This window comes from Conger conger, chromosome 8, assembly GCF_963514075.1.
Source record: "Conger conger chromosome 8, fConCon1.1, whole genome shotgun sequence".
Lineage (NCBI taxonomy): Eukaryota > Metazoa > Chordata > Actinopteri > Anguilliformes > Congridae > Conger > Conger conger.
The window spans coordinates 60,463,575-60,535,663 of record NC_083767.1 but is presented as its reverse complement, the minus strand read 5'-3'; the positions used below and the strand labels follow the sequence as shown (position 1 = coordinate 60,535,663).

The 72,089-nt window shown below is 44.0% G+C and overlaps 1 protein-coding gene across 1 annotated transcript; it reads left to right on the top strand.

Moving 5' to 3' along the window:
• The first annotated feature begins 14,043 nt into the window (after nt 1-14,043).
• Nucleotides 14,044-63,257, top strand: LOC133134532 (E3 ubiquitin-protein ligase TRIM35-like). Its single transcript, XM_061250733.1, has 9 exons — nt 14,044-14,451; nt 24,657-24,752; nt 44,593-44,823; nt 45,019-45,041; nt 45,127-45,245; nt 46,946-47,434; nt 50,232-50,260; nt 61,112-61,214; nt 62,704-63,257. The coding sequence occupies exons 1-9, from the start codon at nt 14,044-14,046 to the stop codon at nt 63,255-63,257; spliced, it is 2,052 nt and encodes a 683-aa protein (XP_061106717.1).
• The last annotated feature ends 8,832 nt before the right edge of the window (nt 63,258-72,089 follow it).

Below are 72,089 nucleotides of genomic sequence, written 5' to 3'. Positions count from 1 at the left end.
TCTAAAAGTCTTGATTTATAGAAGTACTTTTTTTACTAGAAGTAAAATGTGGGCATGGTTAAGTCCTGATTCACAGTTGTGATAGTGGGCCTTTTATAGTGAATACAGCTCCATAAACTTAACATTGAAATACAGGGTGATTCCATAAATATATATCATTTATGTGTGAGATTAGATGCTGACAGCACAAATATAACACAATACTTTTACTCTAACAAAATAAAGGTCTAGATCTGATAAAAGTACTGTCATATAAACTGTTAACTGCTTGAGGAGGGAACTGTGCAACAACCAGGAAGTGCAGAAATCTACACTGAGTGAATAACCAGTGGAGACAGAGCTGTATATACTCTCTCAAAATGGATGTGTTAATATCGAACACAATAAATCAAGCCGGTTCTATGAATGCTTCAACATTCCTTACAGTTGGCTGTAAATTATATGTATGTACAGCCCAGTATTATTATCCTATTTTGCTGAAATATTTTATTGGTTTAATTGTGCTGAAAATGCAAAATAACATATTGTGTTATGACGCTCTATAAGAATATTTCACTGATCTTTCCTCGAGTGTAGTATTTTCCATACTACATTTCCCACGTACTTACAGTTACAAAATTACACTGACCGTCACTAGTGTAGCAGGGGTAATACTGTGCTATTTGTGAGAATAAGTCTTAACTGGTTCATATCACTCCAGGAGGAACTCAAGCCTGCAATTAATCTTGTTAAAGAAAAACTGAAGAAGTTTACTGAGGTTGAACAAGGATGTAAGAAGACAGCAGAACACATCAGGGTGAGTAACACAATTAGTAAATATGTAGTATTTTTGATGAATGTTGTGTGTGACATGGATAACAAACACACTAATTGCCATACATGAATAACAAAGCGTAGTTACACTATTCAGGTTTAAAATGGTGTTTGCAGAGTCAAGCTCAGCACACAGAGAGGCAGATAAAGGCAGAGTTTGAGAAGCTCCAGCAGTTCTTGCGTGAGGAAGAGGAGGCCAGACTAGCTGCACTGAAAGAGGAAGAGGAGCAGAAGAGTCGGATAATGGAGGAGAAGCTAGAACACATCAGTGGAGACATCTCCACCCTTACAGACAAAATCACAGCTCTAGAGACGGCCATGGAGACCGAAGACACCTCCTTTTTAAAGGTAGGAGCTTCATTTACTGACCGAGTTTATACCGATTAACCTCAGTAAAGTAACATCATGTGTGTTATCATCCTCTTCACTTTCATTAACATGGCTCCTGCTGTTTCTCACCTATTGTTTCTCATAATGGAATGGACTGAATACATTTATACACTCACAATGATGCTCTTATTGTGTGTTTTTTTCAGAGCTACAACAACATCAAGGAAAGGTATGTGGACTCTCAGCTCATTTCATCTTGTGTGTTTAAGTCTCTTCAGTTCCCGATGCTGACTGACTCCTGCCTGTCGTTACAGAGCCCAGTGCACACTGCAGGACCCAGAGCTGCTCTCAGGGGCGCTGATAGACGTGGCCAAACACCTGGGCAACCTGACGTTCAGAGTCTGGGAGAAGATGCTGGGGATGGTGCAGTACAGTGAGTATCTGGGCCAGATGCTGAAATCAGGTTTTTTTTACAAACATTTAATGAACACATGAAAGAGGAGGAACAGGCTGCATGTTGACATGGTGCTGAAGATAAACAGCACAGAGTCATCCAGTCTCAGAGCAGGGAGATCCTTAGGGCTGCACTGCACTGCTCGCAGTTTAATATCAGAACTGACGCAGACACAGAATTAACACACAATGTAAAACCTCATCAATAATATGCTTTATTAGCTGTGAGAATTATTTGCATTGAATTTGCAATGATGTGTTCATTGATTCATGAATTTACATAATGCAAATATTAAAATATTAAAAATTAAAATATGAATCACTATAACTACAGTATATTATTATCCATAAGTAGTATATGTCATTTCCTGTGTATGGGACCTAATCTGAATAGAGTATGTGAAATGGTCCTGCCACACGCCATGGGCGGACACAAGAGATGGACACAGGGAGGTCGTTATGATCGGAACCATTCGCAGACTCCAAGATGTAATAAATAACACGCTTCAATCAAAGTGCAACAGAAATAGTTCAGTGCAGGGCAATAAGGGCAATACAGGCAAGGCAGTTTGAGTCCAAAGGGTCAGAGTCCAAACAACCAGAGCAGTGTGGAGAAGGCAGGGTGGGGTGGGGTGTGGGGGGGTGTGGATAGGTAACCAGAGCAGTGTGGAGAAGGCAGGGTGTGGGGTGTGGGGTGTGGACAGGTAACCAGAGCAGTGTGGAGAAGGCAGGGTGGGGTGTGGGGGGAGTGGACAGGTAACCAGAGCAGTGTGGAGAGGGCAGGGTGGGGTGTGGGGGGGCGTGGACAGGTAACCAGAGCAGTGTGGAGAAGGCAGGGTGGGGTGGGGGGTGTGGGGGGGTGTGGACAGGTAACCAGAGCAGTGTGGAGAAGGCAGGGTGGGGTGTGGGGTGTGGACAGGTAACCAGAGCAGTGTGGAGAGGGCAGGGTGGGGTGTGGGGTGTGGGGGGGTGTGGACAGTGTCGTGAGCCACGGACCCCTTGCCGAGCTTACAGATTACAGTGTACATATCATCTTTTGCAGTTTGCTAATCACATGCAAGTTACATATACCCCTCTTAGCTCTTTCTAAATTACCTTTCCACCACGATGTTTAAAAATCAAGGTACACCCTTCCTATATCCATCCTCTTTGGCCTTAGCCTTATCCTATAGCTCCCCCTTCTTGACGTTTAAAAAGAAACTATTCCTATAATATTATATTTATCTAAATATGATAACTTCTCTACATTTTTCTACTTTATATAGTACCCTAATGAGAAATAAAAGATATATAAAAGTAAACTTATAATATGTTACTTTTTCTACTTCTACAAGTAATATAGATTATAATTACCACTCATGCCCTAAATATAGCCATCTCGTTTTCTGCGGGATTTGATCCCTCCTCCTTGCTGTTGATGAGCTCTTTGAACAGCTGCATTGGTTTGGGAATCTGGGGCAGGATCAGGACCCAGACTTTCGAAAGACGTGACTTTGCACTTCGTACTTCTCCTGCCTGTTGTCTGGGATGTGCACTGGTATTTCTTCGAACACGTCGGGGGTTTTGCAGTGCAGCCGCAGCATATGCCTCTCCTCACTGACACTGAGGTTAGGGGGGGGAGGCTTCAGGTTCTTGCGTGGGTCCAGCAGGAAGGTGTTCTGTAGCGTGGAGGAACCCCGCGTCCCGTCTGTTGGCCTCCAGGTGCAGTTCACGGCTCCAAGCATGTTGTAAAAGCCCTTTAACTCTTTCACCAGCTTTTCCGTATGATGAGGGATGCGCGTGAACACCTCTTCGACATCAGTCCTGCTGTCACAACTCTTGGGCTGAGTCCGCACCGCGTACGTCACTCCTCTCTCCATATCCATATCCTGGAGTGGCGCGCAGAGGGAGCGCGCCACTCCAGCTTGACTACAGCTGTCTTGTGTTGCTCTCTCTTCACCAGCTCGTAGATATCTTCTGAAGCCAAATTCTGGGATCCTGCTCTAAGGTCTAAAAACTTATCCCTTATATATCTTTTTTGCATATAAAAGTGTACCTTTTTTGATAAGAAATGCCCCCATTATGTCAAGCGGGAAGACATTTATCTTTTATATAACCTGTTTTTTAATGATCATATTAATTATTTCTGTTTTTCCAATTGTCATTTTCTCATACCTCAAAAGAACTGTCCCCAATATTTTATTTCATGGGCCCCTCTGGTTTGGGAATTTCCACCATCTTAATATACGAGTGGAAAAACACTAGCCCTTATGTTGTTTTTAATGAACCTATTCATCACTGGTGTCTGTGTCAGTTTCATAATCTCTCCTTGACTTCCTCCAAACTTTGATTTCATGCAAGCCAGACGTTAAAGCCTGCCACCATCCCAACACCCTCTTCAGGTGCCCCTTTTTGTGGCGCCTTAAGGGGTCTACAAAGGTCATCCAGCTAATAGCTGAGTGTAATTCATCATTCAACTCCTCTATAGTCAGTCCTTTAAATCTATTCGATAAGTTATTTGTGTTATCCTCAGGAAGGCCCTTGAAGCCTCTTAATTTTCTTTCGGTATTGACGTCCCTTCCGTAAAGAACTGCTGTTTCTTCAGAGTCAGGCTGGCTGCCCTTTACACATTAGGACTGTTTGTGTCAAAAATCAAAATGGCTACTGAACACCTTCAAAACACTGACAACTATGCACACCATCCAGCCCCAGCAATGTAATGTAATGTCATATAGAGTCGCAAGTACATATAAATTAAATCAATTGTTTGTGAAGCCATTCATTTGGAGGCCAGGACCTCCATGCAAGGAATCCCCTCAAACACACATTAGGTGCGTGACAGACTGATGACCTTTGATTATGACGCCCCCCGGGACTCAGGAACAGGTCATCCGGACGCTGTATGTCCGTGGCCACTGTCGACAGAACAGGTGACACCCTTCCCCACGCGACAGGTGGGAACATACCTGTCACCTTTCACCTTGGGGTTAGTGATGGAGCAGCCAGTCTGGAACAGCATGAGTGTCAGCGAGCCGTGTCAAGCCTCATCAACACTAAGTCATGCCCATTTCCATAACGCGGAGCTGCAAACACTCATGGAGAAGTGTGCCAAAGAAAACTGAGGCTTTTATAGTTAAAGGGTATCACTGCTGACAATTATACTTCCAATTTCATGCTTCTTACCATACCTTTTGTTAAATATTCTTTTCTGAGAATATTGTTTCACAGCAAACAAAATCAATGGTCTTCAACAATGCTATTGCATGACTGAGGTGTCCTCCTACCTAACATCTCTTTGTTGGTTGATGCCAGCCCTCCCAGAATGTGGGAGATTCAAATGGGTTCTATTCTAACATCCTGAGTCTTATTTTGGGCCCCAGTTTTGTAAGTTTCTATGGCTTGATCCCCTTACTTATGAATGCAAGCCCCACCTTAATGAAACATGCGCCATGGTATTGATCAAAAGGAATCCTGACCTGCTTTGTAGACATCAAAATAAAAGCCTCATATTCAGAATAACAAAGCCAGGAGAGATAAATGATTGAGGTGTGCATACCGGGGGGGTCAAACGCTGGTGTTTAGAGTTTACTGTACTGCATGTGTCAGCTTCATTCAATTCAGTACACATACTGCAATGCCCCTTTGATGGTTGATTATTAATGCCTTTAGCCCACAAGTCTAAAGCAGTATCGCAAAGTAGGAACACTCAGTTAGCTGGATAGCTGTGCCTAGATCAGCTCTTTTGACTTCAGTCCATGATCCAGATTTGAGAGGGGTTCCAGGCTGTACTGAGTGCAGCCATCCAGCTGACTGAGTAACTCATCCTGCTTGGTGAAACAGGCCCCAGGGGTCACTTGTGGAAACATCTGAGAAGGTCAGCGCGCACCACGTTTGTCTTACGGTCCCCTGCTGATGAAAAGACTCCCAGTCTCCCAGTCCTCTTCCCTATCCCTGCAAGGTGAGTGGGGAACGGGTGATACCTGCAGGAATACCCATCATACCTTTGGGAAAACCAAACGGAAACAGGAGATAGAGAGGTCCTTCTTCAGCCACGGAAAAAGGGCCGCGGAATCAGAGACGACTTTAGACTTCAGAAGGAGAAACGTTGGTGTGTTCTGGTCTATTACTATATTGGAAATGTACAGTAGCCAGTAAGTTGCATTAAAACCCAGCATAAACATATGGAAAATCTTTTCTCCCCAATGGAAACTGACAGTTCATATTCATTCATTCATCAAGTTTATTCAAGTCCCTGTGATTTTAGAAAAATAACACTAAAATATCTTTCAGAAAGATCTTTCCACTATCTGCGAAAATGTTGTTTCAATACAGAGGTGTTTCAAAAGGTGCAACATGTGTATATTCTTTTCTTTTGTTTCATGAAATTAAATCAACACAATAATTTAATTCCTATGTGTGCCTTCTTGTACACTTTGCATAGTGGAAACTGAATTTGAAAATGTGCACTCTCCCTCGTAAAGAAAATAAAATAAACTGCTTAATCTCATAAATGCATATCTTTTGGGAAATATTTAGCTCACCTACTTATTCATGTGATTATCTAACCAGCCAATTGTGTAGAAGCAGTGCAATGCATACAGTCATGTAGATATGGGTCAGGAGCTTCAGTTAATGTTCATGTAAACCATCAGAATGGGGAAAAAATGTGATCTAAGTGACCGTGGAATGATTGTTGGTGGCAGAGAGGGTGGGTTTGAGTATCTCAGAAATTGCAGATCTCCTGTGATTTCCACGCACACTTGTCTCTAGAGTTTGCAGAGAATGGTGTAAAAAAACAAATTCATTGAGCAGCAGTTCTGCTCACCTGCTAGACCCCCATCAGTCTGGCTTCAGATCGGGCCACTCGACAGAGACTGCGCTCCTCTCCATCAGTGAATCACTCCACGCCGCACGAGCAGCCTCCCTCTCCTCTGTCCTTATTCTTCTAGATCTCTCTGCTGCCTTCGACACTGTGGATCACTCCATCCTCCTGTCCGCCCTGTCAGCAACGGGCATCTGTGGCCCAGCCCTGGACTGGATTGAGTCCTACCTCTCTGGTCGCTACTTCCAGGTTGCCTGGGCTGGTACGGTACCTCGGCCCCTTGCCTCAGGAGTTCCCCAGGGCTCAGTCCTAGGCCCGCTTCTTTTGTCTCTTTACACTCGTTCCCTTGGCCCTGTGATCACTGCACATGGGCTATCCTACCACTGCTATGCGAACGATACCCAACTCTTCATCTCGTTCCCACCATCTGATACACAGGTTTCAGCCTGTATCTCTGCTTGCCTGAGTGACATCCAGAGCTGGATGGACAACCACCATCTAAAGCTCAACCCAGGTAAGACTGAAATGATATTCATCCCTGCTATTACCTCTCCCCATCTGGATCTCTCCATTTCCCTCAGGGATACCACACTTACGCCATCATCCAGTTCAAGGAACCGACTGTCCCTCTCTGAGAACATCGCGGCGGTGACCCGGTCATGCAGGTTCTTCCTATACAACATACGGAGAATCCGCCCCTTTCTCACCCCCTACTCGACCCAGCTCCTGGTCCAAGCGATGGTTCTGTCCCGCCTGGACTACTGCAATTCCCTCTTGGCTGGCCTCCCAGCGTCCGACATCAGACCCCTCCAACTTATCCAGAATTCAGCAGCTCGTCTGGTCTTCAACCTTCCCAAATTCTCACGTCACCCCCCTGCTTACTTCCCTTTGTAAGCCAGTCATAAGTAACATTTGGTGTCATGCGCTGGTCAGCTTGCTGACTTCCCCCTCCCGGAGCATGCATTGTTAGCCCCCACCTTTTGGCTGTGGGGGAGAGCTAGAGAAGGATTCCTGGAGCCCCCTTCTCTCACATTCCTACAGGGTTTGAGTACAGGAATACTGAAGATGGCATAAAGATGTTTCATGATAATCACAGGTCAGAATATAGTAATGTTTGATGTTATTCTGATTGGTTCAGTGCGACTGGTGTAATGGTCTAGTTTTTGTAACAGTCTACCTTTGATATCATAACCATCCAGGAGCTGAGGGGAAACTGGGCAAAAGCTGTCTCTGTAGAAGCCATTTGTTTTAGCTCCCTGACCAAGGTCTCACTGTGGGAGTTTGGCGGTGAATTACAGATGGGTGACCCGTTTTTAGGGTCAAGAACTAAGGCCTAAAGTTTGGAGATAAGGAGAAGAAACCAAGCAATCTGGGGTTTTGTCTCCTTTCCTTTAATTCACCCAAATCAGGTTTATCCAAAAAGGCATATTACCATGAGATGTACAAATACATATTTACAGCATAATGCAGTTATCATGAAGACTCCCAACTACATCATTCATAGATATGATGGGGCAGCCTGTAGCAAAGTGGGACTCAGGAAGGGCTGCCATTTTTGAGAAACCTGAGAGTTGGGGCTTCTGGTACATGTCAAAGGCGATGCTGTTTGGACTACCTTTGGGGGAGTTTCAGGCCAGAGCTTCGGCGCCAAGGAGATAAGGACGGTTGTATGAGTGGTTTAAGGTCAGTAGGTCATGGGAACCATGACCCACCACCAGGGCACCTCCTATCGGAAAGGCTCCGGACACTCCACAAGTGCCCTCATTTGGGCACTGCTGTCATTACACTGGTGACTGCTCTCCTAGATTGAATATTCAAAACTGCTATTGAGATGGTAAATAGACCTGGTAAAACCTTGAAAACATTGCCCATGTGATCCTTGTATTATTGCATTCGATCGCATTTGACTTCCCACGCAACATGTCTTGTTTATGTATGTATGTATGTGTAACAGCGGAAGATCGCATTCGACTTCCCACACGGCATATTTTATACTCTTTGTTTGTGTATAGCCAAAGCAGGCTAGGTATTTATTTAATCTATCTCTATTCTTAATTTGTGTATTTTGTAATTGACTGTGATATTCTAAAGCTAATAACCAACCTGTCGGCGAATAAACTATTTTGTTTGTAACTTGCATGATCTCCATGACTTTAATTCATCTTGTACCTTTTCAGCCAAAATTACAACTGAATACTCAGGGGGACGATATTGATCAAAAATTCGACTGATCAGCGGCTTGGTGCTTTTGTGGTGTTTCCAAGCTGGGAAAGGCAGTCAAGTTCGGCCCATAAAAGGATTGGTGGTGTATGGCTCTTGTAATTTGGCTCGAAGGGAACCCATGGGCTTTTATAGGCCGGTTCTTGTCAAGTTAATTCTAAGGAGCCCTCTAAATACACGCCGACCTGGGCTCGCAACTATCATGGCAGTGTTTTGCATGTATTGTGTTGGCTAGACCCTCAGCCTCAGAGACCCTCAGAGTTCTCTGCCGAACTGAGATTTCAGCAATAATGCTAATCCCGGGAGCATATATTGAGTAATGGTGGCGCAGGTATGAGTCAAGTGTAATCACTCCCAAGGTTTGCGTATGTTTCAAACCCAAATAACGAGTCAGATAACGAAGGTATTGACCCTACTGTGCAGATTCTTGGTCAGCCCAGACCAGTAAAGAGCGGAAGGCAGAGTGGTGCTACTATCTTTGTAACGTGGTTTATTCATTAGCTGACTCTCCGCATAGTGGTCATTATTATTTAACCCTATTAATGTTCTCCCAGCAACACCAGAAGGACAAGCATGCAAACCCCTTCGGCCCTCGCTAAATTCCGTCATTGGGTTAGCATGGGGTTTTACACCTCCACTGGCTGCCTGTCATGGCTTGCATAAAATTCAAAACATTGGTGCTAGCCTTCCAAGCAGTTAAGGGGTCTTCCCCAGCTTACCTACAAAAAATCATCAGACCCTACACCCCTGCCAGACCTCTTCGTTCAGCCTCCACAGGCTGCTTGGCACCTCCCCCTCTCCGAACTTCCACCTCACGCTCACGACTACTGTCTGTTCTTTCTCCACGGTGGTGGAACGAACTCCCCGTTGAGGTCAGAACTGTAGAATCTCCATCTCTCTCCATCCCTCCCTACCTCCCTGTGAACCTTAATTGTTGTCGTTCTGTGATTTACTTTTTTGTGTATCGGTATTTTTAGTTTGACTAGGTAAGCAGTGTTTGGCTAGTTAAGTTTGGTCACTTTTGCTTTGTTGTTTGTTTATTTGTTTGTTTAAAAAGAAAAAATAATGAAATGGGCCCTGGTCCTTATCTTTGTTGTACAGGTAGCAGTTGAAATTGTACTTCCCTCTAGGGTCTTTCAGCGAACTTATCCCTGGTTAAGGGTATGCACTTTGTTATACGTCGCTCTGGATAAGAGTGTCTGCCAAATGCCATTAATGTAATGTAATGTAATGTTCTGCAGAAAGAAACAGCTTGTTAATGAGAGAGGTCAGAGGAGATTGGCCAGACTGGTTGAAGCTGACAGAAAGGTGACAGTAACGCAAATAACTACACATTACAACAGTGGTATGCAGAAGAGCATCTCTGAATACACAACGCATCATAAGTCGCAGAAGTACTTGAGGTTCTGCTAAATGAAGATGTTGTTGTACTCTACGTGTGAAGGTAACTCTAACTGAGGAAGTCACTCCAGATACGAGGTTCTGCTAAAGGCTTAGATGGTAGTATACTTTAAGTATGAAGGTTTCTATAAATCATGCCGGTTCTCTCCTGTACCTGAGCTCAGTAAACTCTTCAGGAGCTATACCCCTATCCACTCTGTGTTTGCATGCAGAGTGAGCTGCTTGCTGAGGTAACCATCTACTGTCCTGGAGTCCTGACAGGCCTTGTCTGTCTGTATGTGTCTGTCTGTGTCCGCGTGCGTCTGTGTGTGTCTGCGTCTGACTGCGTGTCTGTGTATGTCGGTATGTGTCTGTGTGTGTCTGTATGTGTCTGTCTTTCTGTGTGTGCCTGTGTCTGTCTGTGTCTGTGTGTCTGTGTGGGTCTGTATCTGTATGTGTCTGTCTGTCTGTGTTCCTGTGTTTCTGTGTGTGTCTGTGTGTGTATGTCTGTGTGTGTCTGTGTGTGTCTGTGTGTCTGTTCCTCCGTGTAGTTACTGTGGGGCAGGGGTGCACAACTCCGGTCCTGCACGGCCAATCAGTGCACAGCGTTTTGTTCCAACTGATGACCTTGATTTTAAATAAATCGCTGGCGTACTGAGCAACAGATATGAATCAGGTTGACCACGGAAAACAACAGCGGTTGATGACTGAGACAGTGTAAGAGCTATGAAGAAAAACCACAAAACATCAGTCAGTGACAGGAAGTATGAAGATCTGAGTGTTTCTGTGCTTCTGTGTTTCTGTGTGCCTGTGAGTGTCTGTGTGTTTCTGTGTGTGTCTGTCTTTCTGTGTGTGTCTGTGTGTGTCTGTATCTGTATGTGTGTGTCTGTCTGTGTGTGTCAGTGTGTGTCTGTGTCTCTGTTCCTCCGTGTAGTTACTGTGGGGCAGGGGTGCACAACTCCGGTCCTGCACAACCAATCTGTGCACAGCGTTTCGTTCCAAATGATGGCCTTGATTTTAGTTTTCAGACATTTCTATAAACTATGCTTGCAGTCTGTGTCTGTAGCCGGTGCTGTAAGGCGGAAATTAATTAATTAATAATATTAATATCTGGCATTATCACTCAGGGCTGGTCAGCTTGCTGGCTTCCTCTGGTATTGTGGGAAAATGTGGCTGTAAAGTAATTTAAGCCAGGAGCATGCACCATTAACCCCCACTATCTCCGCACCCATACGGGCAGGAGCCTGTGGGGGAAGACTCAGGCCTCCAGCCGTAAAACTCATTACGACGGGGCAACATCCTTTACGGCACGGGAAGGTTTCAGAGGGCACGGCCTGTTAGGCCCTGACCTTCTCCTGAACCCCCCTTTATTGCTCTTTCCCTCTTTACTCAGTCACGAAATGATGTGTACAGCACTGGATGTTTCATGACAAAGTCAGTTTAGATAATATTCATGTTTGGTATTATTCTGATTGTTTCAGTGCGACTGGTGCAATGGTTTTATTTCTGCAACAGAAAACCCTGGACATCATAACCAACCAGGAGAAACTGTGTGGAGCTCTGCCCCAGTGAAAGCCATGTGCCTCGATCCCCCTGCGTGGCTCCAAATTACAGATGGGTGACCCATTTTTAGGGTTAACATCAAAGGCCAGATTTTGGATTTAAGGACAGCAAACTAAGCAATCTGGGAGAATGCAATCAGCCTCCCGTGCACACAGTGCACGTAATTTCTACGTACAGGGTGTCTGTAGCCAGACTCCCGTATGTAGCTTTTATTACCAGGTATGACTTTTAAGACTCCGTAATTTGGTTTCCGTTGTAATGTTTTTTGATTGGGAACTAGTATGTAATTACGTGTATGTAACCTGCCTGGTAAAATAAAATTGTTAAAACTTGATCTGTTTGGTTTTCCTTACTGACACTTAATGTTACACAGGGAATGCGTGGTTTACCCCCTCGAACTGGTCTAGGGAGGATGATTATTTTCACTTACTGTATCACGGTGTATAGCAACCGTACACCTATGTTGGTAAATCCCTTGCCTCCGCATGGTAGTTTATTCATGTCGAGCACAGCCATAGCTATGTTGGTCTGCTTGGGTCCCTAGGCTGTAAACAGATATACCCGAGAGTAGCTATTCCTGCGACCTCAGTAATGACTACAGATAGCTAGTCAGTTCGTGAGACGTGCACATAACGCGCGATGTGACATGCGGTGGTACCAGCAGAGGACTGTTCAGAGAGTTCTTCTCAGTACAGGATTCCTATAGCGATCAAGTGAAAATTATAAATAAGACATCCACCAAATGTGGACAACTAATCTAAATTATTATTCTAAAATGGAGTCAGATAAACGAAGGTGAATATATTGGCCCTATTGTGGAGATTCTTGGTCAGCCCGGACCAGTAAAGAGCGGAAGGCAGAGTGGTACTACTGCCTTTGTATCGTGGTTTATTTATTGGCTGATCTAGAATCTCCGCATAGGGGCCACTAATTTTTAGCCCTATTAGTATTCTTTCAGCAACACCAGAAGGACGAGCACGCTGATACCTTCAGCCCTCGCTAAATTCCGTCGTTGGGTTAGCGTGGGGTTTTACAGTGCATATACAAATATCAGATCAAGACATGATTGGGCTACAATCGATAAGATTCTTGTTAAAACATTGTTACGAGAGCATTGTACAAAAAGTCAATTCCTTTGTTTTTGCTATGCACTGAAGACAATAGAGTTTGAGGTCAAAAGATGTACAAGAGAGATCCGAATTTCAGCTTTTATTTCCTGGTATTTTTATCTAGATTTGTTAAATAACTTATCAGAACGTATCACCTTTTATATCAGACCACCCAATTTTTAGGTGAGCAAGAGTATTGGAACATGTGACTGACAGGTGTTTCTTGTTGCCCAGATGTGTCATGTTACATTGATTAAATAGTTCTGTATGTGTACTCTTGGTTTACGCCTTGGGTTTTGCCTGTTGAAGAAATATAAATAAACCGGTGGCGTACTGAGCAACAGATATGAATCAGGTTCACCACGGAAAACAACTGCGGTTGATGACTGAGATAGTGTCAGAGCTATGAAGAAAAACCACAAAACATCAGTCAGTGATAGGAAGTGTCATGGCTTAGGCTTGCATGGAGCAACTTAACTTAATTGAGCACGCATTTCACGTCCTGAAGAGGAGATTGAAGGGAAAAAACCCTCAAACAAACAGCAACTGAAAGAGGCTGTGTTGTACCCCTGAATAATAATTACGACTCAACACACAGTGTTTCTCCACTGATGGCTTCATCACAAGTTCTCCCCCTACTGCACAAAGGCAGGCATGAGCAATCAATATCAGGTTTGCAGAATAAGATCGTTTTGCACATCACTGATTTTTAACTTCAGCACATTACAGACCGTGAATTCAGTCTTTTTAAACGTCACAAATTATGAGTGTATTACTGCTTTTCACTTGACACAGCTGCAGTAAAAGCCTGGAAAGGCATCACAAAAAGATTAATACAACAGTTTGATGATGTCAATGGGTCACAGGCTTGATGCAGTTATTGCAAGCAAGGGATATGCTACAAAATATTAAGTATTATTTACTACACTCTGTACCAATACTTTTGCTCACCTAGAAACTGGGTGGTCTGATCCCAAAGGTGCTATGTTTTAAGTAGTGTAGCACATGTAGGCGTAAATACGAGGAAATACAAGATGAAATTATGAGCTCTTGTCTCGTGTTCATCTTTTTATCTCAAGCCCAAATATATTCAGTGTATCACAAAGGAATTGGCCTCGCTGTTCCAAATTATCTCATTTAATTAATTTTCATACATGGCACATAAATGGATCCAGTGGTACATTACTGCATCCTGTGAATCCAATCCAGTTCAGGCACGTGACCATCTCCGTAAGAGAGAGAGGACAAACCCAGTCAAGAATCTCCCACTGACTGAGAACTACAAACCTGATCTGCACTTCCTGTGCCTGCTTGTTGCAGTTTTGAATCACATTGGGTGCGTTCTGTCCCAGGTTCAGACGGAGAGACTGTAACATGGAGACTAAAGCTTTGATTCCTGAGGACGATCTCTGTTGCTCTGTATGTTGTGACATTTTTAAAGAGCCTGTTGTTCTGAAATGCAGCCACAGCTTCTGTAGAGTGTGTCTGCAGCAGTGCTGGGAAGAGAAGAGCTCTCGAGAGTGTCCCATCTGCAGGAGAAAAGCCTCTATGGATGAATCTTCTCCAAACCTGGCCTTAAAAAACATTGTGGAGTCTTACTTAAAGCAGAAGACTGAGAGAGAAACGACAGACAAGACGGAGTCTCACTGTAGTCTTCATGGAGAGAAACTTGTTTTATTCTGTGAACATGACAAAGAGCCTGTCTGTTTCATCTGTCAGACTTCAAGAAAACACAGAAACCACCCGGTCTGTCCAGTGGAAGAGGCCGCTCTGGAGCTGAAGGTATTCTTTTTTAAATCATAATTCAAAATTCAAGTCAGCATTGTATCAGAAAGTCTTGTTTTAAAGCATCAAAACATCCAGTATTTTAGATTTCAGTACAATGTACTCGGAGTAAAATGTGGTCATGGCTAAGTCCAGATTCACAGTTGTGATTGTGGGCCTTTTATAGTGAATACAGCTCCATAAATGTAACATTGAAATACAATGTGATTTCATAAATATATAACAATGATTTCTGAGATTAGATACTGACAGCACAAATATAACACAAGATCTTTACTCTAACAAAATAAAGGTCTAGATCTGATAAAACTACGATCATATAAACTGTTATCTGCTTGAGGAGAGAACTGTGCAACAACCAGGAATAACCAGTGGAGACAGAGCTGTAAATACTCTCTCAAAATAGATGTGTTAATATCAAACACAATAAGTCAAGCTGGTTCTATGAATGCTTCAACATTCCTTACAGTTGGCTTTTAATTATATGTGTGTACAGCCCAGTATTATTATCCTATTTTGCTGAAATATTTTATTGGTTTAATTATGCTGAAAATGCACAATAAAATATTGTGTTATGACGCTCTAAAAGAATATTTCACTGGTCTTTATTCGAGTGTAGTATTTTCCCTACTATATTTCCCATGTGCTTACACTTACAAAATTACACTGACCGTCACTAGTGTAGCAGGGGTTATACTGTGCTATTTGTGAGAATAAGTCTTAACTGGTTCATATCACTCCAGGAGGAACTCAAGCCTGCACTTAATCTTGTTGAAGAAAAATGGATTAATTTTCCTGAGGTTGAACGAGAAAGTAAGAAGACAGCAAAACACATCAGGGTGAGTAACACAATTAGTAAATATGTCGTATTTTTGATTAATGTTGTGTGTGACATGGATAACAAACACACCAACAAACACACATACATAAATAACAAAGCATAGTTACACTATTCAGGTTTAAAATGGTGTTTGAATCGCAGAGTCAAGCCCAGCACACAGAGAGGCAGATAAAGGCAGAGTTTGAGATGCTCCACCAGTTCCTGCGTGAGGAAGAGGAGGCCAGATTAGCTGCACTGAAAGACGAAGAGGAGCAGAAGAGTCGGGTAATGGCTCTAGAGACGGCCATGAAGACCGAGGACACCTCCTTTTTAAAGGTAGGAGCTTCATTTACTGACCGAGTTTATACCGATGAACCTCAGTAAAGTAACGTCATGTGTGCTGACTGTTATCATCCTCTTCACTTTCATTAACATGGCTCCTGCTGTTTCTCACCTATTGTTTCTCATAATGGAATGGACTGAATACATTTATACACTCACAATGATGCTCTTATTGTGTGTTTTTTCAGAGCTACAACAACATCAAGGAAAGGTATGTGGACTCTCAGCTCATTTCATCTTGTGTGTTTAAGTCTCTTCAGTTCCCGATGCTGACTGACTCCTGCCTGTCGTTACAGAGCCCAGTGCACACTGCAGGACCCAGAGCTGCTCTCAGGGGCGCTGATAGACGTGGCCAAACACCTGGGCAACCTGACGTTCAGAGTCTGGGAGAAGATGCTGGGGATGGTGCAGTACAGTGAGTATCTGGGCCAGATGCTGAAATCAGGTTTTTTTTACAAACATTTAATGAACACATGAAAGAGGAGGAACAGGCTGCATGTTGACATGGTGCTGAAGATAAACAGCACAGAGTCATCCAGTCTCAGAGCAGGGAGATCCTGAGGGCTGCACTGCTTGCAGTTTAATATCAGAACACACGCAGACACAGAATTAACACACAATGTAAAACCTCATCAATAATATGCTTTATTAGCTGTGAGAATTGTTTGCATTGAACTTGCAATGATGTGTCCATTGATTCATGAATTTTCATAATGCAAATAGGTTTTATATTTAAAATATGAATCACTATAACTACAGTATATTATTATCCATAACTAGTATATGTAATTTCCTGTGTATGGGACCTAATCTGAATACAGTATTTGAAATGGTCCTGCCATGGGCGGACACAAGAGATGGACACAGGGAGGTCGTGATGATCGGATCCATTAGCAGACTCCAGGGAATGGGACACGGGGGGGAACATGCAAACTCCGCACAGAGAGGCCCCGGCCGACGGGGTTTCAAACCCAGGACCTCCTTGCTGTGAGGCGCCTTCAGCCAGTTACAAATAATAATAAAAACAACACATTGTAGAAACAATATAAAACTAATAAATACTGTGATTGTGGAAATACATTCACTCAACAAACAAATAACAAGACAAGACAAGCACTTACACGACTGCCTTAAAGGAGCGACGGTCTTAAAAGAAAGCTCCCTCAGTCTCTTTTGGTGGTGTAGTTGGCCAGGGCCCCGGCCGGGATATTTCATGCTGCCAGTTGCACCTCCCCTGACAGCAGCGGTAGGAGGCGCAACGCCCACTCCTCCACCAGGTGTGTGTGTTCTCTCCTGTACCTCTTCTTCCCACCATTTAAATATCTCTCTTCTTCATATTTCAGCTCCTGTGATGATGGACCCCAACACTGCACATGCCTATCTCTCTCTCTCTTATGATCTGACCACTGTGAGAGACACAGATACAGCGCAGAAATGTCCTGACAACCCAGAGAGATTTTACCCATGTTTAAATGTGCTGGGATCTGAGGGGTTTACCTCAGGGAAACACAGCTGGGAGGTGAAGGTTGGGAATAAACCTAAGTGGGATGTAGGAGTGGTGAAAGAGTCCATCAACAGGAAGGGAGATATAACATACAGCCCAGAGAGAGGATTCTGGGTCATAAGGCTGAGGGATGGTGATAAGTACAGTGCAGCAGGAGGTACTGACCTCACACTGGTGAGGAAACCCCAGAGCATCAGGGTGCAGCTGGACTATGACAGGGGGGAGGTGTCCTTCTTCAACTCCAGTGACATGTCACTCATTTACACTTTTAAACACACATTTACTGAGAGGGTGTTCCCATTCTTCTCTCCCTGTTTGAGAGATGGTGGTAGGAATGATGAGCCCCTGAAAATCTGCCCAGTGAAAGTCTCAGTAACAGTGACATCATCCCAGTGAAGGTGGGGGGGGGGGGGGGGGGGTTGATGGTGTACCAGTACCCAATGGAAGATAAACAGACAGAGGTACACTGTCTCAGTGTCTAGACAGGTACACACATCTAGCACAAAGGGGGGTGTCTGTCACAAGGGAGTAATGACTATGTGGTCATTTGCTTTTACCTGGTGCGTTTTATGCTGTAAAGGAGACTATTGTTTCTTGTTAATGTAATTTCTTATTCATCTGAACTTTGGAAACTGCAAAGGACCAAGTGCTTTCACACTTATAGGGTACAAAAGGTGAAATCCATTTCAATAATTTCAATTAATAAATTTTCTTTTCATCACCAATTATTTTGTTGAGTTACTCAACTGTACATGCATTTTTGGTCATGTGCATGCAGGCTGTATCTTTTGGGTTCTGTTTTGAAGCATTTGAACTTTATTTTATGAAGTGTTTATACATAAAACAGATGTGCTCTTGTGGGTAAATCAAATGCTTTCATACCTGATCGATGTCATTCCTGTTGAACTGGATTCATGAGAGCGTGTACAAGCTTTAATTAGAGTCTGGGCTCTTTTCAGATTGTACTTTGCAGATGCAGTGAAGAATAAATTCACCCTGTCAGTACCATGCTGTAGGATTTACATCTGAGCCTTCAGTAGCCTTACCTGCACACCTGCCATTGGTCACAAACTCTTTACATTACGTTATTGGCATTTGGCAGACGCTCTTATCCAGAGCGACATACAGTTGATTAGACTAAGCAGGAGACAATCCTCCCCTAGAGCAATGCAGGGTTAAGGGCCTTGCTCAAGTGCCCAACGGCTGTGCGGATCTTATTGTGGCTAAACAGGGGATTAGAACCACCGACCTTGTGGGTCCCCGTCATGTACCCTAACCACTACGATACAGGCCACCCCAACTCTTTTCATATATGCATGATAGACACTAGATATTCAGTGTAAAACTATAAAAACATCAGGCTTTATGTAATTTCTTTATATTTTCATGAATATTTTGTGTACTCTGTATGTACATGCTCTGACATAAATTGATTCTGTCTCAAATGGTTTGGAATGGTACAAACCTCTTCTTTCATTTAAGTCTTCAACCATGTGTGTGCAGTAAATAGTTTGAGATATTGACACAGTGTTTGGATAGTTAACTTTGGTCACTTTTGCTCTGTTTGTTTGTTTGTTCAAAAATAAATAAATAAATAAATAAAAAAAATGGCCCTGGTCCTTATCTTTGTTGTATAGGTAGCAGTTGAAATTGTACTTCCCTCTAGGATCTTTCAGCGAACTTATCCCTGGTTATGGGTATGCACTTTGTTGTACGTCGCTCTGGATAAGAGCGTCTGCCAAATGCCAATAATGTAATGTAATGTAATGTAATTGACACTTTTATAGGACTAGTACAGAATAAGCTGAAATTGCTTCAGAAGAAGTACATTGTGCAAGCTAGCAACCACAGCACTTCCCAAGTCCTTTGAACAGGCCTGATTGGCCAAAAGGGACAGTTTGTTGTCTATAATGGTGTCCAGATACTTAAACTCCTCAACTCTTTCTGTTGTTGTGGCTCTGCAGTTGGTATCCAGAGAGTAAGCATTGTGTTAATGAACACATACTGCACACCCAAAGTGTTATACCTATTACCCATTCAAAACTTATTTCATGCTCCTCCTGAATACTTTTAAGAGCATATTCATATACATTTTAAATGCTATACATACAGTATGGAGGGCTGGATACAGTAGAGATATCCGGATGCTGGATATCACAATATTGTATTTCACTATACAGTGGGGGTATATTTCTAGTGCTTCATATGAGTGTGAGTGCTACCATAAAGGTATAGTGGAAAGCTGGAGAACATTCACCCTACTACACCACTTTGTCCCAGGCCAAGCAGCCACTGAATGCTACAGTATGAAACGCTCCAAAGGGAATACATCAGAGGACTTTTATTCTGAAGCATAACCATCACCCTGCACATATATTGATAGATTACATTTCTTACATTGTTGGATATGACGAGGATGTTCCCATGTGTAAATCCAGGTGCAGTCAATGTCAGGCGTGCTTCAGACATGTGACCATCTGCAGAATCTGTTCCAGTGGGGGTGCAGAGATGTCTCAGTCTCAGTTTTCACAGATTGAAAGTTGAGGTAACTTCGCCAGCAGAAGGTGCTGTTTTGACGTGTTGAACAGGAAATGGGCACCTTTTGCGTATTCATTAAGGAGCGTGTCGATACCAGAATGCCAGTCTGAATAGCGTGCCTGACTCAAAAGACAGAAACACGGTTATTCCAAAGCCCTCCCAGGGTATCAGCCCAACCACGGTGTCTTCGGCTTTCTGCATCTCGTACAGTATTTCTGCAGCGCTTGACACCAGAGCACCAGACATTTCACATCGTACAGAGAGTGTCCGTCTGAAGAGTGTAATAATCCTATGCGCGTAGAGAGTGATTCTTATTTGTTGTAATTCTTCCCATTTGGGGCGGCATGGCTCAGGCAGTAAGAGCGGTCGTCTGGCAGTCGGAAGGTTGCCGGTTCGATCCCCTGGCCGGGCTGTGTCAAAGTGTCCCTGAGCAAGACAACTAACCCCTAAATGCTCCTGATTGGCTGGTCGGTTGTCAATTGTACAACGCTTTGGAAAAAAGCCCTATAAAAATGCCAAACATTTAAATGCTGGGCGGCACGGATGGTGCAGTGGGTAGCACTGCCGCTTCACAGCAAGGAGGTCCTGGGTTCAAATCCCTGTCGGCCGGGGCCTCTCTGTGTGGAGTTTGCATGTTCTCCCCGTGTCTGTGTGGGTTTCCTCCAGGTACTCCGGTTTCCTCCCACAGTCCAAAGACATGCACGTTAGGCTGATTGGAGAGTCTAAATTGGTATGAGTGTGTGAGTGCATGGTGTGTGTGCCCTGCGATGGACTCGTGACCTGTCCTGGGTGTATTCCTGCCTTTCACCCAATGTATGCTGGGATAGGCTCCAGCCCCCCCTGCGACCCTATTCAGGATAAGCGGGTTAAGATAATGGATGGATGGATGGATTTAAATGCTTTCCCTGGCTTTTCTAAATAATTCTTTTCCAGAAAACATTCCAGGCTCAAATTAGTTGCAAGTGTTGAATTGTATCTGAATCGTAAAGAACTGCTGTTTCTTTAGAGTCAGGCTGGCTGCCCTTTAAACATTAGAACTGTTTGTGGCCCTGTCAAAAATCAAAATGGCTACTGAACACCTTCAAAAAACTATGCACACCAACCAGCCACGGCAAGCCTGGCCCTTCTTCTAGCGTACTAGGGATAGCAGCAACACGCTAACACGGCCGCCGAGATTGTTTGTGGGCCCTCTATGATTTTTGGCAGCCGCTACTGTATATCGGGATGTAAGGCGGAAATTACTAATCTGGCATTGGCTTCCTCTGGTACTGTGGCAATATGTGGCTATAAAGTAATTTAACCCCAGGAGCATACACCATTAACCCCCACCGTCTCCGCACCCATATGGGCAGGAGCCTGTGGGGGAAGACTCAGGCATCTGTTTTCTTGAGAAGCTCTCTTGTCCCTGGGTTTACTCAGGCCTCCAGCTGTAAAACTTGTTACGACAGGGGGCAACATCCTTTACGGCACGGGAAGGTTTCAGGAAGCCACGGCCTGTTGGGCCCGGGCTATTCTCTTGGACCCCCCTTCATTACTCCCTCCCTCTCACGTCTCCCCCATTCCTCAGTTTCCCTGAAAGTTTGCATAAAGCATCGGATGTTTCATGACGAAGTCAGTTTAGATAATATTCATGTTTGGTATTATTCTGATTGTTTCAGTGCGACTGGTGCAATGGTTTCATTTCTGCAACAGCAAACCTTGGACATCATAACCAACCAGGAACCAAGCAGAAACTGTGTGGAGCTCTGCCCCAGTGAAAGCCATGTGCCTCAACCCCCCTGATCAGATCTTGTTTTCTGGGGAGGCCTGGCTCCAAATTCCGAATGGTTATAAAACGCCAGATGGTTCATTGTTTCATTGCGGACCCATTTTTGGAGTCAACATCAAAGGCCTGATTTTGGATTTAAGGGGACCAAACCAACCAATCGGGGAGGATGCAATCTCCCGTGCACACCGTGCACGTAATTTCTACATACAGGGTGTCTGTAGCCAGACTCCCGTATGTAGCTTTTATTACCAGGTATGACTTTTAAGACTCCGTAATTTGGTTTCCGTTGTAATGTTTTTTGATTTGGAACTAGTGTGTAATTGCGTATGTAACCTGCCTGGTCAAATAAATTGTTAAAACTTGATCTGCGTGGTTTCGCTTACTGACACTCAATGTTATACAGGGAATGCTTGGTTACCCCCTCGAACTGGTCTAGGGAGGATGAATATTTACGCTTAATGTATCACGGTGTATCGCACCCGTAGACCTATGATGGTAAATCCCTTGCCTCCGCATGGTAGTTAATTCATGTCGAGCACAGCCGTAGCTAGGTTGGTCTGCTTGGGTCCCTAGGCTGTAAACAGATATACCCAAGAGTAGCTATTCCTGCGACCTCTGTAATGACTGCAGATATCTAGTCAGTTCGTGAGATGTGCACATAACGCGCGATGTGACATGCGGCGGAACCAGCAGAGGACTGTTCAGATGAGTAAATCTCAGTACAGGATTCTTATAGTGATCAAGTCAAAATTATAAATAAGACATCTACCAAAGGTAGATAACTAATCTAATTAATTATTCTAAATGGAGTCAGATGTAACTAATTGATTCTTGTTAAAACATTGTTACAAGAGCATTGTACAAAAAGTATTGGAACAGCAAGGTCAATTCCTTTTTTTTCGCTATACACTGAAGACAATAGAGTTTGAGGTCAAAAGATGATACATGATGATAGCACCAGTATGAATTAAGTCTACAAAAACATTCTGTCTGAAAAGCTACCGAGAAATGCATCCAAACTAATTAGGAGGAACTTCATCATGCAGCAAGACAATGACCCAAAACACGCATACAGCACAACTTCAATCGGGGCAGGAAGTGGAAGGTTTTAGAGTGGCCAAGTCAATCACCAGACCTTAACTTAATTAAGCACGCATTTCCCGTCCTGAAGAGGAGATTGAAGGGAAAAAACCCTCAAACAAAAAACAACTGAAAGAGGCTGTGTTGTACTCCTGAATAGGGGGATGAAATAATAATTGTGACTCAACACAGTGTTTCTCCACTGATGGCTTCAACACAAGTTCTCCTCCTACTGCACAAAGGCAGCCATGAGTAATCAATATCAGGTTAGCAGAATAAGATCGTTTTGCACATCACTGATTTTTAACTTCATCACATTACAGACCGTGAATTCAATCTTTTTAAACGTCGCAAATGATTAGTGTATTACTGCTTTTCACTTGACACAGCTGCAGTAAAAGCCTGGAAAGGCATCACAAAAAGATTAACACAACAGTTTGATGATGTCAATGGGTCACAGGCTTGCAAGCAAGGGATATGTTACAAAATATGAAGTATTATTTACATTATTTACTTAAATACTCTCTGTCCCAATACTTTTGCTCACCTAAAAATTGGGTGGTCTGATACCAAAGGTGCTATGTCTTAAGTAGTTTTGTACATCCAGGCGTAAATATGAGGAAATTAAAGATGAAATTATGAGCTCTTGTCTCATTCATCTTTTGATCTCAACCCTGAATGTATTCAGTGTAATAGAAAGGAATTGGCCTCACTGTTCCAAATTATCTCATTTAATTTATTTTCATACATGGCACATAAATGGATCCAGTGGTCCTTTTCTGCATCCTGTAAATCTAATCCAGTTCAGGCACGTGACCATCTCCGTAAGAGAGAGAGGACAAACCCAGTCAAGAATCTCCCGCTGACTGAAAACTACAAACCTGATCTGCAGGTTTGTTTCTGTTTTGACGCACATTGGGTGTGTTCTGTCCCAGGTTCAGCAGCGGTGAAAGTATCAGACCGAGAGACGGAGAGACTGTAACATGGAGGCTAAAGCTTTGATTCCTGAAGGCGATCTCTGTTGCTCTGTATGTTGTAACATTTTTAAAGAGCCTGTTGTTCTGAAATGCAGCCACAGCTTCTGTAGAGTGTGTCTGCAGCAGGTCTGGGAAAAGAAGAGCTCTCGAGTGTGTCCCATGTGCAGGAGAAAGGCCTCTATGAAAGATCCTCCTCTAAACCTGGCCTTAAAAAACATTGTGGAGTCTTACTTAAAGCAGAAGACTGAGAGAGAAACGACAGACAAGACTGAGGCTCGCTGTATTCTCCATGGAGAGAAACTTGTTTTATTCTGTGAACATGACAAAGAGCCTCTCTGTTTCATCTGTCAGACTTCAAGAAAACACAGAAACCACCCGGTCTGTCCAGTGGAAGAGGCCACTCTGGAGCTGAAGGTATTCTTTTTTAAATCACAATTTAAAATTCAAGTCAGCATTGTATCAGAAAGTCTTGTTTTAAAGCCTCAAAACATCCAGTATTTTAGATTTCAGTACAATGTACTAGGAGTAAAATGTGGGCATGGATAAGTCCGGATTCACAGTTGTGATTGTGGGCCTTTTATAGTGAATACAGCTCCATAAGTGTAACATTGAAATACAGTGTGATTTCATAAATATATAGCAATGATGTGTGAGATTAGATACTGACAGCACAAATATAACACAATACTTTTACTCTAACAAAATAAAGGTCTAGATCTGATAAAACTATTGTCATATAAACTGTTATCTGCTTGAGGAGAGAACTGTGCAACAACCAGGAAGTGCAGAAATCTACACTGAGTGAATAACCAGTGGAGACAGAGCTGTATATACTCTCTCAAAATGGATGTGTTAATATCGAACACAATAAATCAAGCCGGTACGATGAATGCTTCAACATTCCTTACAGTTGGCTGTAAATTATATGTATGTACTGCCCAGTATTATTATCCTATTATGTTGAAATATTTTATTGGTTTAATTGTACTGAAAATGCACAATAACATATTATGTTATGACGCCCAATAAGAATATTTCACTGATCTTTCCTCGAGTGTAGTATTTTCCATACTACATTTCCCACAGGCTTACAGTTACAAAATTACACTGACCGTCACTAGTGTAGCAGGGTAACACTGTGCTATTTGTGATAACTGGTTCATATCACTCCAGGAGGAACTCAAGCCTGCATTAAATCTTGTAAAAGAAAAACTGAAGAAGTTAACTGAGGTTGAACAAGAATGTAAGAAGACAGCAGAACACATCAGGGTGAGTAACACAACTAGTAAATATGTAGTATTTTTGATGAATGTTGTGTGTGACATGGATAACAACACCCCAACTGCCATACATAAATAACAAAGTGTAGTGTAAAACCCCACGCTAACCCAACAACGGAATTTAGCGAGGGCTGAAGGTATTAGCGTGCTTGTCCTTCTGGTGTTGCTGAAAGAATACTAATAGGGTTAAAAATTAGTGGCCCCTATGCGGAGAGTCGAAATCAGCCAATAAACAAACCATGATACAAAGACAGTAGTACCACTCTGCTACTCTTGGGTATATCTGTTAACGGGCTAGGGACCCAAGCAGACCAACATAGCTACGGCTGTTCTTGACATGAATGAACTACCACGTGGAGGCAAGGGATTTACCATCATAGGTCTACGGGTGCTATACGCCGTGATACATTAAGCGTAAATATTCATCCTCCCTAGACCAGTTTGAGGGGATAACCAAGCATTCCCTGTGTAACATTGAGTGTCAGTAAGCGAAACCACACAAATCAAGTTTTAACAATTTATTTTACCAGGCACGTTACATACGTAATTATACACTAGTTCCAAATAAAATATAAAAGCATTAGAAAGGAAACCAAATTACGGAGTCTTAAAAGTCATACCTGGTAATAAAAGCTACATACGGGAGTCTGGCTACATAGAAATTAGAGATTGCATCCTCCCCGATTGGTTGGTTTACTGTCCTTAAATCCAAAATCCAGGCCTTTGTTCTTGACCCTTAAAATGGGTCCACAATTAACCAATGAACCATCTGGCGTTTTATAACCATTTGGAATTTGGAGCCAGGCCTCCCCAGGAAACAAGATCTGATCAGTGGGGGTTGAGGCACATGGCTTTCACTGGGGCAGAGCTCCACTCAGTTTCTCCTTGGTTCCTGGTTGGTTATGATGTCCAGGGTTTGTTGTTTGTTTTCGGCATGAGTTTTCCCCCACAGGCTCCTGCCTGTATGGGTGCGGAGACGGTGGGGGTTAATGGTGTATGCTCCTGGGGTTAAATTACTTTACAGCCGCATATTGCCACCGTACCAGAGGAAGCCAGCAAGCACACTGAGTGACAATGCCAGATTTGAATAATTTCCGCCTTACAGTAGTTACACTATTCAGGTTTAAAATGGTGTTTGAATCGCAGAGTCAAGCCCAGCACACAGAGAGGCAGATAGAAATGGAGTTTGAGAAGCTCCACCAGTTCCTGCATGAGGAAGAGGAGGCCAGACTAGCTGCACTAAAAGAAGAAGAGGAGCAGAACAGTTGGATAATGGAGGAGAAGCTAAAACACATCAGTGGAGACATCTCCACCCTTACAGACAAAATCACAGCTCTAGAGACGGCCATGGAGACCGAAGACACCTCCTTTTTAAAGGTAGGAGCTTCATTTACTGACCAAGTTTATACCGATGAACCTCAGTAAAGTAACGTCATGTGTGTTATCATCCTCTTCACTTTCATTAACATGGCTCCTGCTGTTTCTCACCTATTGTTTCTCATAATGGAATGGACTGAATACATTTATACACTCACAATGATGCTCTTATTGTGTGTTTTTTCCAGAGCTACAACAACATCAAGGAAAGGTATATGGACTCTCAGCTCATTTCATCTTGCGTGTTTAAGTCTCTTCAGTTCCCGATGCTGACTGACTCCTGCCTGTCGTTACAGAGCCCAGTGCACACTGCAGGACCCAGAGCTGCTCTCAGGGGCGCTGATAGACGTGGCCAAACACCTGGGCAACCTGACGTTCAGAGTCTGGGAGAAGATGCTGGGGATGGTGCAGTACAGTGAGTATCTGGGCCAGATGCTGAAATCAGGTTTTCTTTACAAACATTTAATGAACACATGAAAGAGGAGGAACAGGCTGCATGTTGACATGGTGCTGAAGATAAACAGCACAGAGTCATCCAGTCTCAGAGTAGGAAGATCCTGAGGGCTGCACTGCTCACAGTTTAATATCAGAACACACGCAGACACAGAATTAACACACAATGTAAAACCTCATCAATAATATGCTTTATTAGCTGTGAGAATTGTTTGCATTGAATTTGCAATGATGTGTTCATTATTGATTCATGACTTCATAATGCAAATAGGTTTTATATTTAAAATATGAATCACTATAACTACAGTATATTATTATCCATAACTAGTATATGTAATTTCCTGTGTATGGGACCTTATCTGAATAGAGTATTTGAAATGGTCCTGCCATGGGCAGACACAAGAGATGGACACTGGGAGGTTGTTATGATCGGGGGGAGTGGACAGGTAATCGGGAGAAAGGGAAAACATGGAATGGAACATTGACATAAAACACATTGAAAAGGATAAACAGGGAAATGAACTACGACAGAGGCACGGAACGTGACAGGAAAACATGAAACTAAACATTTAACAACACAAATACGAAGAACAAGCTATGATACAAAAACACGAGACATGAGGCAGGATTAATGTCAGTTTTCACTGATGTTTTAATGATAATAATAATAATAATAATAATAATAATAATAATAAATAAATAAAAAATAATAATAATCATAATGATAATAAGCTTTATTTGTATAGCATACATAAAACATAGCTCAAAGAGCTTTGCATTCAGCCAATTACAAATAATAATAAAAACAACACATTGTAGAAACAATATAAAACTAATAAATACTGTGATTGTGGAAATACATTCACTCAACAAACAAATAACAAGACAAGACAAACACTAACACGACTGCCTTAAAGGAGCGACGGTCTTAAAAGAAAGCTCCCTCAGTCTCTTTTGGTGGTGTAGTTGGCCAGGGCCCCGGCCGGGATATTTCATGCTGCCAGTTGCACCTCCCCTGACAGCAGCGGTAGGAGGCGCAACGCCCACTCCTCCACCAGGTGTGTGTGTTCTCTCCTGTACCTCTTCTTCCCACCGTTTAAATATCTCTCTTCTTCATATTTCAGCTGCTGTGATGATGGACCCCAACACTGCACACGCCACCCTCTCTCTCTCTGATGATCTGACCACTGTGAGACACACAGGTACAGCGCAGAACTGTCCTGACAACCCAGAGAGATTTAACCCCAGTGTGTGTATGCTGGGATCTGAGGGGTTCACCTCAGGGAAACACAGCTGGGAGGTGAAGGTTGGGAATAAACGTGAGTGGGATGTAGGAGTGGTGAAAGAGTCCATCAACAGGAAGGGAGATATAACATGCAGCCCAGGGAAAGGATACTGGGTCATAGCGCTGAGGAATGGTGATGAGTACAGTGCAGCAGGAGTAGATGACCTCACACTGGTGAGGAAACCCCAGAGCATCAGGGTGCAGCTGGACTATAACAGGGGGGAGGTGGCCTTCTTCAACTCCAGTGACATGTCACTCATTTACACTTTTAAACACACATTTACTGAGAGGGTGTTCCCATTCTTCTCTCCCTGTTCGAGAGATGGTGGTAGGAACGATGAGCCCCTGAAAATCTGCCCAGTGAAAGTCTCAGTAACAGTGACGTCATCCCAGTGAAGGTGTTTGTGTAAAAATGAAACTAGAAATGCTGTCAGGGATTTAGGATGTGTCTGATCTGCCTCAGCATGCCTGGCTGTTGACTTGAGCTTTGGGACACATGCTGGAGATGATCGGGGGGGTTGACGGTGTACCAGTTGATGGTGTACTCGCATCAAATTCAAAACATTGGTGCTAGCCTTCCAAGCAGTTAAGTGGTCTTCCCCAGCTTATCTACAAAAAATCATCAGACCCTACACCCCTGCCAGACCTCTTCGTTCAGCCTCCACAGGCCGCTTGGCACCTCCCCCTCTCTGAACCTCCACCTCACGCTCACGACTGCTGTCTGTTCTGGCTCCACGGTGGTGGAACGAACTCCCCGTTGAGGTCAGAACTATAGAATCTCTCCCCACCTTCAAGCGCAAGCTGAAGACACACCTCTTCAAGCAGCACCTCTCCCCATCCCTCCCTACCTCCCTGTGAACCTTAATTGTCGTCTCTGTGACTTGCTTTGTGTATCGGTATTTTTAGTTTTCTAGGTAAGCAGTGTTTGGATAGTTAACTTTGGTCACTTTTGCTCTGTTTGTTTGTTTCTTTGTTCAAAAAAAACAAAAACAAATTGGCCCTCGTCCTTATCTTTGTTGTACAGGTAGCAGTTGAAATTGTACTTCCCTCTAGGGTCTTTCAGCGAACTTATCCCTGGTTATGGATATGCACTTTGTTGTACGTCGCTCTGGATAAGAGCGTCTGCCAAATGCCAATAATGTAATGTAATGTAACCAGTACCCAATGGAAGATAAACAGACAGAGGAACACTCTCAGTATCTAGACAGGTACACACATCGAGTACACCACTTTGTGCCAGGCCAAGCAGCCACTGAATGCTACAGTATGAAACGCTCCAAAGGGAATACATCAGAGGACTTTTATTCTGAAGCATAACCATCACCCTGGAATATATTGATAGATTACATTTCTTACATTCTTGGATATTACATCATCCACACAATAAAATGACAACAGTATAACAGCAGCTACAGGTAATGTCTTTCTGTGTAAGTGAGAAATAAACTATTACTGCAGCGTTAAATGACGCATTGCTTGTAGAGATTAACCCTGATTCTTATTTGTTGTAGTTCTTATTTGGGGAGGCATGGCTCAGGCAGTAAGAGCAGTCGGAGGGTTGCCAGATTGATCCCTAACCCCCAAATTCTCCTGATTGGCTGGTCGGTTGTCAATTGTACATCGCTTAGAATAAAGGCGCTATATAAACGCCAACCATTTAAATGCTTTCCCTGGGTTTTCAAATGTATTTATTTTTTTACAGACAACATTCCAGGCTCTAATTAGTTGCAAGTATTGAATTGCATCTGAATCGTAAAGAACTGCTCCTTTGTAGAGTCAGGCTGGCTGCCCTTTACACATTAGGACCGTTTGTGGCCTGTCAAAAATCGAAATGGCTACTGAACACCTTCAAAACACTGACAACTATGCACACCATCCAGCCTGGCACTTCTCCGAGCGTACCAGTGATAGCAGCAACACGATAACACGGCTGCAGAGATTGTTTGTGCGCACTCGGCAGCCGCTACTTTATATAGGGACATGCAAGGTCGCTGGTTCGATTCCCGGTGTAGCCGCAATTAGATCCACACAGCAGTTGGGCCCTTGAGCAAAGCCCTTAAACCTGCATTGCTCCAGGGGAGGATTGTCTCCTGCTTAATCTAATCAACTGTACGTCGCTCAGGATAAGAGCTTCTGCCAAATGCCAATAATGTAATGTAATGTAATGTAAAACCCCACAGCTAACCCAATGACGGAATTTAGCGGGGGCCGAAGGGGGTTTTGCGTGCTTGTCCTTCTGGCGTTGCTGGGAGAACATTAGTTGGGTTAATTATTAACCTCCGTACAAGAACAGAGCACAATTATGTTTAAGAATATACTGGGTCCGTTGCCATGGGTCGGATATGGATTGACCTGCCCCATTGGAACATTGGAACCCCAGCTCTCAGGCCCCTCACAAATGGCAGCCCTTCCTGACCTTAACCACCATGCTACAGGCCGCCCCATCATATCTATGAATGCTGTAGTTGGGAGTTTTCATGATAACTGCATTATGCTGTAAATATGTTTTTGTGCCTCTCATGGTAATATACCTTTTGGATAAACCTGATTTGGGTGAATGAAAGGAAAGGAGACATTCCAGACTGTTTGGTTTCTTCTCCTTATCTCCGAAATCCAGGCCTTAGTTCTTGACCCTAAAAGTGAGTCACCCATCTATAATTTACAGCCAGGCCCACCAGGCAGGGGGCTAAAACACATGGCTTCTACAGAGACAGCTTTTGCCCAGTTTCCCCTCGGCTCCTGAATGGTTATGCTATCAAAGGTAGACTGTTACAAAAACTAGACCATTACACCAGTCACACTGAACCAATCAGAATAACACCAAACATCACTATATTCTGACCTGGGATTATCATGAAACATCTTTATACCATCTCCAATATTCCTGTTCTGGAATGTGAGAAAAGGGGGGCCCCCAGGGCCCAAGAAGGCGCCTCTAAGAATCCTTCTCTAGCTCTCCCCCACAGGCATGCGTGCCAATGGTGGGGGCTAACAATGTATGCTCCAGGAGGGGGAAGTCAGCAAGCTGACCAGCGCATGAGACCAAATGTTACTTATGACTGGCGTACAGATTCCCCCCCATGGCCCCGAGGGACAAACAACACAGTTCCAAGGGGTCACTGTGAAAGCCGTGGCTGTACATGTAATTCCCTGCGGATGCTTGGGGTCTCAATCCCGACAGTGTTGGCACCTGCAGGGGGCTGAGCACCGAAACCGCAGGGGTAGAAGATTTTAGGGAGTGGAATGAGGCTGGTGATGACGGACCCTCAGAATACCCAGTCCCACCAGTCCCACCATATGTAGGCATCCAGGGCAGAGCTGGTAGAGGAGCTGGCCCTGGACGACCCGTTGCACCAGGTCCATTAGGTCAGTCAGAGACCATGCACACTGTCCAGAAATAGTGTCCTTCCACCACAGAAACACGTCCACCTCCAGCGGAATTCTCCTCAGAACGCAGATCTGACCCATTACGAAGTCCTCAATCACTTCCAGTCGATCAAGTGACTCGCTGGACAGGTCAGACCTTCATGCGTGAAGGAGCTCATCTCGCTGATGACGTACTACTGTGGGTGAGACACCTGGACGATCTCAGCGTGGCCATACAAAAACTGAACACTAATACAAAATGGGAAAATATTGTTAGACATATAATCATTACAAGATGTTTCATGACAACCAGTGCGAGTGGTGAATATGGTCTTCATGTCCCTTATAGAGATATGCACCAATACGGTGATCTAATTTAAATACCTGATTCTTCACTACTACGCAGGTTGAGCATATGGTAGTGGAATTTAGATCGACCTGTTTTAGGTGAATCAAAGAATAAGAAACCAAGAATCCAATATAGACAGTACAACTATTTATAGTAAACATACAAACAATACATAGACACATTAATGAGGTGGATAAAGAATATTTATCTTTGTTCTGACACAATCCACCTATGCCAGCCTAAGGCCTCAATGAATTCCCTTACGACATGACTAGGGTTCTTGTGCAGACAAAAGTCCAGAATATCTTGCTGGCAGCAGCAAACCAACCCTTGGCATATGTTCTGCAGGCTAAGACACGCTCGATGGTATGGGTCTGATGGACAAGTGAACAGCTAATAGAATGGAGCGCCTGCGCTTCAGATCTAACAGCCGTGAATATATTTTTTGTAAACTATTAATGATATGTTTGAGACCAGTGATCATCTGGTTTACCAAACTTGATGAAATTTAGGATAATTAATTATCCTATAAGTATTTGGATGGCACGTCTGCCTAAGAATTCAGGGACTAAATTATCGAGCTGTGCCTGTAGCCATGCATAACTATATTGCAGTATATCGCATGCAGAACAGAATGCTGGGACGGTTAAAACTAACATATACCAAACACAAGATGTATAACGCAGCTATTTGCTTCAAAATATAAACATTTATGCAGGATGAATGTCTGCCCAAATCCATACGTCCAATCAAAGAATGATTAAAAACAATAAAAATATACACATTTATGCAGGGTGAATGTCTGCATAAATCCGTAATCAAATTAAATAATTAATCAAAAACAATAAAAATATATACATTTATGCAGGGTGAATGTCTGCATAAATCTGTAATCAAATTAAAGAATTGATCAAAAACAATACATCAAAACCAAAATAAATCATACACTCCCTCAAGATAAACCATTGAGAGTGCAGGTTCACTGCTCTTACAACAAGAAACACCACACGTGACAAACACTTAGGGAAGGAGAGACAAGACGCACAAAGGGAGCTGTGAGGGGGCAGTGAGAAACTGAAAAGCTTGAAACTGTGGGGGGAGTAGAATGACCCATAAATCAGTCCTTGCCAGAAAATGACCCCCCCCTTGTTAGGTTTTATGCCCAGAGATGTAAATAAGAGGAGGAATTGCTTCTTCTCTTTTACTCTGAAATTTGCTTAAACATTTTTCATTTGTAACACCTTCCAAAATATAAGCCAATTCAGTGTTACTGGGCTATAAAGACCTCTCCTGTTGTAAACATCTCACCGTATAAGCACAGATGCCACAGGTCACTGTAAATCAGTGAAAACTTTAAAGGGTTCATTTCATGGCATTAACTGATTTATCTAAGGTCTAGAAAATATTCTAATATATATATTTTGTGTTAGTGGGAGAAACCACACAAACATACAATTAGATTTTTAAGTACACCCATGTCTCAGTTAATCTAACTGGCATTCAAGTAAGTATATTAGTATTATTAACTAACAATTCTTAAAGGACATGCACAGACATGCAGTATACCGTATATAACAATATAAATTCTCTGCATTCACAGTGGTGCAACTGGAGCACACAAAGTGAAGCAGAGGAAACTAATATGGTACACCAAGATGCACTATACATTTGGCCTATGCCTAAATAATTTAATTTATCCTAATAGGAGAAATGATGTAATCAGGGAATTCATCCTTTTTATTAAGAATGTATCCCTACCAGGGCAAAGTTTATTTGACATTTATTACAGAACACCTGTATATTTAACTATCCACATGCCTATAACAAATGCTTTCCAAACTATCGCCTATGTATTTAATTACAAGTATACAACTGTTGCCAATACAGGTAGCACATGCCAGAGGACTCAGAAAGACAGAAATTCTGTGAGGCGACACCCGACCCCAGTCTCAGAGGTCTAGACATAGGCACCACGTGCAGAATATTCCCCAACCTTGTAGCAGCGCATCAGAGGGGTGGAGACTTATATCTGCTGTGGCACCCAGCAGCCCTATGACGTAACATCGGGCCTAGTATACAGAGATATCGCAACCACTGATACAGGCCTCAATCACTGAGACTTAAAACTGCTGTTCCCTACGGACGGATACCCGATAGTCTCAAGTCTTGTTATAAACACCACAATCAAAGGGCTTGAGAAGTATACCCGCCGTGGAACACAGACACCCTGGGTTCAGTATCAGCACTCTCCAGACTCTGCTTCTAGGTCTGGAACCTAGAACCTAGGCTATGCCCCTGATTCAGCACCCAGTTGCAACTTATAACAATTTATGCAATTATAATGGAGAAACTTGCCACCTTTAACGGAGCTCAAGCTTACTCCAAAATTAATATTATATATGCGCATCCTAACAGATCACACACATATATGTATTATTAATCAACTTTCAAAGCTTACCAGCTCATAAACCACTCATCCCTACATACAGATCTAAACACTTTTACCTTCTCTGTGACATACTTGTTTGCAAACCTGTTGCTACCGGAGCCTACTTGCTCTCTAAGCTAATAGCCACAGCAACACAGCGCCGTTACAAAACATGCACATCAACATTTCTCTCTCTTTACCTCCTCCAATAATTACGTTACATACCCTGAGAGGTAGTAACCTGCAAATATGACTGGATTCTACGGTCCCAGCCCTGTACAGGATATGTCGATTCCCTAAACAGTGTACATGCAGTAAAATAACACAACTCTCCCAAACATATGCCGATATGAAAGAAATTGTGCTACTCACCACACCAAGGACAGCAAAACCAGATGGAAGAAAAACCACACACCCGCGGTAACGGGTATCATGCCGGAATGCAACAACACCACCAGAAGGGACAAACTTCAGACACCTCACCCATTGTAAGCCTCAGCAGACAAATCTCACATGGATGAAAGCTGTTCAAGTCGAGTTTACCAACTGTAAAACTCCAGATTCCACAGACATGCATGAAATTTGATCACATCGGCAGACAAATCTGATATGAATGAAAATTTGATCACGTAATGAAATTTGATCACGTCGGACAAATCAGATATGAATGAAAATTTGATCACGTCGGGGTCACCAACTGTAAAACCCCACAGCTAACCCAATGACGGAATTTAGCGGGGGCCGAAGGGGGTTTTGCGTGCTTGTCCTTCTGGCGTTGCTGGGAGAACATTAGTTGGGTTAATTATTAACCTCCATACAAGAACAGAGCACAATTATGTTTAAGAATATACTGGGTCCGTTGCCATGGGTCGGATATGGATTGACCTGCCCCATATCCCGCTTATAGCTGGCCAGAAACGGATCAGTACAATTCTTAATATTCTCCGTTCTCAAACGGGGCCGTATTGTACGCTTAGTGGTTACTATAGTTTTACTCGTTTATCTGACTCCATTTAAAATATAATTTAGAAATTTGGTTTTGCAACTTACGCGGACCTCGGGAGTGATTACATTCGACTTGTACCTGCGCCACCATTACTCAATAGATGCTCCCGGGATTAGCATTACTGCTGAAATCTCAGTTCGGTGGAGAACTCAGAGGCTGCGGGTCCAGTCAACACAATACATGCAAACCTGCCATGATAGTTGCGAGCCCAGGTTGGCGTAGCATTAACTGGGCTCCTTAGAGCTAATTTGGCAGGAACCAGCGCCGTAACGCCCAAGGGTTCCCTTCGCACCAAATCACAAGAGCCGTGCGTCACCCGACCCTTTAAGGGACAGAAATTGCTGGCCGCACAGCTTAGAACTACCACAGGTGTACCGCCCCGCCGATCGTCAGTCTTCGGCCACCATTTCCCCCTGAGTATTCAGTTGTAATTTAGGCTGAAAAGGTACAAGATGAATTAGAGTCATGGAGATCACGCAAGTTACAAACAAAATAGTTTATTCGCAGACAGGTAGGTTATTAGCTTTAGAATATCACAATCAAGTATAAAATACACAAATTAAGAATAGAGATAGAGTAAATAATCATACTTGGCCTGCTTGGACTACACACAAACACAGAGTATAGAATATGCCGTATGGAAAGTCGAATACGATCTTCCTGATACTTACATACACGTACAATATGCTGTGTGGGAAGTCGAATACGATCTTCCACTGCTACACATACATACATACATACACAAGACATGTTGTGTGGGAAGTCGAATACGATCTTCCCAGATTGGTCTGTCTCCCTTGCTTTTATGCCAAATCATACGTTTGGAACCAGGCGGCAGTGCCATAAATCAACCCGGAGGGGTGGTCAAATCTGTTATTTAGACCCCCACCGTTGGGGGTTGTTCAGTAGGGAAAATGAGATGATTACCAGGAGAGGACGTGTAGGTTTTCCCTTGGGATACTGAAACTATAGTTTATTAAATTCCATTTGGTATGAAATGTATCTCATCCGATTCCTTGATTTTATCAGATCACATCCATACCAAACAGATTACCCTTATGTTTTATTATGTTGCAGTTATCATGAAACTTCCCTCCTGATTATCCATTTTACATGCAATTCCTGTTACCATTACATAAGACTTAATGCAATAATACAAGGATCACATGGGCAATGTTTTCAAGGTGTTACCGGGTCTATTTACTATCTTAATAGCAGTTTTGAATATTTAATCTAAGAGAGCAGTCACCAGTGTAATGACAGCAGTGCCCAAATGAGGGCACTGTGGCATTGTCCAGAGTCTTCCCCCTTGGAAGTGACCAGGTATGGGGTCACAGGGAGGTCACCAATGTTCGGGAGGATTCTTTTCCCATGACCCAACTGGCCTTGGACCACTCATACATCTTAACTCCCCAACAGGTAGTCTAAACAACATTGGAACCCCAGCTCTCAGGCCCCTCACAAATGGCAGCCCTTCCTGACCTTAACCACCATGCTACAGGCCGCCCCATCATATCTATGAATGCTGTAGTAGACTGTTACAAAAACTAGACCATTACACCAGTCACACTGAACCAATCAGAATAACACCAAACATCACTATATTCTGACCTGGGATTATCATGAAACATCTTTATACCATCTCCAATATTCCTGTTCTGGAATGTGAGAAAAGGGGGGCCCCCAGGGCCCAAGAAGGCGCCTCTAAGAATCCTTCTCTAGCTCTCCCCCACAGGCATGCATGCCAACGGTGGGGGCTAACAATGTATGCTCCAGGAGGGGGAAGTCAGCAAGCTGACCAGCGCATGAGACCAAATGTTACTTATGACTGGCTTACAGTAATATAGAGTCGCTCGTACATATAAATGAAATTAATTGTTTGTGAAGCCATTCATTTGGAGGCGACAGGTGGGAACATACCTGTCACCTTTCACCTTGGGGTTAGTGATGGAGAAGCCAGTCTGGAACAGCATGAGTGTCAGCGAGCCGTGTCAAGCCTTATCAACACTAAGTCATGCCCATTTCCATAACGCGGAGCTGCAAACACTCATGGAGAAGTGTGCCAAAGGAAACTGAGGCTTTTATAGTTAAAGGGTATCACTGCTGAAAATTATACTTCCAATTTCATGCTTCTTACCCTACCTTTTGTTAAATATTCTTTTGTGAGAATATTGTTTCACAGCAAAGAAAATCAATGGTCTTCAACAATGTTATTGCATGACTGAGGTGTCCTCCTACCTAACATCTCTTTGTTGGTTGATGCCCTCCCAGAATGTTGGAGATTCAAATGGGTTCTATTCTAACATTCTGTTTCTCATTTTGGGCCACAGTTTTGTTCGTTTCTGTGCCCTGATCCCCTTACTTATGAATGCAAGCCCCACCTTAATGAAACATGCGCCATGGTATTGCTCAAATGGAATCCTGAACTGCTTTGTAGACATCAAAATAATAGCCTCATATTCAGAATCACAAAGCCAGGAGAGATAAATGATTGTGCATACTGGGGGATCAAACGGTGGTGTTTAGAGTTTACTATACTGCATGTGTCAGCTTCATTCAATTCAGTACACATACTGCAAAGCCCCATTGATGGTTGATTAGTAATGCCTTTAGCCCACAAGTCTGAAGCAGTATCGCAAAGTAGGAACACTCAGTTAGCTGGATAGCTGTGCCTAGATCAGCTCTTTTGACTTCAGTCCATGTTTCAGATTTGAGAGGCGGTTCCAGGCTGTACTGAGTGCAGCCATCCAGCTGACTGAGTAACTCATCCTGCTTGGTGAAACAGGCCCCAGGGGTCACTTGTGGAAACATCTGAGAAGGTCAGCGCGCACCACGTTTGTCTTACGGTCCCCTGCTGATGAAAAGACTCCCAGTCTCCCAGTCCTCTTCCCTATCCCTGCAAGGTGAGTGGGGAACGGGTGATACCTGCAGGAATACCCATCATACCTTTGGGAAAGCCAAACGGAAACAGGAGATAGAGAGGTCCTTCTTCAGCCACGGAAAAAGGGCTGCGGAATCAGAGACGACTTTAGACTTTAGAAGGAGAAACGTTGGTGCGTTCTGGTCTATTACTATATGGGAAATGTACAGTAGCCTGTAAGTTGTAAATCACATGCATTGAAACCCAGCATAAACATATGGAAAATCTTTTCTCCCCAATGGAAACTGACTGTTCATATTCATTCATCAAGTTTATCCAAGTCCCTGTGATTTTAGAAAAATAACACAAATATCTTTCAGAAAGATCTTTCCACTATCTGGGAAAATGTTGTTCCAATACAGAGGTGTTTCAAAAGGTGCAACATATATTATTTTGTTAATTTCATGAAATTAAATCGACACAATAACTAAATTCCTATGTGAGCCTTCTTGTACGCTTTGCATAGTGGAAACTGAATTGATGAATGTGCACTCTCCCTCGTAAAGAAAATAAAAGAAACTGCTTTATCTCATGAATGCATATCTTTTGGGAAATATTTAGCCCACCTACTTATTCATGCGATTATCTAACCAGCCAAGTCCTGACAGGCCTGGTCTGTCTGTATGTGTCTGTGTGTGTCTGTATCTGTATGTGCGTGTCTGCGTGTCTGTATGTCTGTATCTGTATGTGCGTGTCTGCGTGTCTGTATGTCTGTATGTGTCTGTGTGTGTCTGCATCTGTCTGTGTGTCTGTATTTGTCTGTGTGCGTCTGTGAGTGTTTGTGTTTCTGCGTCAGTCAGTGTGTGTCTGTCAGTGTCTATGTGTCTGTGTCTTTCTGTGTGTGTCTGTGTGTGTCCGTCTGTCTGTGTGTGTCTGTGTGTGTCTGTGTCTCTGTTCCTCCGTGTAGTTACTGTGGGGCAGGGGTGCACAACTCCGGTCCTCCAGGGCCAATCTGTGCACAGCGTTTTGTTCCAACCGATGGCCTTGATTTTAGTTTCCGGACATTTCTATAAGCTATGCTTGCAGTCTGTGTCTGTAGCCGGTGTATATACAAATGTCAGATTGTAAGGTGGAAATGATTAACATCTGGCATTATCACTCAGGGCTGGTCAGCTTGCTGGCTTCCTCTGTTATTGTGGCAAAATGTGGCTGTAAAGTAATTTAACCCAGGAGCATGCACCATTAACCCCCACTATCTCCGCTCCCATACAGGCAGGAGCCTGTGGGGGAAGACTCAGGCCTCCAGCCGTGAAACTCGTTACGACGGGGCAACATCCTTTACGGCACGGGAAGGTTTCAGAGGGCACGGCCTGTTGGGCCCATTTTTCCCTTCAACCCCTTCCTTACTCCCTCCCTCTCAGATCTCCCTCTTCCTCAGTCACTAAATGATGTGTACAGCACTGGATGTTTCATAACAAAGTCAGTTTAGATAATATTCATGTTTGGTATTATTCTGATTGTTTCAGTGCAACTGGTGCAATGGTTTCATTTCTGCAACAGCAAACCCTGGACATCATAACCAACCAGGAACCAGGGAGAAACTGTGTGGAGCTCTGCCCCAGTGAAAGTCATGTGCCTCAACCCCCCTGCGTTTCCTGGGGAGGCGTGGCTCCATATTACAGATCAGGAACCCATTTTTAGGGTTAACATCAAAGGCCAGATTTTGGATTTAAGGACAGTAAACTAAGCAATCTGGGAGGATGCAATCAGACTCCAGTGCACACCGTGCATGTAAGTTCTATGTACAGGGTGTCTATAGCCTGACTCCCATATGTAGCTTTTATTACCAGGTATGACTTTTAAGACTCCGTAATTTGGTTTCCGTTGTAATGTTTTTTGATTTGGAACTAGTGTGTAATTGCGTATGTAACCTGCCTGGTAAAATAAATTGTTAAAACTTGATCTGTGTGGTTTCGCTTACTGACACTCAATGTTATACAGGGAATGCGTGGTTTACCCCCTCGAACTGGTCTAGGGAGGATGATTATTTTCACTTCCTGTATAGCACCCGTAGACCTATGTTGGTAAATCCCTTGCCTCCGCATGGTAGTTCATTCATGTCGAGCACAGCCTTAGCTATGTTGGTCTGCTTGGGTCCCTAGGCTGCAAACAGATATACCCGAGAGTAGCTATTCCTGCAACCTCTGTCATGACTACAGATAGCTAGTCAGTTCGTGAGACGTGCACATAACGTGCGATGTGACATGCGGTGGTACCAGCAGAGGATTGTTCAGCAAGTTCTTCTCAGTACAGGACTCCTATAGCGATCAAGTCAAAATGATAAATAAGACATCCACCAAATGTGGACAACTAATCTAAATTATTATTCAAATGGAGTCAGATAAACGAAGGTGAAGGTATTGTGGAGATTCTTGGTCAGCCCGGACCAGTAAAGAGCGGAAGGCAGAGTGGTACTCCTGTCTTTGTATCATGGTTTATTTATTGGCTGATCTAGACTGTCCGCATAGGGGCCACTAATTTTTAACCCTATTAGTATTCTTTCAGCAACACCAGAAGGACAAGCACGCTAATACCTTCAGCCCTCGCTAAATTCCGTCGTTGGGTTAGCGTGGGGTTTTACAAGATCAAGACATGATTGGGCTACAATAGGTAAGATTCTTGTTAAAACATTGTTATAAGAGCATTGTACAAAAAGTATTGGAACAGCAAGGTCAATTCCTTTGTTTTTGCTATGCACTGAAGACAATAGAGTTTGAGGTCAAAAGATGTACATGAGAGATCCGAATTTCAGCTTTTAGCTTTTAGTTTTAGTATTTTTATCTAGATTTGTTAAATAACTTATCAGAACATATCACCTTTTGTATCAGACCACCCAATTTTTAGGTGAGCAAAAGTATTGGAACATGTGACTGACAGGTGTTTCTTGTTGCCCAGATGTCTCCTGTTACATTGACTAAATAGTTCTGTGTGTGAACTCTTGGTTTAAGCCTTGGGTTTTGCCTGTGAAGAAATATAAATAAACCGCCGGCATACTGAGCAACAGATATGAAACAGGTCGACCACGGAAAACAACAGCAGTTGATGACAGAGACATTGTCAGAGCTATGAAGAAAAACCCCAAAACATCAGTCAGTGACAGGAAGTGTCATGACATGCAGGTTAGGCTGATTGGAGAGTCTAAATTGCCCGTAGGTATGAGTGTGTGAGTGAATGGTGTGTGTGCCCTGCGATAGACTGGTGACCTGTCCTGGGTGTATTCCTGCCTTTCGCCCAATGTATGCTGGGATAGGCTCCAGCCCCCCTGCGACCCTGATCAGGATAAGCGGGTTCAGATAATGGCTTAGGCTTGCATGGAGTGGGTTCACTAATCAGTATTGATGATGTAACTTATGATGATAGCACCAGTATGAATTCAGTCTACAAAAGTCTACAAAAACATTCTGTCTGAAAAGTTATCGAGAAATGCGTCCTAACTAATTAGGAGGAACTTCATCCTGCAGCAAGACACAACTTCATTCGGGGCAGGAAGTGAATGGTTTGAGACTGGCCAAGTCAATCACCAGACCTTAATTGAGCACGCATTTCACATCCTGAAGAGGAGATTGAAAGGAAAAAACCCTCGAAACAAACAACAACTGAAAGAGGCTGTGTTGTACCCCTGAATAGGGGGACGAAATAATAATTGCGATCAATATTAGATTAGCAGAATAAGATCATTTTGCAGATCACTGATTTGTAACTTTATCACATTTCAGACCGTTAATTCAATCTTTTTAAACGTCGCAAATTATGAGTGTATTACTGCTTTTCACTTGTCACAGCTGCAGTAAAAGCCTGGAAAGGCATCACAAAAAGATTAATACAACAGTTTGATGATGTCAATGGGTCACAGGCTTGATGCAGTTATTGCAAGCAAGGGATGTGCTACAAAATATGAAGTATTATTTACTTTAATACTCTCTGTACCAATACTTTTGCTCACCTAGAAATTGGGTGGTCTGATACCAAAGGTGCTATGTTTTAAGTAGTTTAGCGCATCTAGGCGTAAATACGAGGAAATAAAAGATGAAATGATGTACTCTTGTCTCGAGTTCATCTTTTTACCTCAAACCCAAATGTAATCAGTGTATCACAAAGGAATTGGCCTCACTGTTCCAAATAATGTCATTTAATTTATTTTCATACATGGTGTAGAGGTAAATGTATTCCTCCGTACGATTGTCAGTAGAAAAATAAATGCGTCTTTGTTTCAAATAGATAGTTTAATATAGTAGAGGAACTAGTGGTTCTGTTCCCCGAGTTCAGATCAACAAGAGCTAAAAGATGAGGCAGGATGTCAACACTTATACCATGTCCCTCAATGGAGACAGTGGAACATATGGCCATTGTCATACATTAAAACACATCACAGGAGTGGGGAGGGGGGTGATTAGATCTGGTGAGGGGGTCAAGTGATTAGGTCAGGTGGGGAGGTAAAACAATGTGTGGGGAAAGGGGTTGAGGGAGGGGGTAGAGGATATAACAGAGAGGTACTGATCAAAGAGGTACATTTCACAAGATTGGGGGCTAGATAGGGTTGTAGATTGACCAAACAAAGCGAGGTGCTTCAGGGGTTGGCTGTAGTGGACTTGCCTCCCATGTTTTCCAACACATCATACATAAATGGATCCAGTGGTACATTACTGCATCCCGTGAATCCAATCCAGTTCAGGCACGTGACCATCTCCGTAAGAGAGAGAGGACAAACCCAGTCAAGAATCTCCTGGTGACTGAGAACTACAAGCCTGATCTGCAGTTCCTGTTCCTGCTTATTCCTGTTTTGAATCACATAGGGTGTGTTCTGTCCAAGATTCAGCAGCGGTGAAAGTATCAGACAAAGAAACTGAAAGACTGTAACATGGAGGCTAAAGCTATGATTCCTGAGGATGATCTCTGTTGCTCTGTATGTTGTGACATTTTTAAAGAGCCTGTTGTTCTGAAATGCAGCCACAGCTTCTGTAGAGTGTGTCTGCAGCAGTGCTGGGAAAAGAAGAGCTCTCGAGAGTGTCCCATCTGCAGGAGAAAGGCCTCTATGTATTGTCCTACTCTAAACCTGGCCTTAAGAAGCATTGTGGAGTCTTACTTAAAGCAGAAGACTGAGAGAGAAACGACAGACAAGACTGAGGCTCGCTGTAGTCTTCACGGAGAGAAACTTGTTTTATTCTGTGAACATGACAAAGAGCCTCTCTGTTTCATCTGTCAGACTTCAAGAAAACACAGAAACCACCCGGTCTGTCCGGTGGAAGAGGCCGCTCTGGAGCTGAAGGTATTCTTTTTTTAATCATAATTAAAAATTCAACTCAGCATTGTGTCTGAAAGTCTTGTTTTAAAGCCTCAAAACATCTAGTATTTTAGATTTCAGTACAATGTACTTGGAGTAAAATGTGGGCATGGTTAAGTCCTGATTCACAGTTGTGATTATGGGCCTTTTATCATGAATACAGCTCCAGAAATGTAACATTGAAATGCAATGTGATTTCATAAATATATAGCAATGAAGTGTGAGATTAGATACTGACAGCACAAATATAGCACAAGACTTTTACTCAAACAAAATGAAGGTCTAGATCTGATAAAACTACTGTCATATAAATTGTTATCTGCTTGAGTAGAGAACTGTGCAACAACAAGGAAGTGCAGAAATCTACACTGAGTGAATAACCAGTGCAGACAGAGCTGTATATACTCTCTCAAAATGGATGTGTTAATATCGAACACAATAAATCAAGCCGGTTCTGTGAATGGCGGCACGGATGGTGCAGTGGGTAGCACTGCCGCCTCACAGCAAGGAGGTCCTGGGTTCAAATCCCCATCGGCCGGGGCCTCTCTGTGCGGAGTTTGCATGTTCTCCCCGTGTTTGCGTGGGTTTCCTCCGGGTACTCCGGTTTCCTCCCACAGTCCACAGACAGGCATGTTAGGCTGATTGGAGAGTGTAAATTTCCCATAGGTATGAGTGTGTGAGTGAATGGTGTGTGTGCCCTGGGATGGACTGGTGACCTGTCCAGGGTGTATTCCTGCCTTTCACCCAATGGGCTGCAGCCCCCCTGAGACCCTGTTCAGGATAAGCGGGTTAAGATAATGGATGGATGGACGGTTCTGTGAATGCTTCAACATTCCTAACAGTTGGCTGTAAATTACATTATGTACAGCCCAGTGGTGGCGGTTTTCTAATCCGAATATGCTGAAGTATTTGACTGGTTTAATTGTACTGAAAATGCATAATGCATAATGCTATGACGCCATAGAAGCATATTTCACTCATCTTTTCTCGAGTGGTTGCAGGTATAGTATATTCCATACTAAATTTCCCATGTTCTTACACTTACAAAATTACACTGACCGTCACTAGTGTAGCAGGGGTAATACTGTGCTATTTGTGAGGATAAGTCTGAACTGGTTCATATCACTCCAGGAAGAACTCAAGCCTGCACTTAATCTTGTCAAAGAAAAACTGAAGAAGTTTACTGAGGTTGAACAAGGATGTAAGAAGACAGCAGAACACATCAGGGTGAGTAACACAACTAGTAAATATGTAGTATTTTTGATGAATGTTGTGTGTGACATGGATAACAACACACCAACTGCCTACATGAATAACCAAGCGTAGTTACACTATTCAGGTTTTAAATGGTGTTTGAATCGCAGAGTCAAGCCCAGCACACAGAGAGGCAGATAAAGGCAGAGTTTGAGAAGCTCCACCAGTTCCTGCGTGAGGAAGAGGAGGCCAGACTAGCTGCACTGAAAGAGGAAGAGGAGCAGAAGAGTCGGATAATGGAGGAGAAGCTAGAACACATCAGTGGAGACATCTCCACCCTTACAGACAAAATCACAGCTCTAGATACGGCCATGGAGACCGAAGACACCTCCTTTTTAAAGGTAGGAGCTTCATTTACTGACCGAGTTTATACCGATGAACCTCAGTAAAGTAACGTCATGTGTGCTGACTGTTATCATCCTCTTCACTTTCATTAACATGGCTCCTGCTGTTTCTCACCTATTGTTTCTCATAATGGAATGGACTGAATACATTTATACACTCACAATGATGCTCTTATTGTGTGTTTTTTTCAGAGCTACAACAACATCAAGGAAAGGTATGTGGACTCTCAGCTCATTTCATCTTGTGTGTTTAAGTCTCTTCAATTCCCGATGCTGACTGACTCCTGCCTGTCGTTACAGAGCCCAGTGCACACTGCAGGACCCAGAGCTGCTCTCAGGGGCGCTGATAGACGTGGCCAAACACCTGGGCAACCTGACGTTCAGAGTCTGGGAGAAGATGCTGGGGATGGTGCAGTACAGTGAGTATCTGGGCCAGATGCTGAAATCAGGTTTTCTTTTACAAACATTTAATGAACACATGAAAGAGGAGGAACAGGCTGCATGTTGACATGGTGCTGAAGATAAACAGCACAGAGTCATCCAGTCTCAGAGCAGGGAGATCCTGAGGGCTGCACTGCACTGCTCGCAGTTTAATATCAAAACTCACGCAGACACAGAATTAACACACAATGTAAAACCTCATCAATAATATGCTTTATTAGCTGTGAGAATTGATTGTATTGAATTTGCAATGATGTGTTCATTGATTCATGACTTTTCATAATGCAAATAGGTTTTATATTTAAAATATGAATCACTATAACTACAGTATATTATTATCCATAACTAGTATATGTCATTTCCTGTGTATGGGACCTAATCTGAATACAGTATGTGAAATGGTCCTGCCACACGCCATGGGCGGACACAAGAGATGGACACAGGGAGATCGTTATGATCGGAGCCATTCGCAGACTCCAAGATGTAATAAATAACACGCTTCAATCAAAGTGCCACAGAAATAGTTCAGTGCACGGCAATCAGGGCAATACAGGCAAGGCAGTTTGAGTCCAAAGGGTCAGAGTCCAAACAACCAGAGCAGTGTGGAGAAGGCAGGGTGGGGTGTGGGGTGTGGGGGGTGTGGACAGGTAACCAGAGCAGTGTGGAGAAGGCAGGGTGGAATGTGGGGGTGTGGACAGGTAACCAGAGCAGTGTGGAGAAGGCAGGGTGGGGTGTGGGGTGTGGGGGGGTGTGGACAGGTAACCAGAGCAGTGTGGAGAAGGCAGGGTGGGGGGTGGGGTGTGGACAGGTAACCAGAGGAGTGTGGAGAAGGCAGGGTGGGGTGTGGGGTGTGGGGGGAGTGGACAGGTAACCAGAGCAGTGTGGAGAAGGCAGGGTGGGGGGTGGGGTGTGGACAGGTAACCAGAGGAGTGTGGAGAAGGCAGGGTGTGGGGGGGGTGTGGACAGGTAACCAGAGCAGTGTGGAGAAGGCAGGGTGGGGAGGGGGGTGGGGGGGTGTGGACAGGTAATCGGGAGAAAGGGAAAACATGGAATGGAACATTGACATAAAACACATAGAAAAGGATAATCAGGGAAATGAACTACAACGGAGTCATGGAACATGACAGGAAAACATGAAACTAAACATTTAACAACACAAATACAAGCTATGATAAAAGCTATGATACAATAACACGAGACGTGAGGCAGCACTGGCATTTTAATAAATAAAAAATAAAAAATTTGGAATAAAAAAATACATTTAAAAAATAAAAAATAATAATAAGCTTCATTTGTATTGCATACATCAAATGTAGCTCAAAGGGCTTTGCATTCAGCCAGTTACAAGTAATTATAAAAACAACACATTGTAGATAAAATATAATAATAATAAATACTGTGATTGTGGAAATACATTCACTCAACAAACAAATAACAAGACAAGACAAACACTAACACGACTGCCTTAAAGGAGCGACGGTCTTAAAAGAAAGCTCCCTCAGTCTCTTTTGGTGGTGTAGTTGGCCAGGGCCCCGGCCGGGATATTTCATGCTGCCAGTTGCACCTCCCCTGACAGCAGCGGTAGGAGGCGCAACGCCCACTCCTCCACCAGGTGTGTGTGTTCTCTCCTGTACCTCTTCTTCCCACCGTTTAAATATCTCTCTTCTTCATATTTCAGCTCCTGTGATGATGGACCCCAACACTGCACATGCCTATCTCTCTCTCTCTGATGATCTGACCACTGTGAGACACACAGGTACAGCGCAGAACTGTCCTGACAACCCAGAGAGATTTAACCGCTGTGTAAATGTGCTGGGATCTGAGGGGTTCACCTCAGGGAAACACAGCTGGGAGGTGAAGGTTGGGAATAAACGTCAGTGGGATGTAGGAGTGGTGAAAGAGTCCATCAACAGGAAGGGAAGCCTAAAATACAGCCCAGGGAAAGGATACTGGCTCATAGTGCTGAGGAATGGTGATGAGTACAGTGCAGCAGGAGTTACTGACCTCACACTGAAGAGGAAACCCCAGAGCATCAGGGTGCAGCTGGACTATGACAGGGGGGAGGTGTCCTTCTTCAACTCCAGTGACATGTCACTCATTTACACTTTTAAACACACATTTACTGAGAGAGTGTTCCCATTCTTCTCTCCCTGGCCGAGAGATGGTGGTAGGAACGATGAGCCCCTGAAAATCTGCCCAGTGAAAGTCTCAGTAACAGTGACGTCATCCCAGTGAAGGTGTTTGTGTAAAAATAAAATTAGAAATGCTGTCAGGGATTTAGGATGTGTCTGATCTGCCTCAGCATGCCTGGCTGTTGACTTGAGCTTTGGGGGGTTGATGGTGTACCAGTACCCAATGGAAGATAAACAGACAGAGGTACACTCTCAGTGTCTAGACAGGGACACACATCTAGCACAAAGGGGGGTGTCTGTCACAAGGGAGTAATGACTATGTGGTTATTTGCTTTTACCTGGTGCGTTTTGTGCTGTAAAGGAGACTATTGTTTCTTGTTAATGTAATTTCTTATTCATCCAAACTTTGGAAACTGCAAATGGTACTTTTCAGAGGACCAAATGCTTTCACACTTATAGGGTACTATAGGTGAAATCCATTTCAATAATTTGGATTAATTAATTTTCTTTTCATCACCAATTATTTTGTTGAGTTACTCAACTGTACATGCATTTTTGGTCATGTGCATGCAGGCTGTATCTTTTGGGTTCTGTTTTGAAGCATTAGAACTTTATTTTATGAAGTGTTTATACATAAAACAGATGTGCTCTTGTGGGTAAATCAAATGCTTTTATACCTGATGGATGTCATTCCTGTTGAACTGGATTCATGAGAGCGTGTACAAGCTTTAATTAGAGTCTGGGCTCTTTTCAGATTGTACTTTGCAGATGCAGTGAAGAATAAATTCACCCCGTCAGTACCATGCTGTACATCTGAGCCTTCAGTAGCCTTACCTGCACACCTGCCATTGGTCTCAAACTCTTTTCATATCTGCATGATATGTTTTTATTGAACGTGTTAATGAACACATACTGCACACCCAAAGTTTCATACCTATTATCCATTCCAAACTTATTTCATGCTCTACCTGAATACTTTTAAGAGCATATTCATATCCATTTTTAGTGCTATACATACAGTATGGAGGGCTGGATACAGTAGAGATTGAGATCCATAAAAATGCTGGATGCTGGATATCACAATATTGTATTTCACTATACAGTGGGGGTATATTTTTAGTTCTTCTACATTAGTGTGAGTGCTACCATAAAGGTATAGGGGAAAGCTGGAGAACATTCACCCTACTACACCACTTTGTCCCAGGCCAAGCAGCCACTGAATGCTACAGTATGAAATGCTCCAAAGGGAATACATCAGAGCACTTTTATTCTGAAGCATAACCATCACCCTGCACATATATTGATAGATTACATTTCTTACATTATTGGATATGACGAGGATGTTCCCATGTGCAAATCCAGGTGCAGTCAATGTCAGGCGTGCTTCAGACATGTGACCATCTGCAGAATCTGTCCCAGTGGGGGTGCAGAGATGTCTCAGTCTCAGTGTTTTCACAGATTGAAAGTTGAGGTAACTTCGCCCGCACATCCAGCAGAGGGTGCTGTTGTGACGTGTTGAACAGGAAATGGGCACCTTTAGCGTATTCATTGAGGAGCGTGTCTATACCAGAATGCCACTCTGAATGGCGTGCCTGGCTCAAATGACAGAAACACGGTTATTCCAAAGTCCTCCCAGGGTATCAGCCCAACCACGGTGCCTCCGGCTTTCTGAATCTCGTACAGTATTTCTGCAGCGCTTGACACCAGAGCACCAGACATTTCACATCGTACAGAGAGTGTCCGTCTGAAGAGTGGAATAATCCTTTGATATACATTCTCCAGACAATAAAATGACAACAGTATAACAGCAGCTACAGGTAATGCCTTTCTGTGTAACTGAGAAATAAACTATTACTGCAGCCTTAAATGATGCATTGCTCGTAGAGGGTAACCCTGATTCTTATTTGTTGTAATTCTTCTTATTTGGGGTGGCAAGGCTCAGGCGGTAAGAGCAGTTGTCGGGCAGTCGGAGGGTTGCCGGTTTGATCCCCTGCCCGGGCTGTGTCAAAGTGTCCCTAAGCAAGACACCTGACCCCCAAATGCTCCTGACGAGCTGGTCGGTTGTCAATTGTACAACGCTTTGGATAAAGGCGCTATATAAATGGCAACCATTTAAATGCTTTCCCTGGGTTTTCAAATTTTTTTTTTTACAGAAGACATTCCAGGCTCAAATTAGTTGCAAGTGTTGAATTGTATCTGAATCGTAAAGAACTGCTCTTTTTTAGAATCAGGCTGGCTGCCCTTTAAACATTAGAACTGTTTGTGGCCCTGTCAAAAATCAAAAAGGCTACTGAACACCTTCAAAACACTGACAAGTATGCACACCATCCAGCCCCAGCAGGCCTGGCCCTTCTCCGAGTGTACCAGGGATAGCAGCAACACGCTAACACGGCTGCAGAGATTGTTTGTGGGCCCTCTATGATTTGTGGCAGCCGCTACTGTATATAGGGACATGCAAGGTCGCTGGTTCGATTCCCAGTGTAGCCAAAGTAAGATCCGCACAGCCGTTGGGCCCTTGAGCAAGGCCCTTAACCCTGCATTGCTCCAGGGGAGGATTGTCTCCTGCTTAGTCTAATCAACTGTACGTCACTCTGGATAAGAGCGTCTGCCAAATGCCAATAATGTTATGTAATGTAATATAGAGTCGCTAGTACATATAAATTAAATTAATTGTTTGTGAAGCCATTAATTTGGAGGCCAGGACCTCCATGCAAGGAATCCCCTCAAACACACATTAGGTGCGTGACAGACTGATGACCTTTGATTATGACGCCCCCCGGGACTCAGGAACAGGTCATCCGGACGCTGTATGTCCCTGGCCGCTGTCGACAGAACAGGTGACACCCTTCCCCACGCGACAGGTGAGAACATACCTGTCACCTTTCACCTTGGGGTTAGTGATGGAGCAGCCAGTCTGGAACAGCATGAGTGTCAGCGAGCCGTGTCAAGCCTTATCAACACTAAGTCATGCCCATTTCCATAACGCGGAGGTGCAAACACTCATGGAGAAGTATGCCAAGAAAACTGAGGCTTTTATAGTTAAAGGGTATCACTGCTGAAAATTATACTTCCAATTTCATGCTTCTAACCATACCTTTCATTAAATATTCTTTTCTGAGAATATTGTTTCACAGCAAAGAAAATCAATGGTCTTCAACAATGTTATTGCATGACTGAGGTGTCCTCCTACCTAACATCTCTTTGTTGGTTGATGCCAGCCCTCCCAGAATGTGGGAGATTCAAATGGCTTCTATTCTAACATCCTCTATCTTTTTTTGGGCCACAGTTTTGTAAGTTTCTCTGGCCTGATCCCCTTACTTATGAATGCAAGCCCCACCTTAATGAAACATGCGCCATGGTATTGATCAAATGGAATCCTGACCTGCTTTGTAGACATCAAAATAAAAGCCTCATATTCAGAATCACAAAGCCAGGAGAGATAAATGATTGTGCATACTGGGGGGTCAAACGCTGGTGTTTAGAGTTTACTATATTGCATGTGTCAGCTTCATTCAATTCAGTACACATACTGCAAAGCCCCATTGATGGTTGATTAGTAATGCCTTTAGCCCACAAGTCTGAAGCAGTATCGCAAAGTAGGAACACTCAGTTAGCTGGATAGCTTACATTACATTTACATTTTAGTCATTTGGCAGACGCTTTTAATCCAAAGCGACTTACAAGTGCATAGGTTCTACCACAAGTCAAAGCATCACATCCAGAACTAGGAAAATACACCTGGACTGCTGTTCTAAACATATAGTCGTCATCATAAGTGCAATTTTTTTTTTTTTTTTTTTTGGTGGGGGGTTAGACAGGGATAGGGGTATCAGAAGGGGGGGGCGGGGTAAATCAGGAGGGAGGACTAAGGTAGAGTTTGAAGAGGTGTGTTTTGAGTCTGCGTCGAAATAGGGGGAGGGATTCTGCTGTCCTGACAGTGGTAGGCAAGTCATTCCACCACTGAGGAACCAGAACGGAAAACAGGCGTGAACGTGCAGCTCGACCGCCAGGTGCCCGTAGAGAGGGAACCGTAAGGCGACCAGAGCTGGCAGACCGGAGTGGTCTAGCTGGGGAGTAGGGAGTGATCAGGGAGTGTATGTAATGTGGGGCAGTCCCCTTAGCAGCCTGAAATGCCAACACTAGGGCCTTGAATCGGATGCGTGCGGCAATAGGAAGCCAGTGGAGGCCAATGAGAAGCGGGGTGACATGAGCCGACCTGGGCTGACTGGTGATCAAGCGGGCTGCAGCATTCTGGACCAGCTGGAGGGGCTTTATGGCGCACGCTGGGAGACCGGCTAGGAGGGAGTTGCAGTAATCCAGGCGGGAAATGACGAGCGCCTGGACTAGGAGCTGGGTGGCTTTCTCAGTCAGGAGATGACGGATGCGGCGTATATTATACAGAAAGAACCTGCAGGTTCTGGCAGTGGAGGATACTTGTGGAGCCAGGGAGAGGCAGTTATCAAGAGTCACCCCAAGATTCTTTGCCGTACGGGAGGAGGAAACTACAAAGTCCTCCACAGTCAGTGAGAGGTCGATTGACGGAGAGGACTTAGCAGGGATGTAGAGAAGCTCAGTTTTGGCAAGGTTGAGCTTCAGGTGATGGGAAGTCATCCACGCAGAGATATCAGCCAAGCAGGCAGAGATCTGTGTGGTGATTTGGGTGTCGGGGGGGAAGGAAATGAAGAGTTGGGTGTCATCAGCGTAGGAGTGATAAGAGAAGCCGTGGGAAGAGATAACAGAACCAAGGGACATGGTGTATAGCGAGAAGAGGAGAGGCCCAAGAACCGAGCCCTGCGGGACTCCAGTTCGTAGGGGTTGAGGGTCGGAGAGTGCGCCCCTCCAAGTCACCTGGTAGGAGCGACCAGAGAGGTAGGAGGAAAACCAAGCGAGTGCAGAACCTGTGACACCCATCCCAGACAGCGATGAGAGCAGAATCTCATGGTTGACTGTATCGAAGGCGGCCGACAGGTCGAGGAAGATGAGGACAGAGGAGAGGGATTTTGCTTTAGCAGAGTGGAGTGCCTCAGTGACCGCGAACAGGGCGGTTTCAGTGGAGTGGCCACTCTTGAAGCCAGACTGGTTGGGGTCATGGAGATTGTTGCGGAGAAGATAAGTGGACAGTTGGGAGCAGACCGCCCGTTCCAGGGTTTTAGCGAGAAAGGGAAGAAGAGAGACAGGCCGGTAGTTGTTCAGGGCAGAGGGATCAAGAGTAGGTTTTTTGAGGAGGGGAGTGACTCTGGCCCTCTTCAGTGAAGAGGGCATGGTGCCGGAAGAGAGGGAGGTGTTGATTAGAGAGGAGAGAAAAGGGAGAATGTCCTCAGATATAGATTGTAGGAGGGGAGAGGGGATGGGGTCAAGAGGACAGGTGGTCGGGCGGTGGGAAGTAAGGAGTTTCAGTGTGTCGGCGTCAGAGAGGGGAGAAAAGGAGGTTAGGGAGTTGGGGAGGGTAGGAGGGTCAGCAGGGGTGGAGGGTTGGGAGAAGGAATTGCGAATAGCATCGACCTTCTTTTCAAAGAAGGAGACAAAGTCATCAGGTGTGAGTGATGAGGGGGGTGGGGGGGGAGGGGGGGCCAGAAGAGAGGAGAAAGTTGAAAACAGTTTGCGGGGATTAGAGGCGGCCGCGTTAATTTTCGAGTGAAAGAAGGAAGATTTAGCTAGAGAGACAGAGGAATGGAAAGATGATAAGAGGGCATGGAAGGAAGCTATATCACTGGGGAGACAGGACCTTTTCCATTTTCTCTCCGCCGCCCGCAGTTTGGTTCGGACAGCTCGTAGAGCATCAGAAAGCCAAGGACTGGGGGGGGGAGGCCCGAGCTAGTTTGGTGGTGAGGGGACACAGAGAGTCAAAGGAAGATGAGAGGGAGGACATGAGAGTTGTAGCCGCATCATCGGTAGACAGTCGAGAGAAAGACTCCGCAGATGGTAGGGAGGAGAGGATTGTAGATGAGAGGGTGGAGGAAGACAGGTGGCGTAGGTTCCGTCGACAGGTGACAGTGGACGGTGGGAGAGATGGATGGGTGTTAGAGGAGAGTGGAAGAGAGAAAGAGATGAAGGAGTGGTCAGATATATGGAGTGGTGTTACAGAGAGGTTGGTTGTTGTGCAGCTCCTTGTGAAGATGAGGTCAAGAAGGTTGCCTGCTTTGTGGGTGGGAGGGGAAAGAGTGAGGGTAAGGTCAAAAGAAGAGAGGAGGGAGAGAAAGGTAGACTGGGTGGACTCTGAGTTGAGGTTGAAGTCACCCAGGAGGATCAGGGGGGTGTCATTGACAGGTGAGGAGCTGAGGAGGATGTCCATCTCATCCAAAAAGTTCCCCAGAGGACCCGGGGGGCGATAAACAACAATAACAAACAGTTTGCACGGCAGAGTAACAGAAACCGCATGAAATTCAAAAGAGGAGAAGGAGAGGGATGAGGAGAAGACACTAGATCTCCATGAGGATGAGATTAGGAGACCTGTGCCACCTCCTCTGCCAGAGGATCTGGGTGTGTGGGAAAAAGTGAAGGCAGAGGAAAGGGCAGCCGGGGTGGCCGTGTTCTCTGGTGAGAGCCACGTTTCAGTTAAAGCAAGAAAGTCAAGGTTGAGGTGGGAGGCATAGGCAGATATGAAGTCTGCTTTCTGGACGGCGGACTGGCAGTTCCAGAGGCCACCAGCCACACAGAGATCAATACCAGGGGATCTGGGAGGAAAGATGAGGTTAGAGATATTCTGCCCATGTTGGCGGGAGGCGAACCTCCTACCTGACTGGGACCTGGGGAGAGGAGAGAGGACAGGGATGGGAAGGAAACACATGGAGGGAACTAGGGAGGACAAGAGGAATACTACACAGTGGAATGAGGGCATGCAGCAAAAACAAAATCAATCATCAGGCTCTCGGACAGCCTTGATGGACACCCGTAGATAGACACCCTCGACTTTGTAAGCCTGCGACTTCGTACGCCGAGGCAAGTAGCCGAGGCTGCCGCACACAGCTGCCGCTGGTGCGCTACACAACTGCTTAAATAACACTGACGCCGAATACAGAAAATGCAACCAACCCACTGCAGAACAATAATGCAAACTGAAGTGAGTTCAGGTGTGCCAGTACTAATAGCCTGAGCAGGGTGCAAAGTATTGGCTCCTCCTACAACAAAAGCTGTGGCCTGCCAGCCAGTAAAACAATAGCCTAACTTAATAGCCTAGCTTACCTGAGAGAAACAAACACCTAACCCAGTTTCACTGAATCTAAATAAACACCACTTGTAATAGCTAACAAACAAACAAGTACACAACAGAACACTAAAATGACAACTAAACTGAATTTAGAATCAGCAAGCAAACAAATAATACTTAACTAATCCAGGAGAAAATGCAACCAACCCACTGCAGAACAATAATGCACACTGTGCCTAGATCAGCTCTTTTGACTTCAGTCCATGTTTCAGATTTGAGAGGCGGTTCCAGGCTGTACTGAGTGCAGCCATCCAGCTGACTGAGTAACTCATCCTGCTTGGTGAAACAGGCCCCAGGGGTCACTTGTGGAAACATCTGAGAAGGTCAGCGCGCACCACGTTTGTCTCACGGTCCCCTGCTGATGAAAAGACTCCCAGTCTCCCAGTCCTCTTCCCTATCCCTGCAAGGTGAGTGGGGAACGGGTGATACCTGCAGGAATACCCATCATACCTTTGGGAAAACCAAACGGAAACAGGGGGTAGAGAGGTCCTTCTTCAGCCTCGGAAAAAGGGCCGTGGAATCAGAGACGACTTTAGACTTTAGAAGGAGAAACGTTGGTGTGTTCTGGTCTATTACTATATGGGAAATCTACAGTAGCCAGTAAGTTGCATTAAAACCCAGCATAAACATAAGGAAAATCTTTTCTCCCCAATGGAAACTGACTGTTCATATTCATTCATTCATCAAGTTTATCCAAGTCCCTGTGATTTTAGAAAAATAACACTAAAATATCTTTCAGAAAGATATTTCCACTATCTGGGAAAACGTTGTTTCAATACAGAGATGTTTCAAAAGGTGCAACATATATTATTTTGTTCATTTCATGAAATTAAATCTACACCATAACTTAATTCCGATGTGAGCCTTCTTGTACACTTTGCATAGTGGAAACTGAATTGATGAATGTCGACTCTCCCTCGTGCAGTGGGTAGCACTGCCGCCTCACAGCAAGGAGGTCCTGGGTTCGAATCCCCGTCGGCCGGGGCCTCTCTGTGTGGAGTTTGCATGTTCTCCCCGTGTCTGCGTGGGTTTCCTCCGGGTACTCCGGTTTCCTCCCAAAGTCCAAAGACATGCACGTTAGGCTGATTGGAGAGTCTAAATTGCCCGTAGGTATGAGTGTGTGAGTGAATGGTGTGTGTGCCCTGCGATAGACTGGTGACTTGTCCTGGGTGTATTCCTGCCTTTCGCCCAATGTATGCTGGGATAGGCTCCAGCCCCCCTGCGACCCTGATCAGGATAAGCAGGTTCAGATAATGGATGGATGGATGGACTCTCCCTCATAAAAAAATAAAATAAAAACTGCTTTTGCTTGTAAATGCATATCTTTTGGGGAAATATTTAGCCCACCTACTTATTCATGCGATTATCTAACCAGCCAATTGTGTAGAAGCAGTGCAATGCATACAGTCATGTAGATATGGGTCAGGAGCTTCAGTTAATGTTCACGTAAAACATCAGAATGGGGAATATAAGTGACGTGGAATGATTGTTGGTGGCAGAGAGGGTGGGTTTGAATATCTCAGAAACTGCTGAGTGTCCGTCTTTCTGTCTGTGTCTGTGTGTGTCCGTCTTTCTGCGTGTGCCTGTGTGTGTCTGTGTGTGCCTGTGTGTGTCTGTGTGTGTCCGTCTTTGTGTGTGTGTCTGTGTGTGTCCGTCTTTCTGAGTGTGTCTGTGTGTGTCTGTGTGTGTCTGTGTCTCTGTTCCTCCGTGTAGTTACTGTGGGGCAGGGGTGCACAACTCCAGTCCTGCACGGCCAATCAGTGCACAGCGTTTCGTTCCAACCGATGGCCTTGATTTTAATTTCCGGACATTTCTATAAACTATGCTTGTTATGTGTCTGTAGCCAGGGCATATACAAATGTCAGATCAAGACATGTTTGGGCTACAATCGGTAAGATTCTTCTTAAAACATTGTTACGAGAGCATTGTACAAAAAGGTCAATTCCTTTGTTTTTGCTATACCCTGAAGACAATAGAGTTTGAGGTCAAAAGATGGACATGAGAGATCCGAATTTCAGCTTTTATTTCCTGGTATTTTTATCTAGATTTGTTAAATAACTTATCAGAATGTATCACCTTTTGTATCAGACCACCCAAGTTTTAGGTGAGCAAAAGTATTGGAACATGTGACTGACAGGTGTTTCTTGTTGCCCAGGTGTGTCCTGTTACATTGACTAAATAGTTCTGTGTGTGAACTCTTGGTTTAAACCTTGGATTTTGCCTGTGAAGAAATATAAATAAACCGCTGGTGTACTGAGCAACAGATATGAAACAGGTCGACCACGGAAAACAACAGCAGTTGATGACAGAGACATTGTCAGAGCTATGAAGAAAAACCCCAAAACATCAGTCAGTGACAGGAAGTGTCATGACATGCAGGTTAGGCTGATTGGAGAGTCTAAATTGCCCGTAGGTATGAGTGTGTGAGTGAATGGTGTGTGTGCCCTGCGATAGACTGGTGACCTGTCCTGGGTGTATTCCTGCCTTTCGCCCAATGTATGCTGGGATAGGCTCCAGCCCCCCTGCGACCCTGATCAGGATAAGCGGGTTCAGATAATGGCTTAGGCTTGCATGGAGTGGGTTCACTAATCAGTATTGATGATGTAACTTATGATGATAGCACCAGTATGAATTCAGTCTCCAAAAGTCTACAAAAACATTCTGTCTGAAAAGTTATTGAGAAACTTGATCCTGCAGCAAGACACAACTTCATTCGGGGCAGGAAGTGGATGATTTGAGACTGGCCAAGTCAATCACCAGACCTTAATTGAGCACGCATTTCACATCCTGAAGAGGAGATTGAAAGGAAAAAACCCTTGAAACAACAACTGAAAGAGGCTGTGTTGTACCCCTGAATAGGGGGATGAAATAATAATTGTGACTCAACACAGTGTTTCTCCACTGATGGCTTCATCACAAGTTCTCCTCCTACTGCACAAAGGCAGGCATGAGTAATCAATATCAGGTTAGCAGAATAAGATCATTTTGCAGATCACTGATTTGTAACTTTATCACATTACAGACCGTTAATTCAATCTTTTTAAACGTCGCAAATTATTAGTGTATTACTGCTTTTCACTTGACACAGCTGCAGTAAAAGCCTGGAAAGGCATCACAATAAGATTAATACAACAGTTTGATGATGCCCATGGGTCACAGGCTTGATGCAGTTATTGCAAGCAAGGCATATGCTACAACACATGAAGTATTATTTACTTTAATACTCTCTGTGCCAATACTTTTGCTCACCTAGAAATTGGGTGGTCTGATACCAAAGGTGCTATGTTTTAAGTAGTTTAGCGCATCTAGGCGTAGATACGAGGAAATAAAAGATGAAATGATGTACTCTTGTCTCAAGTTCATCTTTTTACCTCAAGCCCAAATGTAATCAGTGTATCACAAAGGAATTGGCCTCACTGTTCCAAATAATGTCATTTAATTTATTTTCATACATGGTGTAGAGGGTTATTGTGTATTCCTCCGTACGATTGTCAGTAGAAAAATAAATGCAGGTACGTCTTTGTTTCAAATAGATAGTTTAATATAGTAGAGGAACTAGTGGTTCTGTTCCCCGAGTTCAGATCAACAAGAGCTAAAAGATGAGGCAGGATGTCAACACTTATACCATGTCCCTCAATGGAGACAGTGGAACATATGGCCATTGTCATACATTAAAACACATCACAGGAGTGGGGAGGGGGGTGATTAGATCTGGTGAGGGGGTCAAGTGATTAGGTCAGGTGGGGAGGTAAAACAATGTGTGGGGAAAGGGGTTGAGGGAGGGGGTAGAGGATATAACAGAGAGGTACTGATCAAAGAGGTACATTTCACAAGATTGGGGGCTAGATAGGGTTGTAGATTGACCAAATAAAGCGAGGTGCTTCAGGGGTTGGCTGTAGTGGACTTGCCTCCCATGTTTTCCAACACATCATACATAAATGGATCCAGTGGTACATTACTGCATCCCGTGAATCCAATCCAGTTCAGGCACGTGACCATCTCCGTAAGAGAGAGAGAACAAACCCAGTCAAGAATCTCCTGGTGACTGAGAACTACAAGCCTGATCTGCAGTTCCTGTTCCTGCTTATTCCTGTTTTGAATCACATAGGGTGTGTTCTGTCCAAGATTCAGCAGCGGTGAAAGTATCAGACGAAGAAACTGAAAGACTGTAACATGGAGGCTAAAGCTTTGATTCCTGAGGATGATCTCTGTTGCTCTGTATGTTGTGACTTTTTTAAAGAGCCTGTTGTTCTGAAATGCAGCCACAGCTTCTGTAGAGTGTGTCTGCAGCAGTGCTGGGAAAAGAAGAGCTCTCGAGAGTGTCCCATCTGCAGGAGAAAAGCCTCTATGGATGGTCCTACTCCAAACCTGGCCTTAAGAAGCATTGTGGAGTCTTACTTAAAGCAGAAGACTGAGAGAGAAACGACAGACAAGACTGAGGCTCGCTGTAGTCTTCACGGAGAGAAACTTGTTTTATTCTGTGAACATGACAAAGAGCCTCTCTGTTTCATCTGTCAGACTTCAAGAAAACACAGAAACCACCCGGTCTGTCCAGTGGAAGAGGCCGCTCTGGAGCTGAAGGTATTCTTTTTTAAATCATAATTAAAAATTCTGAAAGTCTTGAAAGTCTTGTTTTAAAGCCTCAAAACATCTAGTATTTTAGATTTCAGTACAATGTACTTGGAGTAAAATGTGGGCATGGTTAAGTCCTGATTCACAGTTGTGATTATGGGCCTTTTATCATGAATACAGCTCCAGAAATGTAACATTGAAATGCAATGTGATTTCATAAATATATAGCAATGAAGTGTGAGATTAGATACTGACAGCACAAATATAGCACAAGACTTTTACTCTAACAAAATGAAGGTCTAGATCTGATAAAACTACTGTCATATAAATTGTTATCTGCTTGAGGAGAGAACTGTGCAACAACCAGGAAGTGCAGAAATCTACACTGAGTGAATAACCAGTGCAGACAGAGTTGTATATACTCTCTCAAAATGGATGTGTTAATATCGAACACAATAAATCAAGCCGGTTCTGTGAATGGCGGCACGGATGGTGCAGTGGGTGGCACTGCCGCCTCACAGCAAGGAGGTCCTGGGTTCGAATCCCCATCGGCCGGGGCCTCTCTGTGCGGAGTTTGCATGTTCTCCCCGTGTTTGCGTGGGTTTCCTCCGGGTACTCCGGTTTCCTCCCACAGTCCACAGACAGGCATGTTAGGCTGATTGGAGAGTGTAAATTGCCCATAGGTATGAGTGTGTGAGTGAATGGTGTGTGTGCCCTGGGATGGACTGGTGACCTGTCCAGGGTGTATTCCTGCCTTTCACCCAATGGGCTGCAGCCCCCCTGAGACCCTGTTCAGGATAAGCGGGTTAAGATAATGGATGGATGGACGGTTCTGTGAATGCTTCAACATTCCTTACAGTTGGCTGTAAATTACATTATGTACAGCCCAGTGGTGGTGGTTTTCTAATCCGAATATGCTGAAGTATTTGACTGGTTTAATTGTACTGAAAATGCATAATGCATAATGCTATGATGCCATAGAAGCATATTTCACTCATCTTTTCTCGAGTGGTTGCAGGTATAGTATATTCCATACTAAATTTCCCATGTTCTTACACTTACAAAATCACACTGACCGTCACTAGTGTAGCAGGGGTAATATTGTGCTATTTGTGAGAATAAGTCTGAACTGGTTCATATCACCCCAGGAGGAACTCAAGCCTGCACTTAATCTTGTCAAAGAAAAACTGAAGAAGTTTACTAAGGTTGAACAAGGATGTAAGAAGACAGCAAAACACATCAGGGTGAGTAACACAATTATTAAATATGTAGTATTTTTGATGAATGTTGTGTGTGACATGGATAACAAACACACTAACTGCCATACATAAATAACAAAGCGTAGTTACACTATTCAGGTTTAAAATGGTGTTTGAATCGCAGAGTCAAGCCCAGCACACAGAGAGGCAGATAAAGGCAGAGTTTGAGAAGCTCCAGCAGTTCTTGCGTGAGGAAGAGGAGGCCCGACTAGCTGCACTGAAAGAGGAAGAGGAGCAGAAGAGTCGGATAATGGAGGAGAAGCTAGAACACATCAGTGGAGACATCTCCACCCTTACAGACAAAATCACAGCAATAGAGACGGCCATGGAGACCGAAGACACCTCCTTTTTAAAGGTAGGAGCTTCATTTACTGACCGAGTTTATACCGATTAACCTCAGTAAAGTAACGTCATCTGTGCTGACTGTTATCATCCTCTTCACTTTCATTAACATGGCTCCTGCTGTTTCTCACCTATTGTTTCTCATAATGGAATGGACTGAATACATTTATACACTCACAATTATGCTCTTATTGTGTGTTTATTTCAGAGCTACAACAACATCAAGGAAAGGTATGTGGACTCTCAGCTCATTTCATCTTGAGTGTTTAAGTCTCTTCAGTTCCCGATGCTGACTGACTCCTGCCTGTCGTTACAGAGCCCAGTGCACACTGCAGGACCCAGAGCTGCTCTCAGGGGCGCTGATAGACGTGGCCAAACACCTGGGCAACCTGACGTTCAGAGTCTGGGAGAAGATGCTGGGGATGGTGCAGTACAGTGAGTATCTGGGCCAGATGCTGAAATCAGGTTTTTTTTTACAAACATTTAATGAACACATGAAAGAGGAGGAACAGGCTGCATGTTGACATGGTGCTGAAGATAAACAGCACAAAGTCATCCAGTCTCAGAGCAGGGAGATCCTGAGGGCTGCACTGCTCACAGTTTAATATCAGAACACACGCAGACACAGAATTAACACACAATGTAAAACCTCATGAAAAATATGTTTTATTAGCTGTGAGAATTGTTTGCATTGAATTTGCAATGATGTGTTCATTGATTCATGACTTTTCATAATGCAAATAGGTTTTATATTTAAAATATTAATCACTATAAATACAGTATATTATTATCCATAAGTAGTACATGTCATTTCCTGTGTATGGGACCTAATCTGAATAGAGTATGTGAAATGGTCCTGCCACACGCCATGGGCGGACACAAGAGATGGACACAGGGAGGTTGTTATGATCGGAACCATTCGCAGACTCCAAGATGTAATAAATAACACGCTTCAATCAAAGTGCCACAGAAATAGTTCAGTGCACGGCAATCAGGGCAATACAGGCAAGGCAGTTTGAGTCCAAAGGGTCAGAGTCCAAACAACCAGAGCAGTGTGGAGAAGGCAGGGTGGGGGGTGTGGGGGGGGTGTGGACAGGTAACCAGAGCAGTGTGGAGAAGGCAGGGTGGGGTGTGGGGGGGTGTGGACAGGTAACCAGAGCAGTGTGGAGAGGGCAGGGTGGGGTGTGGGGGGGTGTGGACAGGTAACCAGAGCAGTGTGGAGAGGGCAGGGTGGGGGGTGGGGTGTGTGTGGGGGGGGGGGGGGTGGCAGGTAATCGGGAGAAAGGGAAAACATGGAATGGAACATTGACATAAAACACATAGAAAAGGATAAACAGGGAAATGAACTACAACGGAGGCACGGAACGTGACAAGAAAACATGAAACTAAACAATTAACAACACAAATACAAGCTATGATACAAGCTATGATACAATAACACGAGACGTGAGGCAGCACTGGCATTTTAATAAATAAATAAATTAAAAAATTGGAATAAAAAAATTCATTAAAAAAAAAAAAATTATAATAAGCTTAATTTGTATTGCATACATAAAATGTAGCTCAAAGGGCTTTGCATTCAGCCAGTTACAAATAATTATAAAAACAACACATTGTAGAAACAATATAAAACTAATAAATACTGTGATTGTGGAAATACATTCACTCAACAAACAAATAACAAGACAAGACAAACACTAACACGACTGCCTTAAAGGAGCGACGGTCTTAAAAGAAAGCTCCCTCAGTCTCTTTTGGTGGTGTAGTTGGCCAGGGCCCCGGCCGGGATATTTCATGCTGCCAGTTGCACCTCCCCTGACAGCAGCGGTAGGAGGCGCAACGCCCACTCCTCCACCAGGTGTGTGTGTTCTCTCCTGTACCTCTTCTTCCCACCGTTTAAATATCTCTCTTCTTCATATTTCAGCTCCTGTGATGATGGACCCCAACACTGCACGTGCCGATCTCTCTCTCTCTGATGATCTGACCACTGTGAGACACACAGGTACAGCGCAGAACTGTCCTGACAACCCAGAGAGATTTAACTACTGTGTGTGTGTGCTGGGATCTGAGGGGTTTACCTCAGGGAAACACAGCTGGGAGGTGAAGGTTGGGAATAAACGTGAGTGGGATGTAGGAGTGGTGAAAGAGTCCATCAACAGGAAGGGAGATATAGCAGCCAGCCCAGGGAAAGGATACTGGGTCATAAGGCTGAGGAATGGTGATGAGTACAGAGCAGCAGGAGTAGATGACCTCACACTGGAGAGGAAACCCCAGAGCATCAGGGTGCAGCTGGACTATGACAGGGGGGAGGTGTCCTTCTTCAACTCCAGTGACATGTCACTCATTTACACTTTTAAACACACATTTACTGAAAGGGTGTTCCCATATTTCTGTCCCTGTGGGAGAGCTGATGGGAACGATGAACCCCTGACAATCTGCCCAGTGAAAGTCTCAGTAACAGTGACGTCATCCCAGTGAAGGTGTTTGTGTAAAAATGAAACTAGAAATGCTGTCAGAGATTTAGGATGTGTCTGATCTGCCTCAGCATGCCTGGCTGTTGACTTGAGCTTTGAGACACATGCTGGAGATGATCGGGGGGGGGGGGGGTGATGGTGTACCAGTACCCAATGGAAGATAAACAGACAGAGCTACACTGTCTCAGTGTCTAGACAGGTAAACACATCTAGCACAAAGGTGGGTGTCTGTCACAAGGGACTAATGACTATGTGGTTATTTGCTTTTACCTGATGCGTTTTATGCTGGAAAGGAGACTATTGTTTCTTGTTAATGTAATTTCTTATTCATCTGAACTTTGGAAACTGCAAAGGACCAAGTGCTTTCACACTTATAGGGTACTATAGATGAAATCCATTGAAATAATTTCAATTGATTCATTTTCTTTTCATCACCAATTATTTTGTTGAGTTACTCAACTGTACATGCATTTTTGGTCATGTGCATGCAGGCTGTATCTTTTGGGTTCTGTTTTAAAGCATTAGAACTGTATTTTATGAAGTGTTTATACATAAAACAGATGCGCTCTTGTGGGTAAATCAAATGCTTTCATACCTGATGGATGTCATTCCTGTTGAACTGGATTCATGAGAGCGTGTACAAGCTTTAATTAGAGTCTGGGCTCTTTTCAGATTGTACTTTGCAGATGCAGTGAAGAATAAATTCACCCTGTCAGTACCATGCTGTAGGATTTACATCTGAGCCTTCAGTAGCCTTACCTGCACACCTGCCATTGGTCTATAACTCTTTTCATGTATGCATGATATGTTTATATTGAACGTAGGATGTAATGAAGATGTATGGGAAACAAGTACCATATACTAGACATACAGTATAAGACTATAAAAACATAAGGCTTTATGTCATTTTTATTTTTGTTTTGTAAATTCTTTGTATTTTGTGCACACTGTATGTACATGCATAAACATAAATTGATTCTTTCTCAAATCTTAAGGAATGCTACAAGTCTCTTCCTTCATTTAAGTCTTGTGTACCGTGTGTGTGCAGTAAATAGCTTTAGAGATAGTTTGGACCAACTGCTCAACTTTGGTCAGACTACAAGCACTCTGCTAGGCTATGACTGTGCACTCTCTCCACTGCTATTTCTCACAGCTGAGGCAGGAATGTGTAAAACTGGCAGTTGAAAGTTACATAGATAATCGAGATATGTTTTTATCCCACTCACCTCAAAGCAATTTGTCCTGGGTTCGATCCCCCGTCGGCCGGGGCCTCTCTGTGCAGAGTTTGCATGTTCTCCCCGTATGAGTGTATGAGTGAATGGTGTTCATAGTTAACTTTAGTGTTTGGATAGTTAACTTTGGTCACTTTTGCTCTTTGTTTGTTTGTTTGTTAAAAAAAAAAAAAAAAAAAAAATGGCCCCTCTTTGTTGTACAAGTAGCAGTTGAAATAGTACTTCCCTCGAGGGTCTTTCAGCGAACTTATCCCTGGTTATGGGTATGCACTTTGTTGTACGTTGCTCTGGATAAGAGCGTCTGCCAAATGCCAATAATGTAATGTAATGGTGTGTGTGCCCTGCGATGGACTGGCGACCTGTCCAGGATGTATTCCTGCCTTTCACCCAATGCATGCTGGGATAGGCTCCAGCCCCCCTGCGACCCTGTTCAGGATAAGCGGGTTCAGATAATGGAAGGATGGATGGATAATTATTATTATTATTATTAATATCCATCCATCCATCCATCCATCCATCCATCCATTATCTGAACCCGCTTATCCTGATCAGGGTCGCAGGGGGGCTGGAGCCTATCCCAGCATACATTGGGCGAAAGGCAGGAATACACCCTGGACAGGTCGCCAGTCCATCACAGGGCACACGCACCATTCACTCACACACTCATGCCTACGGGCAATTTAGACTCTCAAATTGGCCTAACCTGCATGTCTTTGGACTGTGGGAGGAAACCGGAGTACCCGGAGGAAACCCACGCAGACATGGGGAGAACATGCAAACTCCGCACAGAGAGGCCCCGGCCGACGCGGATTCGAACCCAGGACCTCCTTGCTGTGAGGCGGCAGTGCTACCCACTGCACCATCCGTGCCGCCATTATTAATATTATTATTATTATTATTTGTAGAATAGGAGTTGTCGTAGTATTATTATTATTATTATTTTATTATTGTTGTTGTATGAGCAACTAATATAAGAGATTCACACTGAAGATCTAATTTATTTAGTCCAATAATGCTTACATCAATAGATTTACATCTGCATGTATTAAGAGTGCAATGAGAGGTATGTTTTGTTTGAGATACCATACTTTTATAATTCAGGCAATTTAGGGCAGCGCTCCTGATATGGTTCATGTTTGATAAAGAACTATTACATTTTCATATCTGAGTCAAGGATAGACTAACATGTTTTCATTTGGTTTGGCAACATTCACTACTCCTGACAATGGAATTCAAAGATTCAGATGTGTAAGCTAAACACCTCCAAGGAATAGACACAAGTCACATCTTTGTTTATGATGATTACGCTACAACAATGGCACTTGAGCAGTCCCATGATGCAGTGCAGAACTCCCGATGGCCATGGGGTGTCTCACCTGTTCTGCCATCTGTGTTCCGCTTAAAGATGAGTGTGCTTTGATCAATCTCCATGAGTATGAATGGAGCTCAAATGCAGACCTGCTTTGCACCTATCCGATTACGCACCTGACACGAGACGTTTCAAAGACCCTGTCCGTTCTGCTCATTCTGCGCGCCTTAATCTGCAGACCTGTCAGGCTTCCGCATCGGAGCATATTTAGATAGCCTACGTATGGAAAGGTGCTGGCGTGGACTGTGCTGGAAAACTGCAGCAGTTAGTTTCCCAGGCCTGTATGCTATCATCTGGAGCTATGTGGTCATTTTAGCGCATGTATGATTACCGCTGATCCAGGGGGTTGATCGGTCAACATGAGAGCTGAACGTCACTGTTATCTTCATAAACAACCCAGAATCCTCAGCGCAATGCCTGACGTAACATCGTACAGTCCTGGGACGACAAAGAATGAAAAAAAGAGATACAACTGCATAATATTAATAATAATAATAATAATAATAATAATAATAATAATAATAATAACAATAAAAAGAATTATAAAAATACAAATAATAATCACTATATCGGTTGGAATTAGCTGCTATTATTGTTATTATTATTATTATTTGGCATATTATTAATTAGCCTATCATCATCATCGAGTACTGACTTATCAATGCTGCATGGAACTGCAAAGATGAACACAGATGTGCAGGTATAGGGCTGATCATGCATAGAAATGGGAGAAAACTACTTTTAATGTCTCTTTTATGCAAATAAAAGAACGGCAAAACATTTTTTATGTTATCTCTAGGCAATAATAAAGTTTTAAGCAGTTGGACTGAAGATTAAATTGTTTTACTTCATTCATGATTAACATGTTGTGGCAAACAAATTGAACATCCTACAGGTTGTGCTGCACCTGAGACAGACAGACTAAACATATTAGAATTGATTTCCTTCTGTTATCTGTTCAAAATAAGTAATTTTGAGTGAAGAAGAAGGTGGAGAGAACTTGTTCACAACATTATCCAAAATATGCCATTTAAGTAAAAGGACACGTGCCTCATCTTGGAAAAACACTTGCAGGATGTCACTGCTTTCAGATAGCAGGGGGCCTGTAGCATAGTGGTTAAGGTAAATGACTGGGACAGGCAAGGTCAGTGGTTCAAATCCTGGTGTAGCCACAATAAGATCTGCATTGCCGTTGGGCCCTTAGCCCTGCATTGCTCCAGGGGACGATTGTCTCCTGCTTAGTCTAATCAACTGTGCATCACTCTGGATAAGAGCATCTGCCAAATGCCAATAATGTAATGTAATGTAGCCACACAAACTTTTTGTTGTGGATGAACTGTATACAATAATTGTTGTCCCAAGCAGATTTAGATTTGGTGCAATGAATATTAGAGCATGTAAATGTATGATCTTTTTGCTTTTTGTGTTTACCAGACGTACTTTCTCATGTATTTCTTAGGCTCTTATACTTTGATCTTGATGGTACACATGTGCCCGTCAAATTCAGCCAACCATGCAATGTGTTGCCACACAGTGGAACAGCTTTATTAAATAGTACTGAAAACAGGTCTGGGAAAAAGAGGTTAAAGTCAGCTGAGATCCTTTTAACTGTTAACACATTGCATGTGTCAATAACAGTTCATTGTAAAGAGCAGTGTGGTCTCTGGTTCCCCACTTGTGTTGGGTTCTCCACAATCTTCCTGCACTTGTTTGTTTCTTCCTCATCTTTGTTTTTCTTTTCTCCCCCTTTTCTCCCACTCTATTCCTTCCTTTCTCTCCCAGCTCGTCCTTCTACCTCCTCGTCCTCCTCCTCTTCCCCCTCTTCCTCCTCTTCCTCCTCTTCCCCGCAGCTGTAGAACCTGCCCTGGTTTGACGCCACCATCTCCTCCACCTTCTCCAGCAGCTGGGAGACGTGACGGGCATTCCTCCGGCTGTGTAGGGCGTGGTACCTGTTCCCGCACCTGTGCACCAGCCTGCGGAGGCCCTGGCTCCTCAGAATGTGCCGCTCGACGCTCTCCCCCAAAGCCTCCGCCCAGGTGAAGAGCACCAGCGTGTGCCTCCACACCCGCGTGCCGAAGGCGGCCATGTTGAGCCTGACCGCCCGGCCGTAGCCGGCTGTGAAAGAGAGATACGCGGGGACGACCAGGAGGAAGGCGTGGGGCCCTGGGGGGCACAGAGCTGCCCTCTGCAGGGCGTGACCTGCGGCCCTGTCCCCAAGGTACCACTTGGGCCCTGTCACTTCCACCAGAGCGACCCGCCGCCCGGCTGCCTGCCCTCGCCTCACTGTGCCTCTCTCTGTCTGGGCCTCCTGTCCACCCAAGATGCTGTTTCCAGCCGAGCTGTTGGAGGCCCAGCTCTCTCCCAGCAGGACTAGCCTGAGCTCAGATGGACCGGGACACTCTGGGAATGGTGGGAATGCGGTACGGATTTGACTGGGAGACTGAGGAGACAGCAGGAATGTTGGGGAAACCGTACTGGGAGGCTGTGCAGGGCTCCCTTCAGCGATCACTGAAACAACAAGAAAAGGCAAACTGTGAGGTTGTGTACTTGATATAATGAGCAGCTGTCATTATTGTTGTTCCTCCTCATGGAGGGGCTTTAACTGTAACAGATGGGGCAAAATATAAACCAGAGGCTTACACAACTCAGCAACCTCAAACTCATTAATTTCATTATAGAGTTGCGCAATATCTAAACATTATACAAGCCCTGTCTGGGTTCTTTTTTACGTATTATTCTTGTTTTCACAGGTGGGTTTCTAACTGTTGAACGGAGTGCACAGGAAGCAGACTATGCCCTGTGCCCGTGCCATTGGCACAAGCGGTTCAGAGAGGGACGAGTCTTGTGGTCCTCGTCAAGCAACTTGGGCACCTCCTTTGCGAACGCCTTTCCCCATGGCCAGATTTCCCCCAAGGTGGTCCTCACAGACTCTTTAATCTTAATCCCGGTTCCTCGGCGATCGCTCCGATTGTCAGCGTGTGAAGCGTCCGCGCCAGGTCCTTGGCCCTCTGGAGGTCGGCGTCAGATCTGAGCGTCGTGCGGGTTTTCGGATCATCCTACGCTTCATCCCGCCCCTCTCTGCACCGCCCGTTCCCCTCAGACAGGTGCATGGTGCTCCCCAGACCTTTCTTTCAGCGTGAGAAGGGTCTCCGTTGGATTTTTCCCCAGATGAGCTTCGCAACCAGATTCAAAGCGCTACAGAGTACACTTCACAAGAGTTAGAAACCCACCTGTACAAACAAGAATGATGAAGTAAAAAGAACCAAGGCTGAGCTTATATAGGGTTCAAATGTTGTGCAACTGTACAACGTAATTCATTAGTTTGAGGCTGCTGAGACGTGTAATCAATCTCATTATAGCCACACCTCGTATTAACAATAGTTATTCACATCTGAAGCTAAAAAGTACCATACGAGCAGTGTATGAGAGAGACTAACCTGCAGCTGGTTTATGGGAGTCCAGTCTTTGACATGGTTTAGGCACATTCAGTTCCCCTCTCCCTCTCATCTCCTTCACCCGGTTCTGGAAGCGTCTGTCCATAAACTCAGGCAAAAGGTCATTGAGGCTCTCACTGTTGCTGCAAAGTTCGAGATTCTTTCTTTCTGACCATTCCCTCGCTCCGTGTCTCTCTTTCTTCTGTTTGGGCTTGTGGAGCTCTTCCTCCTGCCCTCCATTCGCCTCTTTCAGGGCATAACCTCGTCCTTCGCTCACAATGGGATCAGGATCATCTTCCCTCATCCCCTGCTTCTCTTTTTGCACCCCTGTTGCCCCTTCCACGTGTGTTTCTTTCCTGTCTTTTTCTCTCTCTCTGTTGTCCACCCCGTTTTCCGGATCCACTGTACAGAATTCCACTGGTCCCTTTTTTGCCTTTTTGTACATTTTTTCCATGTCTAACAGTTTCCTTTCTTTTTCTGTGTACCTCAGTTGTAGCTCTTTGAGCTGATCCTCGGTCCCTTTGAGCTTGTGGTAAAATTCAGACTCTTTCCTGTTTAACTCCATTTCATGGGTTTTTACCAGCTCCTTAATCTCCTGCTCTTTCTTTTCAAAAGTCCTTTTAAATTCCTGAATCACAGCCTCCCTCTCTGAAACAGTCACCATCAGCTTTTGCTTTCTGTTTCTTGTTTCTCCTTTAGAAAGTAGTTCCTTCTCTCTGGATTCTTTTTCCTTTGGCTGGGGAATGAGTTTACTCTCCATTTGCCTCTCTCTTGTTCCTTCCTCTAGAACTTGTCTATCTCTCCCTGCCCCGTTATCGTCTTCACCCTCTGTCCATGGTATTATCCCTTCCTTGTTCTTTAACTCCTCTGGACAATTCAGATTTTTCCCGTCAACTTCCCTCTCTTTTTCAGAAATGGCCTCTTGCAGCTCTTCTAGTTCCTTCTTGTATTCCTTACAGCTCTTTCTGATCTCCTCTAACTCAGCCTCTCTTTGAGAGATCAGTCCCTTCAGTTCCTCTACTTGCTCCTGACTGTCTTCATACTTCTCTGTGATGGAAACCAATCGTTTCTCACTGCAATCGTGCTTCTTTTTCAGTTCATTAATGCATCTCTCTTTTACCTCCATCTCTGTCTCTATTGCCTTCAATTTCTCCTCATGAATCTGTTTCTTGTCCTTCGTCTCTCTCTCCATTTTTTCATATTTTTCTTTCCACGTGTCTTCGCTCAGTTTTTGTATCTCTTCATCTCTTTCCTCGATTGTCCCTCTAATTTCATCCCCCTCTCTCTTCCGTTCCCTCTTGATCTGTTCCATTGCTTTGTCTTTTTCTCTGAGCGCCCCTTCCAGCTCTCTAATCCCTGCTTCTCGCTCACTCTGTTTCCTCTCATATTCTGTCTGCATATTTCTCCTGATCTCCTCATAATGAATCCTCAGTTCTGCAATCTTTGTCTCATTCATCTCGGCCCTTGTTCTCAGTTCTTCATTTTCTTTCCTGTAGTCCTCACACTTTTCTTTTATCTCCTCAATCGCTCCATATCTCTCCATGCTCAGTGACTCATACCTCTCTCTGAGGCAAACCAAGTTTCTCTCCAGCTCATCATACCTTTGTTTTAATTCAGAAATCACCTTTTCTTTCACCTCCAGGACTGACTCTACCTCTGCCTCTCTCATCTGCCTTTTCTCCTCATCCATCTGTTTTGTACCCTCCATCTCCTTCTGCATCTTCTCATATTTATCTCTCCATTCCTCTTCCCTCTGCTTTAGCTCTTCCTCATATTTCTGCAGAGAAGCTGATATTTTCTCCTCCCTTTCTTCAGCATTGTGTCTCAGTTCATCCACTTCTCTCTCTTTCTCATATTGTTTCTTCTGTAATTCATTCAGTTCCATCTTCATGTCTTTTATCTCCTTGTCTTTTTCTCGGACCACTCCCTCCATCTCTTCCTCTCTCTGTAGTTCTTTCTCTCCACGTTGCTGTATAATCTCATCCCTCTCCTTCACAATAATGTGAATTCTCTCCACCAGTTCTGCGGTATCAGTCCTTAGCTGCTTAATCATGACCTCTAGTTTTGCTGTTTGCCTTTCACTGTGTTCATACCTCTCTCTTATCTCTTCTACCTCCTTCTCCTTCTCCCTGATTTTCTCTTCTGCCTCCTCCACTCTCTTCCTCTGTTCATCCTTCAGTCTCTTTTCTGTTGCCCCTGCATTTTCTTGTGCTTGATGCATCAGCTCTGAAATCCTTCTGTCCTTCAGCTCAAGTTGTGCTTCTCTTTCGGACAAAGCCTGTGTGTTTCTCTCTGCCTCCCTCTCTCTCTCTGCATCCTTTAGTTTCATCTCCATCTGTATCCTCCTCAGTTCCTCTTCATATTGCTCTTTCTTATATTCCATCTCTTTGTCTTTCTTCTCATTTATTTCATCTATTTCTTCAGCACCTCTCTTCTGCATGTTGTTTCTCTGCTCCATTTCTCTGATCTCCATCTCTCTTGTCTCAGCCCTCTTTCTGTGCTCTTCATTTTCTTTCCTGTAGTCCTCACACTTTTCTTTTATCTCATCTCTCTCCAGGCTCAGTGTCTCATAACTCTCTCTGAGGCAAACCAAGTTTCTCTCCAGCTCATCATACCTTTGTTTTAATTCAGAAATCACTTTTTCTTTCACCTCCAGGACTGACTCTACCTCTGCCTCTCTCGTCTGCCTTTTCTCCTCATCCATCTGTTTTGTACCCTCCATCTCCTTCTGCATCGTCTTATGTTTATCTCTCCATTCCTCTTCCCTCTGCTTTAGCTCTTCCTCATATTTCTGCAGAGAA

Bases quoted from the DNA above. Each gene is read 5' to 3' on its own strand.
- LOC133134532 (XM_061250733.1), top strand. From the start codon at position 14,044: ATGGAGACTAAAGCTTTGATTCCTGAGGACGATCTCTGTTGCTCTGTA. The intron at 14,452-24,656 runs GTATTCTTTTTT...ATATCACTCCAG, and splicing joins AGGCCGCTCTGGAGCTGAAG to GAGGAACTCAAGCCTGCATT. The intron at 61,215-62,703 runs GTGAGTATCTGG...TTCATATTTCAG, and splicing joins GCTGGGGATGGTGCAGTACA to CTCCTGTGATGATGGACCCC.